The sequence below is a fragment of the Cucurbita maxima genome, unplaced genomic scaffold (assembly GCF_002738345.1).
Source record: "Cucurbita maxima cultivar Rimu unplaced genomic scaffold, Cmax_1.0 Cma_Scf00005, whole genome shotgun sequence".
Classification (NCBI taxonomy): domain Eukaryota; kingdom Viridiplantae; phylum Streptophyta; class Magnoliopsida; order Cucurbitales; family Cucurbitaceae; genus Cucurbita; species Cucurbita maxima.
In genome coordinates, this window is record NW_019272021.1 from 1,048,864 (window position 1) to 1,120,952 (window position 72,089).

The 72,089-nt window shown below is 35.8% G+C and overlaps 3 protein-coding genes and 7 non-coding genes across 11 annotated transcripts; 7 read left to right on the forward strand and 3 right to left on the reverse strand.

The window, feature by feature from the left end:
- Positions 1-9,611: 9,611 nt before the first annotated feature.
- LOC111479996 (developmental protein SEPALLATA 1) lies at positions 9,612-13,673 on the reverse strand. Of its 2 annotated transcripts, none has more exons than XM_023124939.1 (8): positions 13,200-13,673; positions 13,040-13,118; positions 12,885-12,955; positions 12,163-12,262; positions 10,369-10,410; positions 10,251-10,292; positions 10,016-10,152; positions 9,612-9,932 (listed from the first exon to the last, which is right to left on the reverse strand). In XM_023124939.1, the coding sequence occupies exons 1-8, from the start codon at positions 13,382-13,384 to the stop codon at positions 9,839-9,841; spliced, it is 750 nt and encodes a 249-aa protein (XP_022980707.1). In that variant the 5' UTR covers positions 13,385-13,673; the 3' UTR covers positions 9,612-9,838. The 2 variants fall into 2 exon arrangements, with proteins under 2 accessions (XP_022980707.1, XP_022980708.1); XM_023124940.1 differs by having other exon boundaries at positions 9,619-9,932; positions 12,885-12,946; positions 13,200-13,672.
- Positions 13,674-29,547: 15,874 nt separating this feature from the next.
- LOC111480031 lies at positions 29,548-30,606 on the reverse strand. The gene is made up of 2 exons (XM_023124990.1): positions 30,462-30,606; positions 29,548-29,994 (listed from the first exon to the last, which is right to left on the reverse strand). Exons 1-2 carry the CDS (start codon positions 30,599-30,601, stop codon positions 29,784-29,786), a joined length of 351 nt encoding a protein of 116 aa, XP_022980758.1. The 5' UTR covers positions 30,602-30,606; the 3' UTR covers positions 29,548-29,783.
- A 67-nt stretch (positions 30,607-30,673) lies between these two features.
- TRNAV-AAC lies at positions 30,674-30,747 on the forward strand. Its single transcript has one exon. It is a non-coding gene; the product is annotated as a tRNA-Val (tRNA).
- Positions 30,748-41,682: 10,935 nt separating this feature from the next.
- On the forward strand, positions 41,683-41,756 carry TRNAI-AAU. The gene has a single exon. It is a non-coding gene; the product is annotated as a tRNA-Ile (tRNA).
- Positions 41,757-41,916: 160 nt separating this feature from the next.
- TRNAI-AAU lies at positions 41,917-41,990 on the forward strand. The gene has a single exon. It is a non-coding gene; the product is annotated as a tRNA-Ile (tRNA).
- A 2,754-nt stretch (positions 41,991-44,744) lies between these two features.
- TRNAI-AAU lies at positions 44,745-44,818 on the forward strand. The gene has a single exon. It is a non-coding gene; the product is annotated as a tRNA-Ile (tRNA).
- A 638-nt stretch (positions 44,819-45,456) lies between these two features.
- TRNAI-AAU lies at positions 45,457-45,530 on the forward strand. Its single transcript has one exon. It is a non-coding gene; the product is annotated as a tRNA-Ile (tRNA).
- Positions 45,531-53,502: 7,972 nt separating this feature from the next.
- Positions 53,503-53,576, forward strand: TRNAI-AAU. Its single transcript has one exon. It is a non-coding gene; the product is annotated as a tRNA-Ile (tRNA).
- Positions 53,577-53,744: 168 nt separating this feature from the next.
- On the forward strand, positions 53,745-53,818 carry TRNAI-AAU. Its single transcript has one exon. It is a non-coding gene; the product is annotated as a tRNA-Ile (tRNA).
- Positions 53,819-54,766: 948 nt separating this feature from the next.
- On the reverse strand, positions 54,767-56,639 carry LOC111479961 (probable UDP-arabinopyranose mutase 2). The gene is made up of 4 exons (XM_023124892.1): positions 56,112-56,639; positions 55,631-55,881; positions 55,388-55,556; positions 54,767-55,309 (listed from the first exon to the last, which is right to left on the reverse strand). The coding sequence occupies exons 1-4, from the start codon at positions 56,433-56,435 to the stop codon at positions 54,974-54,976; spliced, it is 1,080 nt and encodes a 359-aa protein (XP_022980660.1). The 5' UTR covers positions 56,436-56,639; the 3' UTR covers positions 54,767-54,973.
- Positions 56,640-72,089: the final 15,450 nt, after the last annotated feature.

Sequence of the window (72,089 nt, forward strand, 5' to 3'; positions counted from 1 at the left end):
TCACCTCCAGTGATTATGAGGTCGTCGATGTACACTCCCACGATTAGTCGCTTCTTATCATGGCCGTGCGTGTACATGCCATGCTCAGAGGCGCAACGTTTGAATTTCAGTGACAGTAAGGTACTGTCGAGCTTCGCGTTCCAGGCTCGTGGAGCTTGTCGAAGCCCGTAGAGTGCCTTGTGCAGGCGCAATACTTTATTGGGGTTGTTGTTATCCAGGAAGCCAGGTGGTTGTTGGACATAAACAGTCTCCTTCAGCTCTCCGTTAAGGAAAGCAGACTTTACGTCCATATGGTGAACCTCCCAAGAGTAATGTGCTGCAATTGCAAGTAAGAAACGAACGGATTCTAACCTTGCCACTGGCGCAAATACCTCTTCGAAGTCCACTCCTTGCTTCTGGACGTAGCCCTTCGCCACCAGACGGGCCTTCTGCTTCACAACTTCTCCTTTTTCGTTGCGCTTCAGTTTGAAGACCCATTTGAGCCCTATGGCTTGGTGTCCCGGCGGCATATCCTCCAGACTCCACGTCTGATTTTCGGTGATGGATGTCATCTCCTCCTGCATTGCCTTCAGCCAGCACGGGTTCTTTTCTGCTTCGGTGAAGGTGTTCGGTTCATCTGCACTGATGGCATGTAGTTCGGCCACTTCTTCGAGCTCGCGCACTGCCAGTCCAGGTGGTTCACCTCCTCCTACTAGGTTGTCCATCTTCCGGTACCTGGCCTCCAGATCAGTATCGTGATCAGCATCCAGCGTCGAATCCGCAGTCCGTGGTGTTGCGAATTCCACTGGTTCAGGGGTTGCACCTGCTGGCGGCGGTGACGGCTGCTGATGCTGGGCTCCTCCTTCTTCCGGCTCGGTGACGAGGTACTTCACCGTAAATTGATTTGGATTATGGTCTGCCTCGATCAGGTCATTCCACTGCCAGAAGGTGCTTTCGTCGAAGACGACGTCGCGAGACACGTGAGCTCGCCCCCCTAAAGGATCATATAGTCTGTACGCCTTGCTCCCGGGTTCATAGCCGATAAAAACGACCTTCAGCCCCCTAGGATCGAGCTTAGCAAGGTGGGAACGTGTTACCTTCATGTATGCGACACAGCTGAACACGCGAAAATGATGTACCGCTGGTTTTTTGTTGTACCAGGCCTCATATGGTGTCTTCCCGTCAAGGCTTCGGGTTGGTGACCGATTGAGGAGATAGACGGCCGTCATTACTGCCTCTTCCCAGAATCTCCCAAGCATCCCAGCCGTCACCAACAATGACCTTGCTGTCCCGACGATGGTCCGGTTCCGGCGCTCCACCACTCCGTTCTGTTGGGGGGAGTAGGGCGCCGTTAGGTGCCGTTGTATGCCGATTTCGTCACAGAACTTACCGAAACTTGTCGAGGTGAATTCTCCGCCTCGGTCTGTGCACAGCACTCGTATCTTCTTCTCACATTCGGCCTCCGCTCGCGCTTTAATGCACTTAACCTCCTCTGCAGCCTCACTTTTCGCTTGCAGCAGGGTCAGCCACATGAAGCGGCTTTTGTCATCGACTAACAGGAGGAAGAGACTCTTACCGCCTGGGGTCGCCGGCTTGATGGGCCGGCAGATATCGCCGTGTACAAGCTCCAACGGCTCATCGGCTTGATAGGATGTTCGAGACAGAAAGGGTGTGCGCCTCTGTTTGCCGATGAGGCACTCGTCGCACAGCTTGTTCACGCCTTTGATTGCTGGCAAATCGTGCACTAACTCCTCCTTCTGTAGTTTTTCTAGAGCAGGAAAGTTTAAATGCCCGTACCTTGCGTGCCACCTCCAAGATACCTCTTCGGTCTTGGCCGAGAGTCTGACAGGTTGCTCTATCTCTAACTCCAGGATGTAAAGACGGTTTGTCGTGCGCCTTGCCTGTGTGAGCAGCCGTCGTTGATTATCGCAAATTTTGAGTAGTCCGCGCTCGATGGGAGATGAAGCAGCCTGTCTCATCGAGTTGACCCAGGCTCACAAGGTTAGCCTTGAGCCTCGGGATGAAGTAGATGTCGGTCAGCTTGCGATGCTCGCCTCCCTTGCTGGCGAACAGGATGGTGCTGCGTCCTTCGATCTCGACGACGGATCCGTCGCCGAATTTCACCGTCCCGCGGATCCCCGAGTCGAGTTTGGAGAATTCAAATCTAGCCCCGGTCATATGGTTTGTTGCCCCTGTGTCTAGGATCCATCGCCGGTCCTTGTGTTGCTCGTCCCGCTCGCTGATCTGAGCGAACACTCGCTCCTCCTCCAGTTGAATTGGCTCCCTAGCTGGTGCCACATTTGCTACGCCCAGCTGGAGCTCTTTCTCGAGTTCAACATCGTTGTTGATTACCTCCATTTCCGTGGATTTGGAATCGACAATGGGGACACATGCACTTACCATGAAGAGAGCTGGCTCGTCCTCCTCGGATTGAGCCACATGGGCCTTTTCGGCCTTCTCCTTGTTCCTAAGCTTGCTCCAGCAATTCCTGCTTAGGTGTCCTCTCTTCCCACAGTTCAAGCAGATCGGTCTGCCATTGGTCGACTCCTTCTTTTGATTCCCGTCTTTCCCGCACATGCGCCCGTGGGAGATCCATGGCTTCTTACCGTCTTTGCGGCTGGAGGAGGACCCGTTGCTCTCGCCGGTGTTGTCACAGAGCTTTAGATGTGCAAGCCATTCCTCCTCAGTGAGGAGTAGACGACCCCCCTTGTCGACAGCTGAAATGGTATTTTTCTTCCGCTGCTCGACGTTACGCAGTCTTCCGGTCACCTCTTCTACTGTTAGGTCGTTCACGTCAAGCAATGTCTCGATTGAAATCGTAACTTGCTCGAGGTGATCAGGGACAACCTGCAGCATCTTCTTCACGATTTCTGTCTCGCTGATGCTGCCACCGAGTGTGGTGATGTTGTTGGCGAGCCCCGTGATCCGCATTGAAAAATCATCGACGGATTCACCATCCTTAAAGTGGATCTCCGAGAGCTCCTTCCGCAACTGCTCGATGTTGGATTCCCGCACTCGCTGTACACCGACCCGACGGGATTTGATTCCCTCCCAGGCCGATTGCGCGATGCGCTTGGTGGAGAGAGATGCCAGCATCTCTGGGGGCAGAGAGATCATAAATATGGCGGCAAACGCCAACCGATCCTCACGGTACTCAATCGTTTCTCCTTCCTCTGGCTCGACAGCATGCCATAACCCTTGCGCCTGTAGGTTGACGCGCATCAACAAGATCGATTCGTTATAATTGGACTTTGTCAATATTGGATACTGAACGACGGCAGTCGTTGTCTCCCTGATCACTCGCTCAACGATAACTTTTGATTCCCGTCTTTCCCGCACATGCGCCCGTGAGAGATCCATGGCTTCTTACCGTCTTTGCGGCTGGAGGAGGACCCGTTGCTCTCGCCGGTGTTGTCACGGAGCTTTAGACATGCAAGCCATTCCTCCTCAGTGAGGAGTAGACGACCCCCCTTGTCGACAGCTGAAATGGTATTTTTCTTCCGCTGCTCGACGTTACGCAGTCTTCCGGTCACCTCTTCTACCGTTAGGTCGTTCACGTCAAGCAATGTCTCGATTGAAATCGTAACTTGCTCGAGGTGATCAGGGACAACCTGCAGCATCTTCTTCACGATTTCTGTCTCACTGATGCTGCCACCGAGTGTGGTGATGTTGTTGGCGAGCCCCGTGATCCGCATTGAAAAATCATCGACAGATTCTGCGCGATGCGCTTGGTGGAGAGAGATGCTCAACGATAACTTGACGCCCATCATCACAGCATCGGCCTCTTCGTGGCGGCGGTGATGGAGATGTCGGCACACGACGACAGCGTGGAGGAGTGAGTGAGCCTGTCCGAGATGGGCCCCACAATGTGTGTGTTTTTACACTTCACATTTTCTTCTACTTGAACCTGAGACCTTCGAGATGGGCCCCACAATGTGTGTGTTTTTACACTTCACATTTTCTTCTACTTGAACCTGAGACCTTTGTGATGTTAGGTCAAAGCTCTAACCACTTGAGCTATTCAACTTGTTTGTTGATAGGTTGGCTCCTCTGCAATGATATACACCGATCTTCTGCGTTGAGATTGTTTTATTTTCGGAACAAATCTCCTCTTTCAATAAAAATCATTCTAAAAATGGCTGAGAGTGTGCCAACTAAAGCTGTGCCACTCCCTACAAAATTTCAGTCTAAAATTCTGTTGATCCATTCGACGTGTTTTGTCAAATGATCAAACTGGCGATTTTCTGAAATCGTGTGAATAAGAAAAAACGGTAAAACTTAGGTTTTATCTAACAATTCTCCGTCCGGACCCGAAACCCGTCGCTGTTTTGGCGAGTGGGAGGGCGGAGCAAGAGGTTTCCCGTCCAGCTTCTGTCCGGCGACTTGGCCTAATCGGTGAAGTATTCATGCTGCTCGAGGTCTTTGTCGGAGTCCGATCTCTACAAGAAGAGTTGACATGAGAGGCAATTCAGACTCATGATTACAGATTCAGAGGAGGAAGAAGACAATGGAGAGGAGAGGAGAGGAGCGGAGAGGAGAGAGTTTTGGAATTGCTTTTTCTGTGGATTTATGAATTATAAACACGAAGGTCTTGTGTCAAGATTTGTTAGTAGTTGCTTAATTTAATTTAAGGTTGGTAATTGCTTAATTTAAGGAGAAGGTAGTCATGGATTAGGAAGAAGGTTGAGGAAGATGTTTGAATTGATCTGCAAGCTTAGAACTAGTAGCAAGTTTTCAAAAAGAACCTAGAATCTGATTTTATTTTACCGAATATGATTAGAAGTTGTTTGAACTCCTACTACTCTTAGATTAAGTACATTAAGGCATAACGTAAACCTTGTCCTATTCCATGCTTCTGATTCAATTGCTAACAGTGGCAAAGAGCCTTTTTCTATTAGTTCCACAGCGGATTCTCTAAAAGCGGATTCGATTCCCTCCATCCAGTATTTCAATTATGAGTCATTTCAAGATTGTTTCACTCACTCTAACCATGTGCATTTTTATTTATCAAACGAGCCTCAGGGATATTCTCTGTAACGTGCTTGTGACAGTCCTTCTTGACTCAACCTCCTACCTCTCTACCAATGGAGAATACTATAAAATTAAACCATTGGGATTGGTGCATATGAACACTTAGCATTCAAGTCTTTTGCCTTTAACAAAAGTAGTTACAATTGGTCTCCAACTGGTATCCTGTTCTCCTTGAGATACACATCGAGGAGCATCTACAAGTCAATCTCCAATCTCTCATTATACCACTACAAGTGGCAAAATTGACCATCCATACCCCACCCCCAACCTTAGGTACACTACTTTACAGTTGTCTTCTTATAATCATGTACTCATCATCATACATGTTCTCTAGACGAACTTGTCATAGTACTTCAGGCGGGGTAAGCTTTACCCCAATGGCAGAGATGTGGTGGAAACCACTCGTATCTCCTCAAGACTTGGAACATCTCAAGCGATAACTTATACCATATTGTACAATCAAGCTTGGTCTATCGAGTAACTAGACCTCGAGATTCTGAAATCTCAGTTTCCTTACTCATGTCTTATCTCTTAGACATGAGGGACGACAAACGTCTACATCATTTTGTTCAACTCATTCTAGGATTTTATGGTAATTGGTCAGATATTTGGTCCCTTATTTTCTGGGCATCTATCTTTCTAATGCCTCCTTGTGTCGTGTGACATTTGTTCTGACGAATGTAGCCCTAGTCATATAGTTATGGTGTTCCGTTTGGTTGTTCTTGTAACATCTGTCACTAAAATTTAATGACTTTCAACTAGATCCTCATAGCTCAACGATCCAAACTTTTGTTGATACAAGAATCTTTGAATGGCATGAAACTTAAAAATGGCAAAAATGCAAGAATGTTTGATTGAATGGCTCAGATGAACCACAAGAATGACATGAAACTTAAGAATGGCATGAAACTTAAAAATGGCATGGAACTTAAAAATGGCAAAAATGCAAGAATGACAAACTTAAAAATGGCAAAAATGATTCTCAAATTTCTAAGGGTGAAAGTCTCACTTTTGAGAGCTAAATTTCATTACTTTTACATAGTATTTTGTGGGTATCTATCCACAAAAGAAATATTCAACTCTTCCAATATCCGCTAACGAAGTTAGTGGCCATGATCCATGAGCTCCCACTACCCTTTAAATCTCCATGTTATGATCACTTTGACAACTAAATTCCCAAAAAATTTTCAGAGAAATTATGGAATTAAAATAATAAATAAAATTTTCTAACAAATTATCTTTAAGTGCTAGTTATAGTAACATCATCCACTATTTCAACCACATATTCACTTCTAAAGGTCCAAACGATCCTCAATTGAATCAACTTGTAACACATGAAATAACAATTAAACCGAGCCTATCCAATTTTGTATGCTTGTTGAATCTTCTTAGCATTGGATCGTCATGTAATAAGTTCAGTTGGAACATTTAGAACACCATGATCCTTATCATCTTTCTTCTCTTCAAATGAACATTTAACATATGGATCAATATAAATTAGAGAAACAATTTTGTAGAAGTTCAAACTTGAAACTTATGTCATGGGCTCACATAGGTTGACTTGGATTTCAATAGATTTTCCTTAAGGATAACGTCGGGACATCAGCCTAAGCTAATCAGGTAAGTGGCCTTACTATCGGCATGATTATATTTGATGTTGACACGTGCCCTGTGATTCTGCACGTGTCATATATACTGATATGTGTGAATTGTATGTGAATCGATATGCTTCTTATATGTTATGTCTATGTTATAATATGTGAATTGTATGATAATAATTACGATACGATGTGTTCAATGATATGTTTGAGATAGGATACGAGAAGAATGCACAAAACGAAATATAACGATAGGAGTAAGATACGTTCATGAAACGTTAAGGTTAGTTTACATATCGGAGTGCTATGGATAGGAGAGATTGATGAAAGAATACGGTTAGGTTATGGGTAGAAAGGGATAGGTTTGTGATAGATTGATAGAACGATAGCATTAGGATACGTTTCTGTGATGATATGACTAGGCACGTTCACGTAACGATATGAATATGATAGGTATAAAAATATTAAGGCTTTGATAAGTTAGGGAATGATATGACCATGAAGTCTTTACGATATGACATGTTTATGATACGATATATTGTGATGTGATATGTTATGTTTAGATTGTTTTGTGTGACCATTGAGGTAATTGTTGTATGAATTGCACGTTATGAAATGACATGTTAAAAGCATGGAGCATTATGTTATGTTTTCTAAATGGTATGTATACAGCATGTTGTGAATGACATGATATCACGAAAAATGAAATGAAATATAATCTCGTTAGAATTATGAATGATATGAGAACTAAAAAATGAGAAAAGATATGATATGAATGTAAAACGATAGTGGGGATATATTTAATAATGCCAAAAATTGAAAAATATTGGGACCTCATGCATTATGTATGCTCATGCATTGGGGCATACCTCTATTTCATCACGATGGGCAGGAGTTTGATCATTATGTTTTACAAAATGCTGTCGATAGGGGTACGATCATTATGTTTACCGGCAGGGGTACGATCATTTTGTTTTACATAATACTGTCGTGGCGGTTACTAGTTCTAACAGGTGTCTAACCTAAGAGCTCCCAGAGTATGCTTGCCCGACAAGGAAAGTGGCCTAGCGGTGTGCGAACTGACTGGTGAGTCCATACTCGCACGTATGGGCTGTGTGTAGAGTATATGGTACACATCCAAGTTACCCGTTACGAAAGTACCGTAGGAAATTAGATTGAAATGATAGGTCCCGTCATTGCATTCGCATGTTCTTGCATTTAACCCCAATAGTGGGGTAATTACTGAGTATTTCTTTAAATACTCAAGTCATGTGCTAGTACATTTTTCAAGTTAAGGAAAGGCATTCTTGTGCGGCTGACGATGACATCGCAACTCGAGACCATGACACATGCATAGGGTAGTCGTATTATTTTCTTAGACTTAGGCTAGAATATGATGTTTTTTATTTAAACGTTTAATTTATTTTATTTAGTCTTTTGTTGTGTCTTTTTTAAAAGTGTTTTAAGTTGAAGATTATGTTGTATGAAAGTTTAAATAAAGTATTTCTGCATTCATGTTTATGATATGTATATACTATCGACCTTAAATTAAGTAGAAAATTTTGTGTCGTTACATGTACCAATTGTTTTAGTTGGAGAGGAAGCAAGATCGATCACACTCACACACCCACGAACAAAAATTAAACAAAGAGGACACAAAGATTTACGTGGTTCAGAAAAAAGAAATTCTCCTACATCCACTGTGGTAGTCAATCACTATTAACCAAAGTGTTTACAAGTGTATCTCTCACACCCCCACACTACAAAGTCTCTCTCACAAAGTTTCTCCCAATTATAACTCCAGATCTCAAAAGAAGGCTAGGCAAACTTTTATATAGGCATAACAATACTCATTCTCATTCATGAATCAAAGCAAAAGTAATGTTTATACATGAATCAAGTTGATTCATGTACTAATATGACAGAATGTACCAATATGGGAAATGAACCAAACGAATCTGATAGGTTTATGAATCAAAGTGTGGAATGTACCAAAAGTATTCATAAATCCAAGTATTCGTGAACCCAATCTTCATGACAATTATCAATTATCACTAGAAAAAGAATAAATATTAACATATTTTTAACCCAACAAAAAAAAAAAAATCCTCAAACTAAAGACTAAATAGAAAGTAAGAAATGGGATGAAATGAAAAGTAAGTGAGTAAATTTTGTTTTTGTGGAAGAAATTTCACGGAAGAATATAGCCTAAATTTACTAAAGGAAAATAAAATGACACTAGGGCTAAAGAACTAATAGTCCCAAAAGAACAAAAGGCAAAAGTAGAAGAAAATATATAAATATCGAAGGACCCACGACTAAATTGGGCTACATATGTATTCCTAAGATGCCCCATTCTAGGTTCTACATGATACTGTTACTTGCGCCAACAACATAATATGTATAGCAAATTCAAATTTTCCAAATCAACTTTAATGAACAAACCAATAGAAGTGCACCAAAGTATTAGGGGTAAAAATCTTTTTTATCGACCTAAAATTTTGGATTCATTAGCTCGGTGACTCAAGCAATCTGACCAGAATTTTCAACTCAACTCTCTATTTTAAACTTGGGTTAAGTTGAGTTTAGAATTATTTCGTTTTTATTATTATTTTTAACCAGTCTTATTTATCCATGTTATATCAATAACTAAAATTTCATAAAATTCAAATATCCTTCTCCAGTTACCTCATTACTAATATCTATTACAAATGTTAAACATTCTTAATTTTAGTAATAATCTAAAAATGAGAGCTAGGTTAAGTTGGGTTGTATCTATTTCTCAAAAAAAAAAAAATTGTCAGACTTGAATTGACTCGAATTTTTCTATTTTTAAAAAATTCAACCTAATTGAAACGGAAAATGAAAATCTAACTCAACCCACCTTTTGTTGCTTAGGTTAGATATATAGTTCAAAGTAATCTAGTTATCGGGCCATGTGAACACTCCACAATTCCATTTCACCTATAATCTAAATATACAAGCACAACAACGAAAATACAATTCAAAATTCATAGCGTCTCAAAGTCGGGGAAGGATCCATGTAAATATGATAGATTCTGGATATACAAGTCTTGCAAATTATAGAATTTTGTTTTGAAGTTCTAAAATAAAAGCAAAATATAATGCTTATTAACAATTTTGCAAAGTGTTGGTAGCATATTGCAAAAAGGAAAGATGGAAAGAAAAAACAAAAAAAAAAAAAAAAAAAAAAGAGGTAGTTATGGATTTCAAAGCATCCAACCAGGGAGGAAGCCATTGACTTGTTGGGCATGAGTTGGGGCAGTGGTGGCTGTAATTTGGTCCGACACTGCAGAAGTGTACCTGATTATAAATAAAATAAAATAATCATCATCAAATTTCATTTGCTTCAAAGCTTTAAAAATTAAATAAGAACAAAATCTGACCCAATTTGTAAAGTGGGATTGCAATCCAGTGCCTGAAAGAAGCCTTGAGTTTGGGCATCTTGTGGAGCATATGACATGCTTTGGTCTCCAGCTTCCCATGTTAGCCTTATGTTATTTCTTGAACTTATTTCTTCCAACTGATCCACCAAATCCATAAGCCAAACAATGCAAACAATTTTACTTTGTTTATGTGATTATGTGATTATGAGTGTGTGAAGAATGAAATGGTGATTACCTTGATCTGCAGAGCTCTGTTGGTTTCAATCAGCATTTGTTCCTATCAACCACAATTCAAATTAAAACCGTTTCTCTAAACTTGATATCAATTATCAACAATCAATACTCAACCCTACCTTGTTCTGTAGATCAGATAGCTGGTCCAGCATGTACTGAGTCTGCAAATTTCCCAGTTTCAAATTCACTAACAAAACTAAGTACTTTGAACATATAAAATGGACTAACTTATTCTACATTTAGGGTTTCTCAACTCTACCAACTATATCAATCTAGGGTTTTTAAACCAACATTTAAAAAAAAAAATTATTTGAAAAGAATATGATGAACAATTTTGCATCATCAGATATCTTGATATTTGATAGTCAATTGGTGTATATTGGTTACTAGAAACATGCACATTTTAAATTCAACATGCAGACGATTATATATTATGAAACAGTCACAGATGTTATTCAATATTTTTTTTTTAAAAAAAAAAAAGCTCAACAAAATAAGTCTCGATAAAATTGAATTAACTAGCGGTTAACTAATAGTTCAAGAGAATCAACTAAAAGGATAATTACAAAAAATCTTAGAAACACGAGACTCGAACACAAGCATTCTAAATTTGCATAATCTAGAATGTCCAAATGGATTTGAAGTACCCCAAGTTCAAGAAGTCATGACTAAATTTTAGTATAGAAAGTTTCAATAATGTTATCCATATCAATTCCATAACTCACTGAAACAGATTTCAGAAGTCATAATAAGAACAGTGTCTTGAAATTCGTAGCTTTAGAACTTTTGGTTAAAAGGCAGAGAAAGGTGGAAGTGAATGGGTATTAATTAAGAAGCAGAGCAACTGGGTGGTGTATACACGGCAGCTTCTGGTTAACAATATCCATAGTACAAAACTGAAGCTTCAATAATTGTCTTTTAAGAATGGACACAAACACAGCACAGCCACATAGTTTCTGTTACAGACAAGACATGCATAACAAAATTGCACGTTTTCTTCAATTACAATATTTGGGCAAAGATTTTGGTGATATTTTCGAATGTAATTTACAGAACAGTTTATAATTTCAAACTCAAGAACATGTTCTTTCCCAAATTGGCGAATTGAAAACTTGTTATTTCTAGAATTTATACGCACAAACCAAACAAACCCATTTCTTAAAACCTGGAAACAAGGATATCAGTGGATCCTTGAACGATCAAATTGCATGAATATAGTGATATAATGGTTTACTCAGAGAGTACACAACCTGTAAAAGGCCTGATGCTTTCTCTTCTTTCTTATTACCTCATCACTCGAGATCATACTTCAAAAATTAAAAATTAATGTCTTAGACTTCTTTGATTATCATTTTGTCTTTAGTTAATTAGTTATCTCTTTACTTTTATAATGTGCTTTTCATCATGCAAAGATTATAGGGGATTGGCTCAGAGGCAATCGTAGGCCCCAACCAAATTTCATAAATAAAAATAATTTTGAAAACAAAACTAAGCCTAGGTCTTGAAAATATTTTGAAGCACGGAAATGTTATGATTCCACAACAACACATACACTCGATCTAGATGAACACAAATAATAGAAGAGAAAAAATACAAAGAAGAATATAGACTAAAGGTCTTGTATTAGTGACTTCTAAATAGGTAGGAAATGAGACATAATAAACATATATATGTTTCAATTTACTATATATGTAACCATCATTTTACTATATATATCGTTTACTATATATTTTCATAGATGCGGATGTAGGAACTCTTAGTAAAACACAAAAACAAAACAAAGATTTCAAAAACTTTTCTTATAAAATTAGATAACAAACAAAGAACTAAACTTACACAATAATCATGAAACAAAGGGAAAATGATTAGAAAAGAAAGTAGTAGATTTTGAGTTTGAATAGATTAAAACATACCTTAGTGGACCTAACTTGCTTCAAAGAAGACTCCAGCTGACGCTCCAGCTGCTCAAGCTCTTTTGAGTTCAATGGACCCAAGTCCTCACCAAGAAGATTTCTACCATAACACAAAGAAACCCTAAATTCTATGGTTTTGAGGAGTCTCTATGTAAGAGAGATATCAGCGTGTTCATGTTCATGTTCATGTTCACCTTCATTTTAATTAAATTATTACAAAATCTTCCTTCAATTAGCTTTCTAATGAAAACCCTAAATTCCATCCTCTCTTTTAAAACATTTTTTCAGCAAAATTTATTTAAGTATATCCGAACCATCCCTACACATTCAACTACATTTGTTTATCAAGAAAACTCGAAAAATCACCCATCCTTCACACATGTGAGGCCCCTTTCAATTTCAAAATAAGACTAAAAAAAAAATTAAATCCATACCCAAATATGGTAAGCACGCTCTCATGACCATTGGTTATAATTACATGTATTTTTCCTTTATTTGGTGAATTCCCTTTTAAAAAGCTAGTAAGAACAACAAAAGGTTCTCAAGTATTTGTTACCCAATACTAATGAAATTAATCAGTTACCAAACAATTCAAGTTTTGAGATGTAATATCATTTTTAAGCAACGGTTAAGAATTAAAAGGGAAGTATAGAAGTTTAATTAGGGCATAATTGATATTAATATACCCAAGAAAAAGGGAAGACAATCCATGTAATAGTTACCGCTGAGTTGTTTGAAGAGACTCAAACCTAGCCTTGAGCTTCAAGTATTCTCTATAGCTACTCTGCAAAAACTAATCCAAGAACTGTTTAAGAAAAAAAAAAAAAAAAAAAATTGAGATCTAAAACAGTAATTAATTAAGGAATTGAGAAATGACCTCGAGTTCTTTGGCAGGTTTGGTGACCTCCACAGCTCCGTAGCTGCATTTCTGGTACCTCTCAAGGGTTTTGAGCATGCTGGGTCCAAGAAAAGCATTGTAATCAAATTAAAAAAACTGAAACGGAAAGCCTGGAAAGAAAGATTCATCACAAACTTACTTGGAAGTGCTGCAGAACTCATAGAGCTTGCCACGATTGGAGAAGATGATAAGAGCAACCTCCGCATCACAAAGAACAGACAGCTCATAAGCCTTCTTCAAAAGCCCATTTCTTCTCTTTGCAAATGTGACTTGCCTGTTTATCTTGTTCTCTATCCTCTTCAGCTCCACTCTTCCTCTTCCCATTTCCTTTCTTCTTCCTTCTTTCCTCTGTTGGTACCCTCCAAGTGTGGCTAATTTGGTGAAAACAAAGACTCTGTTTCTGGGATCAAAAACAACAAAAACCCTAATAACACACCTCTTTCCAAATCAAACTAATCGATTTGGGTCTTTTTTTATTTTATTTTGGAGACGATTTTGGGGATTTGGGATTTTGGGTTTCTTCTTCTTCTTCTACGGATTTAAACAAAACTTGAAATTTCCAATCTTCACCCACAAATATTATCAACAACTCACCCTTAGGACTCTTCTTCTTGTTTCTAGTTTCATATAAAACAGCCTGGTTTTTGCCCCCTTTTCCTTTTCCTTTTCAAGACGCTTTTCCCCACGCGCGCTTTATGCGTCTCTCCCACACCTCTCCACCTTATTCGCTAACATCATGATATTTTTATCTTCATCTCCACGTGGATTCTTTTTATTCACCACGCGCTTGGTTTCCCTCCATAACCGCGTGGGAGTGGATGTGTAATCTTTAAAGCATAGCATTTGGTTCTCAGATTCTTGTATCAGCTCAAACCCGGTCACCAGATCGATCAGATCGTCGTCACCAACCTTAAAACGGATCTCCACGTGTCACTTTGTTATTGGATTAATAAACTCCTCCTACATATTTATACTTCCATTTTTAAATTATTTCTCTATTTTCATGACAAGATAGTATCAATAATAATTAACACACTCAAATTTTAAAATTTTAAATTGTAATTTCTTTGTTTTCATTTTAGTTTCATTTCAGTTAATTTTCTTTTATTTCATTAAAAAATCTATATATGACATTTTATTAAAATACAATTAAAGATTATAGAGATAAAATTAGAAGTGCTAGAAAAAACTAGATTAAGTTGAAACTAAACTCAATCCACCCATGAATAAATAAATATACATGTTCCTTTTGTTTATTTAAAACAAAAGAGTTTGATCCGAGAAGATGAAATAACAACTTTAAATATGCTTTTTAATACTCTATTTAGACAAAATTAAAGATTATAGAGACACGTAATAGAAAGCTTGAAAATGACGGTTATTTAGATGGTACAATTAATTAATTGAAGGAAAGGAAAGTCATGTAGTTACCTAGATTTCATAGTCAAATATATGAAGTGAATAATATCGTGACGAGTGGATGAAATATAGTTGAGAATGAATTAAGGAAGGAAAGGAAAGGAAGAGGAAAACTTTACTAGAATTGCTATTTGGTGTGTGAAGGAGGTGAAATGAATGTATTTGCTTTTGGGGGGAACCTTTGTTTTGACCAAAATAACCAAGAGTTGAAAAAAAGATGGTGGGTGGGGTAAGGTTAATCTTGTCAATTAAAAACAAATATTACCCTATTTTAAATATGGAGGTTGATAGTACCATATTCTAAAATAGGAAAATATGGATTTCTTTTTTTTTTCTATTTATTTAAAAAAAAAAAAACAAAATAAAATAGAAAGGGTAGTTGAGGGAATTCGGAAATGATGAATTTTAAGTCTAGAGTATAAACTTAATATATTAAACTTTTAATAATTTTATTTACGCTAAAATTAATTTTTCTTTTTTGCATGGGATTGTTCACTGTGCATTTCCAACAAACCTTGGAAGTTGCCGCCGCCGTACGACGGCGGAAGCTACAGCGAAATAACCAGAAAACGATACCACCCAGCTCCGGGGGCGGCTTGCTACGTGTCGCCACAGCAACTCTATTTAACTTCTCTGTTCAAGAAAAGTAAAAGCACTTCCCAATGGCCTGCCGATTTACAATTACACAGCTGAACACGAAAAGTACTTTCTTTTCATGACGTGTCGCTCCACTATTAGTCTGTCATTCGCAAAGACGTTGCTACAAGTGTTGTCGAATCCTTCGCCAGAGGCTGTACGTCACACAATGGCGGCCAACTAGTTGAAGTGTACGGTGAGGGAGAGAAAGGCTTGACACGTGGCAGAAAGAGAGGGTAAGTGCATGTAGAGTGCCATGTTGGGGTGGGTGAGGACACGCCTTCTTTTTAAACTTATTTTAATTTATAGTAATTTGAGCATTGTTTGATAATAATTATATTCATAATAATTAACTCAATTATTTTCTCATACTCAATTAAACAAATTTAGGGGTGAAAATCGTTTTTTTTATGTATATATTTATTTATTATTTATTGGTTTTATTGTGTTCAATAATGGGACTAGGTTTCAACAGGTATTTACGGATTTGCCCTCCATTAACTGTGTCTGTCGTCTCAGAACAGAGTTCGCTATACAATGTGCTTACATTAGATTGTCCAAGAGTCAAATCCGAATATTCGATTTTTTTTAATTAAAATAATAATAATATCCAAAAAAATTAATAATAATAAAATGGGAATATATTGCCAAACATTATACAAGGCTAATGACACTTTTAATTCGATAATAATAGATTAAGACTATGACTAAAGATTTATTCATTGAAAATAAATAGATTAATTTTAAATATTTCAAATATTATGAACTAAGCTAAGGTCGTGAGGATGATTAGAGGGAGAAAAAAAAGTTAATTAACTTACAAACTCATATAGTATGCCCATCAAATGTAAACTAGTTTTAAATGTTATTGAGACACTTCTAAATTAAATTGGGTTCATGATTAGAAATTAGTTGGCGAATACATAACCATCTTCATATAACAACATAAATGTCTCAAGTATGAACATATCAAGATAAGAGATATAATATAATACTCTAAATTAGGGATGTTTTCCGTTTATTTTTAGTCAAATTAGCTCATTTTAGTCTTAAGAATTTTAATAACATGCTTCTTACAACATGCATCTATAATAAATTTAAAATTTCTTTGAACTTCTCAATTAGGCCTTAAATTAAGGGAAAATGTGAGTACCATCAAAATTGGATTAAAAAAAAATTGGTACACCCAAACCATGCAAAAATAGGAGGACTAGTTTGACTAGACTAGACCGGTTGGTCCAACCGAATTGAATTGGACTAATCATCCTAAACTTCAACCACCTCTTGTTTGTGTTGTAGGTCTTTCTTCCCTTCTTCCGATTCTTGTACTGCAAGCCCTAAGGGTGTCTACTCCCTTCTACAACCTTGTGGATCTCGTGAAGATTAACGTAATGGTCCAAAAATTTAGGATCTTTATTAGGAATCAAAGTTTCTCAAAATCTAAAATCGTGTTAGACGAACACGACTCTCCACAATGGTATGATATTGTCCACTTTGAGCATAAACTCTCAAGCTCTCATGGCTTTGCTTTGGGCTTCCCCAAAAGGCCTCATACCAATGAAGAGTGTATTCTTAGATTATAAACCCATGACCATTCCCTAAATTAACCGATGTGGGACTTTCATCATCCAACAAATCGTACCTTAAACCAAGGAATTTCCATACTTCAAGGTCCAATTACAAGGTTGAGAGCGAAGAACCTACAACAAACTTTGTACTTTTACATTCAAGCTATGATGAGCTTGTCAAATAAAATTCTAGAAGACGTTGGAGACTTCCTTATATGTTGTGCAACGTTGAGCTTCAAAAGAGATGCACTAAATACACTTTAATTTGCTTTGAATGAACTAATTCAATTTATGGAATTAGCCCAAAGATGGTTAATAAGCCCATTTCATTTATTGCATTATTTAATTATAATTTAATTATTTGTTTGTCATATTTAAACTAGTTTTTTAATATAGGAGTTAAGGTTATGGGTATTTCTCATTAACTTAACCATTTTAATAGTGAGGTTATGGGTATTTCTCATTAACTATCAAATTTAATATGGAAGTTAGATGTCACATAAGTTAAGGTTGAAAATACTATATAAAGTCTTCTTTTCTTTGATTGAAGATATCACATTTTGGAATTAAAAAGAATAGAATTTCTATTTTAGTTTTGCTGAGAGCTAAGCTTTTACTTTGTAAATTCTTGCGTTTAGAACTTGCATGCTAGAATCATTTAAGTGGTATTGATCAAACTTCTTGTAGAGTGATTCAAATTACGTGTTTAGAAACGGATTTTCTTTACTCTTGATCTTGATCATCAAGTTAATCTATTCCAAACTTTTCCTTGGACTGATTCCATATGATTTGGTATCAGAGCTTTAGGCTCAAGGTTGGATATATGTTTCCTTGTGTTTATCTCTTTTAATTATCTTATATATATATATATATATATATATATATATATATAGATAGATATAGATATATATTATCCGTTTGGGTAGAATGTTCATATTCTATCACAAAAACATATATAACAAATTACATTCTTTCTGTTCTTTAATTCATGTTGACATATTCTATAAAGTGTTAGATATTGATCTTATCAACACTTTGTTCTCGTTTAAGATCTTGTTGGAAAATTGATTGGATTGTGTCAATTAGTTACAAAAACAAAAAGCTTATTGATGTTAAATGTTTTTTTTTTTTTTTTGTTTTTGATTATTATATGTAACTCTCATGTATTACTAAGCCTAAATTAGTCCTTATTCATTTTCTTTCTTTAATTCGTTTCTTTGTCGTTATTTGGATTGCTCCTTTAATACCTTGTATGTGTGTTAAGTGTGTTGTCTAGTCACTTTGAATTGCACTTAGCTCTATAACATAGCTTGCCTCACATCCCAATTTGTTTTGGAGTGTGATTTGTGTGTGCTCTATTGTGAGGGTGAGTTCGAGTGTTGAGTGCTAAACATGAGTGAACTACACTAACGAGTGAACACACATAAGGGAGTGCTGATGAGGTCACTTTTTTTCTCTCTCTCTCTCTTTTAACTTTCTTTTGTAGCATGAAAAATATAAATGACAATCCTAACATTACTAAGGCACGATTGAGAGAAGCACAACTAACCATGGAAAAACTAATGCGAGGAATAGAAGATTTGACAAATCGAATATGAAGATTGGAGATTCAAAATCAAGCTCAAGAGAGGATTCCACTACCTGCACAATATGCCGATCAATATGAGGGAGACAATTATGATCAACACGAGGATAATCCACATGCGGTTGGTCATACCTTGATGCGAGGGAGAGGCCGTGGAAGAAGCATCATATTTTACAACCACGAGTTCCTTATGATGATAGAATTGATCCTTACGTGGAGAGCATCAAATTCAAACTTTTCAAGTTTTATGGAAAAATCGATATAGAGGATGTTGGGAATAAACTTAAATGATTTTAATTAAGTTAATTTTAGTAAGTTTTTGAAATTGAGTGGTAGAAGTAAAAGGCGAAAAAAATGAAATGCCAATAATTGTTGTAGGAAAGAGTGGGTTCATAGCACTTTTTAGCTTTTAGAAAACCTATAAAATTAATTTGTTTTCAATTGTAAAAGGCAGAGCAAGAGAGCGAGAGGTACAAAGCAATAGAAAAAGATCTTTTAGAATTCTTTGTCTCATTGTCTCTCCCCTCTCAATATCTCTTTTGCAGTTTCGTGAGTGTTAGTTTAACAAATTAATATCAGAGCGAGCATTTATTTCAACAAATTAGTATCAGAGTCGATGGAAAACATGATGGGACAAATGTCGCTACCACGATTAACAAAGACGAACTACGAGAATTAAAGCATCCAAATGAAAGCTCTTCTCGGTTCTCAAGACGCATGAGAGGTGGTCGAAGAAGGTTTCGAAGAACCAAAGGATACCACGGGGTTATACGGCTGTGCAGAACAAGGTGTTAAAAGAATTGCGATCAAAGGATAAGACAACATTATACATGCTGTTTCGGGCTGTTAACGAGTAGAGCTTTGAGAAGATTTCAAGGGCAACTACTTCAAAAGAAGTGTTAGACACTTTAGAAAAGGTGTTCAAAGGAACCGATCGAGTCAAGCAAATGCGTCTCCAGACTTTGCGTGGCGAGTTGGAGAGCATGAAGATGAAGGAGTCAGAAAATGTATCTGACTACATTACGCGCGTACAGACCGTGGAAAAATCAACTAAATCGAAATGGAGAAATGTTACCCGAGACACGGATTGTGGAGAAGATCTTGAGGTCTTTAACCGACAACTTTGAGAATGTTGTATCTGCGATAGAAGAGTCAAAGAACCTAGCGACGTTCACGATCGATGAGCTCACCGGTTCTCTTGAGGCACACGAGCAACCTAAGAAGAAGAAAGAGGAGACACTCGATCAAGCGCTTCAAACCAAAGCATCAATAAAAGATGAAAAGGTACTCTACACTCAAAATATTTAAGGTAGAGGTCGAGGAAGTCGTGGGAATGGTCGAGGTGATCAAGACAGCAGAAATGAAGAAAATTATAAGGAGAAGAGACAGTCGAGGCAAGCAACTTGGCGTGGAAGAAGACACAATCAAGGACGCGATCAAGGATATAACTCCAACATCCAGTGTTACAAATGTAAAAAATATGGCCACTATGCAAATAATTGTAATCCCGACAGATGTTACAATTGTGACAGAATGGATCATTATGCAAGAGATTGTCGAGCCGAGGATAATGTGGAAGAAACAATCAACCTAGCCTTGGATGACGCAACAAACAGAGGCATTCTCTTGATGGCCCAAAATGAAGAGCCGAACACAAACGGACACGGCGGCGCGAAAGACGATGGCGGTAGTTGTGAGGTGGTGGAAACTGTTGGAAATGAGGTGATGCGTAGTGGATGTGGCAAAATCCTGATAGCGGAGACGAGAAAAGCGAAGAAAGATGAACAACCAGATAACAGATAGAAGAGAGAGAGCTCCAATGGCCGAAAAGGCAATGTGAGGAAGAAAGAAGAAAGAGGATGATAATGGAAGAGAAAATGAAAGAAAAAAAAAAAGACTTAGAAATGAAGGTTGAAAAGCCAGAGAAGGAAGTTGATGAGCGGAGTGAGAGTTCCTTCTATCTCAAACAAGAGAAGGAAGAGAAGGGGAAGATAATCTCTGAACTTGTGAAGAAAGTTGAAGAAGGTGTAGAGAAAGAGAATGACTTGTTAATGGAGATTGATGCTCTTGTGGACGAACTAGCGAGGGTGGAGAAAGATATAGAGATGCTGACTCAACAGAGAGACTCACTCGACGTGAACCTGAATCAGTTCAACAGAAGACAGTGAATTTACCACACACGATTGAGATACTCACTCGTGATAAAGTCGAAATGGAGGAAGCAAAAATGGAAGTTGAAAATGTCGTAGTCGAGTGTGGCTGAGAATGGGAGAAATGAGGAATTGGTATCTCAAATGGGTTGTTCTCGAGAAGCTCCAAATGAAGTCTCATCAGAAAAGGACAAGCTTAGTTTGCCGCTCGAGGACAAGGAGAGGAAATTGATGAAACCACGACTGAGCTCAAGAAAACGAAAACATGTTGAGAATAAAGTTAAATGGGATATCCATTTTTAACCTTTAGAAAACTTAAATTAATTTGTTTTCAATTGTAAAAAGCAGAGCAAAAGTGTAAGAACAAAACGGACAGATCAATAGAAAAAGATCTTTCAGAATTCTTTGTCTCCTTGTCTCTCCCCTCTCGATATCTCATTCGTATTTTCGTGAGTGTTAGTTTAACAAATTAGTATGAGAGAGAGCATTTATTTCAACAGAGGAGTACCTTGAATAAGAGAGAATTGGGGAGTCAATGTTCAACTGTCATAATTTTAGTGATGAAAAGAAGGTATTGTTATGCATTGCTCGATTCAAACAATATGCTCAAATTTGGTGGGATAAATTGATGTTAAGTAGGAGAAGTAATCTTGAAGTACCAATTGATTAATGGTACGAGTTCAAAGAGTCCATGAGGAAGCATTTTGTTCCACAATATTTTCAATGGGACATGGCGCAAAAGCTTCAAGCATTGAAATAAGAACGCAAATCTGTGGAGCATATTACAAGGAGATGGATACATTGATGGATCAACTTGATCTCAATGAGGACATGGAGGCTCTCATGGTGCAGTTTCTTAACGGGTTAAACACAGAGATTGCAAACAAGACTGATTTACAACCTTATTCTAATATTGAGGAGTTGTTGCACATTGAAATTAAGATCGAGAGGCAAATCCAACGAATGTCTCAATGGTATTCTTCTAAAAAAATTTCCAACTCTATTTCTACATGGAAAAAGGATAGTAAGAACATTGTTTATAAGCATAGAAATCAAGAGATGTATGAGAAGCTCAAGCTAAATTTGAGAAAGGTGAGAGTTCTAGAATTGGAAAATAAAAAGTTGAAAAGTCTAATGTTTGAAATAGGGATTAAAAGTGTTGGAGATGTCAAACAGTAGGACACTACAGTAGAGATTGCCAAAATGCAAGAATTATGACCATGAAGGAGGGGGAACACTATAGTAGAGATTGCCAAAATGCAAGAATTATGACCATGAAGGAGGGGGAAATAGTTACAAGAAGAGGCATATGAAGATATAAATGAGGAAAATGATGAGAGTGAGGAGTTTAGTGAAGGACCATACACATATATCTTTAGTTACTCGACGGGCTCTAAACACCCACATTAAGGAGGAAGGTTTAGACCAAAGAGAACTTATTTCAAACTCAGTGTCTTGTTCAACCTGTACCTTGTAGTGTAGTCATTGATAGCGGTAGTTGAACCAATGTTGTGAGTTCTATTCTAGTCAAAAGACTTAATTTAAAGATAAAACCACATCCAAGACCCTACAAGCTTCAATGGTTGAGTGATCGTGGGGAAGTACAGGTAACTCAACAAGCTCTTGTATCTTTTACTATTGAAAATTATGTTGATGATGTTTTATGTGATGTTGTATCCATGCATGTTGGAGATTTACTACTGGTGAGACATTGACAATTTGATCCTCGGTAATGTATGATGGGTATGCAAATCGATACTCTTTTACTCACAATGGTAGAAAAACTACTCTTATTCTATTGTCTCCAAAAGATGTATTTATTAATCATTGCAAATTTGAAAAGAAAAGACAAGAGATTGAAAAAGAATCGAGTGAAAAAAAGCTTGAGTGAAAAGCAAGAGTGCACTCAGTATAGAGAGAAAAAAAAAAAAAAAAAAAAAAAAAAAAAAAAAAAAAAAAAAAAAAAAAAAAAAAAAAAAAAAAGAGAGAGCGAAAAGTCAAATCAGTAAGCTTGTATGTTAGATCAAGTGAGGCTAGGGATGTTTTGCTCTCTAACCAGACTATTCTTGTACTTAGCAATGGGTCTTGTTACTTTACTAACACGCTTAACCCTTTTTTGCCTAGTGATTTTGTTGTGCTTTTGCAAGAGTTTGAAGATTTATTTTTTGAGGAGATATCTAGTAGTTTGCCACCACTGAGAGGGATTGAACACAAGATTGACTTCATTCCTGACCCTCCCATTCCAAACCGACCAGCATATAGGACTAATCCAAAGGAGGCTGAAGTGATACAAAGGCAAGTAAGTGAACTCCTTGCTAAAGGGCATGTACGATTGCACGTGAAAGTTTGAGTTCTTGTTCTGTTCAAGTTATTCTTGTACCTAAGAAAGATGGTTCTTGGCGTATGTGTGTTGATTGTAGGGCTATAAAAAAGATAACTATAAAGTATAGGCATCCAATTCCTAGATTAGATGATATTCTTGATGAGTTGCATTGATGTTGTTTTTTTACTAAGATTGATTTAAAATCAGGTTGTCATCAGATTCGCATGCAGATTGGGGATGAGTAGAGCACAGCTTTTAAAACCAAGTATGGTCTTTATGAATGGTTGGTTATCCCTTTTGGATTAACTAATGCACCTAGTACATTTATGAGACTAATGAACCATGTCTTACGAGAATACTTAGGTAATGTTTACTCTAAATCTTTAGAGAATCATATTACCCATGTACCCAATGTTTTGACTACTTTACGAAACGAATGTTTGTATGTAAATTTAAAGAAATATAGCTTTTACATGGAAAAAGTTATCTTTCTTGGGTTTGTAGTTTCATCTATTGGTGTTGAGGTTGATAAGGAGAATGTGAGGGCTATCAAAGATTGGCCTACACCTTAAAGTGCAAGTTTCTATCGTAGGTTCATTAAGAATTTCAGTACAATTGGTTCACCCTTGAATGAACTTGTTAAGAAAAATGTATCCTTTATATGGGAAAAGATTAAGAACTTACTTTTAACCCTTTGAAAGAAAAATTGAGATGGGCTCCCTTGCTTGCTTTATCTAATTTTGTAGGAGTGTGATGATTGATAATGGAATTGGAATAGGAATGACGAATTATTTGAGATTTGAGATTGAAATTGAGTGCCTTTATCTTCATCATCTATTTCCACTTATTTGTCGAGATTTCGTACATTTCTATGGCACATCCAATTTTAGATGTTATTTATTTGATACAATGTTTTAAGTTTCCTGGATCATTTTAGCCTTTAAAATTCCATGTTAATTTGAATGATCATTCTGAGTCAAATTCACTCGTAGTTAATATATTAGATGTAAAATGTTTCTAATTTGGATTATTTAAAACCAAATCATACTTTCCTTTGATAGTGCTTGAAGTCTATAGTATTTATAATATCATTTCACACTTTGTCTAGAACCGTAACAATTCATGTTCAAGATTCGGAATTCAAATTTCACAGGCATTCCTAAGCATCACTTGTGACATAGTCAGATTCCTCTCACTTCTAAGAGTGAAGGCTATCTCCACAAACCAACTCAAGTAGTTATGGAGCCGGTTAACGGTTTAAAGCTATATTTGGTAAATGACATATAAAGGAAATTATCGTAATAGTAAATAGCTATGTATATGTATAGTAAAAAGCTATATCTGGTAAAGCTATATATGGTAGAAAGTTATATAGAGTATTTATATCCGATAAAGTTATATAGAGTATTTATATCTGATAAAGCTATATATAGTAAGCTAAACCATATATATATCCCTCGTCAAAGCTTTGAAAATGTACTTATTTTCTATATTCTCTCCTACTCCTACAGTACGTTCTTGAAGTCATCAATACAAATCCTTTTGCTAGAGTTCTCTTTGCATTTTCTCTATCCTGATCTTTGTGTTCATCTAGATTGAGTGTGTGCGTTATTGTGAGATCCTAACAACTGGTATCAGAGCTAGACAAAATTCACCATGATCTGTGAAGATGGAAAATTTAAAGATTGAAATTGAGAAGTTCGATGGATCCAATTTCGGTTTATGAAAAATGCAGAATGAAAATTATCTGTATCAGAAAGGTCTTTACGAACCCTTATTAGGGGTGATGCTGGATACCATGACCACGAAGTAGTGAAAGCTCAAGGATCGACAAGCATTAGGGTTGATCTGGTTGATGCTATCCAGAAACATGACGTCCAACGTTGTCAAGGAGAAGATAACGCCAGATCTGTTGAACGCGCTATCGAATATGTACGAAAAACCGTTGGCTATGAACAAGGTGTATTTGATGCGAAAATTGTTAAATCTACAGACGTCTGAAGGTGAATCTGTTGTTGATCATATAAATGTATTCAATATGATCGTAAGTCAACTGAGTTCGGTGGAAATTAATTTCAAGGATAAAATTAAAGCATTGATTTTGATGTCATCTTTACCGAGGATCTGATAAACTGAAGTTCGATGAAATTCGAGATGTAGTTCTAAGAAAAAGTATTCGCAAACGAGAAATTGGAAATTCATCTGGTAGTGCTCTCAGTGTTGACCAACGGGGAAGAAGTAAACTGAACAACCCAAACAAAGGACGATCAAAATCAAAGAACCGAGAAAAATCTTTAAATAGGCCAAACATAACATGTTGAAGTTATGGAGAAAAAGGTCATTTTCGGACAGATTGTACAAGACCAAAGAGGAAGTAGAATCACAAATCTGGAGATGATGATGATTCTATAAATTCAGGAGAAGACATTCGGGATGCTTTAATCCTCAGCGTGGACAGTTTGATTGAATCCTAAATTGTGGATTCAGGTGCATCTTTTCATTCGTTTTCAAATAAAGAGTTGTTTAGGAATTTCAAGTCTGAAAATTTCAAGAAGGTGTATCTTGTCGATAACAAAGATTTGGAGATTAAAGAAAAAGGGGATGTCTGTATAAAAACTTCAGTAGGAAATCAGTGAACATTAAAGGATGCCAGATATATTCCTGGTCTCAAGAAGAACTTGATCTCTATTGGTCAGTTGGACAACACAGGTTATGCAACAGAGTTAGGGAAGAGTTTGTGGAAGATTATGAAGGGTGCTATGGTGGTAGCACGTGGCATAAAATCTAGAACTTTATACACCACTGCAGGGTGTATGAACATGGCTGCTGTTACTAAGAGTGCTTCAAAATCAAGTCTATGACACAATAGATTTAGACATATGAGCGTGAAAGGAATGAAGATGCTGAGTGCGAAAGAAGTTTTAGAAGGTCTGAAATCTGTTGATGTGGGTCGTGTGAGAACTACGTTATGAGCAGGCAGAAACGAGTTAGCTTCACAAGGACTGACAGAGAATTGAAGAAAGTGTGGTTGGAAATGATCCATACAAATATGGAGCAAGGTTCGAAAACCACGAAGCAAGTGGGAGTTGAGCTTGAGTTGTAGGGAAACTCGCCTAGTGATCTTATAGCAGATACTCATGAAACTCCTGAGACTACTGCTAAGAAACCAGATATGGAGCAAGGTTCCAAGACAACAAAGCAAGTGGAAGTTGAGGTTGAGTTGCGAAAAAAATCACCTAGTGATGATGTAGCAGATACTCAAGAAACTCCTGAGACTGTTGCAGAGGAACCAACGGTAGGGCAAGTGACACCTAAATCGGTGTTGAGAAGATCATCCAGTACTATCAGAGTACCATATATGTATTGTACCAGATATATATGTACCTTCATTACACTATCTGTTGCTGATGAAAGAAAACTAGAGCCCTTTGATGAGGCCCTACAGTTGGAGGATACAACCAAGTGGGAGTAAGTCATGGATGATGGGATGTCTAGGCTTCAAAAATGAGTTGTACTAAAGTTGAGTACGTGGCAATAGCTGAAGCTGGAAATGAGACAATATGGATGACTAACTATCTGGAAGAATTGGGCAAGAAGAAGCACGAAGAGATTCTTTATAGAGATTGTCAGAGTGTCATACAGTTGGTGAGGAACTCGGTCTATCATTTAAAGATAAAACACGGAAGGCGATACCATTTCTCTTGCAAGTTAGTGGAAGATGGTGATGTGCTTTGAGAAGAGGGTACAAAGAATCCAACAAACATATTAACAAAATGTGTTGATGTTGGAATATTGAGGTTGTGTAAAACCTCAATTAGTATGCTGCCATGAATGCTCATGTTCGTTTGAGAATGAAATTCTTGGTTGACTACATCACTAAGTGGTAGAATTGTTAGGGGATGGAACACTGTTTATTTATAGCTTAGTCAACCGTTATACTATATTTGGTAAATGACATATAAAGTAAATTGTAAAAAATAGTAAATAATTTATATAAAAAGTTATAAAGCTATATATGGTAGATAGTTATATATAGTAAATGATTATATCTGGTAAAACTATATATAGTAAGCTAAACCATATATATATATCCATTTAGGTAGAGTTTTGAACATGCAATTTGTATATTATCGGTATTCTCTCTACTGTACATACTTGAAGTCATCAATACTTAGCCATAGTTCTTCTTGCATTTTCTATATCCTATTTTTCTTTGTGTTCATCTAGATCAAGTGTGTATTGTTATGGGATCCTATCCCTAACAGTACTTTCACGACATTTTGTCCTCAGTCACCTACTTTTTAGGAAATGTCTCACGAGTTCTCCAACATAGAATTTCTCCAAACAAAACACACTTAACTTTAGAGTTCCTATGATCAGGTCATCGAAAAAGAAAGGTACACCTTGTTGGTATAGGTAATAACTTTCATTTCCTTTAAACATTTTTATCCATTCTATCCCTAGGATCACTTTCACTTGAATGAATATGATGTTATGTATCCGTCTTCTTAACTGAATGTTACAAGAATTACCTTCATTACTCCAAAGATCACGAATAATTATAATGAGGGATTGTTGCCAACACTTTTTGGAAAGTGTAGGACAACCCATGGCATGCTTCAAAAAAGAACAAAAAATCAAGGAAAAAATAGGAATAAGTAGGACAACATTTTTTACAAGGATTCCCCACTTCCCTTCTCGAATTAAAGATAAAAAAAAAAGTGCTTCCAACCCTAGACAACCTTCCACACTCTAGCTTGAGAAAGTTTATGAGCTCCTTTTTATTTCTAATTATGACCAAAGGTAACTCATGTTATCTTTCTTGTTTGGCCACCTTAGGAACTTCAAGGTTTTTACTCATATTCTTGGTTTCACCACCAAAGTTTCCAAGATAAACATGATTGCCCATTTCTGAAATTACATTTTTATCTCGAACCTTCACCTATACGATGATAAATACGTGTTTTGTTTTTCTCTTTCCATCACTTCTTAATTTGGAGAAAGAAAAAGCTTATTGCAAACAAGAAAGAGATTACCAATAGGTGTTATTGACTATCGTTTAGTCATTTATTTATTTTCATCTTAAAAGCATGGTTGACGAGTTAGAACATTTGAGAGGTCGAGAGAGGACCACCTTGACGTGAACCCGTCATCTAATTAAAACTTCAATGAGGATACCAATTAATAAGGGTTGGAAAATCTTACTACTCAACTTTTAGTGATACCAAATAACCATGAATTTTCTAAAACAAAACTCATTATTGTCCATATTGAAAGATTTTAAGAGATTCTCATTAATTTGATTTGAGAAATTTAGATTAATTTTAGGAAGGGTTAGTTGAATGGTGTGGGAAAAAGGAAATTTTGTTTTCCCTTCTATCCTTCTTCTATTGTGCATGGGATTGGAAGAAAGTAACACAATTTTCTTTCAAAATGTTCACATTGTTTTGTGGAAGTTGTTCAATTCACTTGAGAATCTTCAACCACAAATATGGGTTTTTTTTTTTCTTTCTTATTTCTTCAAAATTTTAATCACATCCATTCATAAAATAATTATTAGGGCTTTATATCGGTTAAGAATTAAAAATAAAAAAATAAAAAATTGTGTAGTCGCCCAATACCGCGCGAGAATTCATGTACGGTTGAAATGGTACGATATATGTGATAAAATGATATTTTTATGATATGTTATGTTATGATATGTATATGATGAGAATTGTTGTCTGGAATTGTGGAAACGTTAGGATATAACATATGTACGTAAATGTGATTGATATGATGTGAATGACATGCAAAATGACGTACTAACATGAAGTACAACTCCGACATACGCATGAAATACAACCACGTACTACTTCTATTTCAGGTAGAAGTAAAACATCTATGTACGACTAACGACAACATCGCAACTCGAGACCATGACACATGTATAGAGTAGTCACATTTATTTATTTTTAGACTTAGGCTAGAATAATATTTATTTTTTTTAATTTAAACATAATAAATCTAAATTCTAAACATAATCATGCCATTTCATCCCATTAAATCTTGAACTTAATAATAATTACATTTATGTTGGCTACAAATACCCACTAATTTATGCATAGAAAAAAAAAAAAAGAATGTACAAAAAAATTAAGCTTAAGAAAATAAAATTTTTGGATACAAGCCAAAGTCGAATAATATCTATCACTCTAGTATCATTAATTTCTTATTAGACTTTATGGTAATTTATTAAATGTATAGAAGAAATTTGTTTGAAGTGATTTTTGAAACAAACATGTATCATAAAGTAAGAATCACAATGTTTATTCAAATGTGATGTGAAAATTACAAATGATAAAAATGGAAAGACCTCCCCAACTAAAAACCAAAGTTTGTAGGGACTAATATGGATAAACAGAGCATTAGCAAATGAGTATTAAAGGCAATCACAAATTCTTAGTCCTTTCTCATTCTTAGATATCCATTCAAAGACGCATATAATCAGCTTTACAGATCTGAATTCAACTAATATTCCAATCTTCAACTTCACTAATTGGGTTTTAAATGGAAAAATTTCAAAACAATGACCCAAAATTAAGCAACAAAGATACCAATCAATTGCTTGTAATTACAGCAATATATGCAAATCACTCTCATTTTGTTTCCCACTTTTTCTTTCATCTTCTCCTCATTAGGAAATTAATCACTATGCCATCCTTACCTGGATCCCATTCTTAATTTTTCGGCTCTTTTACCTTATATTTGAGTTCATGAATCGGTTCGAACCTTTAACTTTCGATTTGGTCGAAAAGGAATCGAAATAAAATTTCCCAAATAATACGATTCTTATATCATGCTAACCTTTACAAAAGCATGAAAGGGAAGTGTTTTTCACAAAACCCAATAGGGAAAAAGCTCTAAAATGTGTTTAATAAAGTAGAAATCTTGACAACCATAGATGCATCAAAACTGGTAAAAAGAAGGGGAAAAGAAAGCAGAGGAGAGAAAATGATGAGTGAAATTGTGACATAATGGGAGCATTATATGAGAATGAAGTTCATGGCATTTGAGAGCAGCAATCTGGACATGGGAAGCGACCTTTGGCATTGCACCTCGTGCACGGGATAGAGGGCGCATTCGGTTCGTCTTTGCCAAATGATTCGTAAAGCTCAGCAAATACTCCACCTGATTTGGTTGATCCAACTCCTTTACATTTTGAACATGCTATCATCCTCAGGTCACCACATCTCTTGCACATGCCCAACGATCTGTTAGAACATATAACACAATCACATTCATCCTAAAAACTCAACCCCAGATCCTCAAACAAGTTCTATACTCAAAACCCCTTTACATACAGAACTAAGTGACTCAAAATACAATTATCAGATATGAACAACACCAATCCAAATTACCCATTGAAATAATCTTGATACAAGAGTATTTTCAAAGTACAAATAGTAGATGCAACCAATTTAGCTTTCTTATATACAAATGCCTACACAATCCACCAGTGCCCAACAGACAGACACAACGAACCAAAAACCTAAGTGAACTTTCTTCCTAAGTGGAACGAATTAAATTCATGGGTTCTGTTCAATTTGGGTTCCTACCATCTAATTATCACACAGAACCCACCAAAATTTGGGTGAATTTAGGGGATTGAAGAAGAACCCAGAAAAGAAAATCATGTAAATCAGGTTTGAAAAGTGAAAATGGGAAGAATAGAACAGACCTGCGCTGAGAAGAAGAGATGAAGGCATCTATCCGAGGGGCAGAAATGGTGGCACAAACGAGCAGAGCCCCCACAGCGAAGCCGGCCAATTCGCTCGCTGTTACGTTTTCCATTGGATTGATTTCATCTTCAGTGAACATCGATATCCGTTAAAAAAAGTATCATTGCATGTTATTTCTTGTTATATGATACATTTGGAATAATGACATTGAGGCTTATTAGCAAAGTTGGTTAGAGCATCGTACTAACAATACGGAGGTCGCAGGTTCGAAACCTTCATGGGCCAAATTTTCAATTCTCTTCTTTCGGTTTTCTTTTTCCAATTTTTTTGGGGTTCTCTTTCATTCTGCTGGGTATCATGGAGTCCAGTGGGCCTTGGATCTTGGAATGGGCCGCTCAAAACCAGAGCTTATGGGTTCCAGATGCAGCATAATAAGTATAGGACTTTCGGCTCAGTGCTAATAACCTAAAGGTCTACTACAAAATTTAAAAATAATGACTTAAAATTGTAGTATTCTAACTAGAGAGGTCTAGATACAACTCCTCATTTATAATTTTTTTTTTCTTATATATAATGTTTTGTAGCACCCCTATTTTCCTATTAAAAATAGGTTCGTCACTAAAACATCCCTTCAATATATTTCATACAAGATGCTATGGACTTAAAATTCAAAATAACTACCTTAAAATAACATAGTGGTAAATAGTGAGGTGGAAAATAAATGTTATAAATAAAATAAAATAAATAAAGCCTTGAACTAGCCTAAGGACTGTTTAAATGAAACTACCATAACTCTGGTCATGTGGTCTTTACCGCGACGTAGTCATCCGTATATGGGTGTTCTATCTTTACCTAAAAAATAGAACGTGGCTTCTAGTCTAGGCAGGGTTAGATATGTAGTACTTCTCTATACACAGCTCGCACATGCACACATGAATCAACCAATCGGGCTTGCGTACCCCTTAGGTCTGAGCTGTTGATCTGGTACTCACTAATGGGCTGCTGGATGTCACGGTCATACTTTTCAACTTTGCGCCATTGTGATCTTGACATGTTCACAACAAGCCTCAAAGGGGAGTCAAACCCGATTCACATTTTCCGCCCTACTTTTTAGTTTCGTTCGACCTTAGGCAAGATTTGTCTTCACTAACCAAACTTCACTTGTGCGGAATCCAAGCTTGTTTGGCCACATACACCACCTGTGCGTGCATTTTCAATGGTCTGCGACATAACTGACTTGTCACTATACTAGGCCAAGTCATTCAGCTCGACCTTGCCTCTACTCGGGGCCAAGGTCTCTCAATGCAACGTTGCATCCTATCTTGTCATCTTGGTTCCCAATTGGCATAGTCCATATGTCTTGATGTCATCCCAAGTCATGGGATCTCGTTGGCCATCACAGCTCACTCAATCATCCCATCGAGAATGACCCCACGTGTTGCTCAAACATCGAGACATCCCTAACATCTATCCATCTGGGTTCTATAAACGCATTGGCCCTCTCGTGCGCATGCCATGCTATTTACGGATACCGTACCAGATAATAAATGTAAAATTCAATCTTCGACACATGGGTAGGGGCACAATATCGACACACCCATGTTGTCTAGTATTGTCCTTGAAAAACTCATTTCAAAGGAAGTCGTCTGAGACACTTGTCTCTGAACGCTCACCCTTACTGTGACACACTCATGTGCCACAGGGTAGCTCACATAGGTCATAGGGTCTAAAGGTGGAGGAGAGCTGATACCATGCCTCCCTCTATAATACATTTTGAGGTATTTCCAAATGGGTAGGTGCAGACATGATTTTGGTGAACGGACATATGATGTCGTAGAGCATCCGCTCGGAGTTTGATTGACATTGAATTTGGCGAGGTTTCATAATAAATATGGACGGACTTGACTCAAGAACTGCACGCCCAAATTTCCTTGAGAGCCCCAACTTTTAAGGTTTAAGGCCCGAATCTCTACCCGACTTTTCAACAATCTTATTTGTGATGCCCATGTCTATTCATTGTCCATATGTTGCTTATGCCTTGTTTCCTCTTCAATGGACACATTATATAGTGTTGGATGATGCAACTTCTTCCTTGGTCGCATTATGACATTCTTCTATATTTGCCCTCTCATTTCCGGATGGTGCCTCTTGAGGGTCACCTCTTTGCTTGACTCAACGTGAGAGTCACAACTTACTCTCTTCATAGTATAGTTGTGACACTAGACACCTCAGAGGGAAAGAGCTCACATAACATCATGACGAGCATAAATGTCATAGGTATGCGTCCATACTAATTATAATGGGGAAGTATCTCAATGCATATGACATATAAAAATATAAAAATACATGAGGTCTCCATAGCTTAAAATCTTGGCATAAATTTATGATGCAAGTCAAATCTCCATTCGTTTATAGCACATGTTTGTGAATTATGCTTACCTAGCTCCTCTCAAATCATAGCTTACATGACATGATCATGGAGGTTTATGCATCATAGATTATCAACATTATATCATGTTACTACAACATGGCATAGTCATACTATAGCATAGCTTATAAACATGACATAACACAACATAGTACAACATAGCATAGCACAAGACACTGAACTGAGGTGCGAGCCGCATACTGAGGGTGGCTTGGACATGCGTACCACATGTGAGTCAGCAGGAGAAGGAGCACGAGTCGCAAGTCGAGTCAGCAAGAGAAGGAGCCTAGGTTGTGACTCGAGTCAGGGGGAGAAGGAGACGGGTCGCAACTCGAGTTGGAGAGAGAAGGAGCATGGGTCGCAACTCGAGTTTGTGCGAGGTTCGTGGGTCGTTAATGGGTTGAGGTTGATGTTTTTGTCTGTGGGCAATAGTTTTCTAACTCGCATAGGTTGAGTTGGGTGCTTAGTGATTCTTGGCAGGGTTCTAGGTGATTGTAGGCCGTGTGATTTCGTGGGTGGTTGGATACTATCCAACAACAGCAGTCTACTCGGACCGAACGCAACTTAATCCGCGGGCTTCTTCTTCCTGACCTATTTTTATGAAAATTTTCCAATTCTCTCTACCTCTGTTTGTTTTGCGTGCTCCCGTTCTTCGCCATCTTTTTTGATGATTCTCAGAATATCTTCTCTTTTCCACTTGCCTCCGGTGTAGATCGTGGCAGTTAATGTTGAAGATGGTCGTCTAGACCATTTCTTTAGGGTTGAAATGACTAGCTTAGACCATTTTTTTTTTGGATGTTCATTCCCTTAGTAACCTAATTTAGTGGGTGGTTAATTTTTACTTTTCTAGTTTGCTATTTTTATCTTTGTGTTATTAGTTTTTCAACCCAATTGATTTGTGGGTTTTATTTTGAGTTAGTTTGTATGTTTGATTAATCCACCACACCTAAATGGTGTGAAAGTTATCTTATTAATAATCAAATGAATTACAAGGATATGGAAATAGTAATAAATGGAAATAACAATAAATGGAAAGATACCTATGATAATAAAACAAATATTAGATATTTGCCTTATAATAAAATATCAAATATAATATATATGGTAAACTATAATTTATTACTAAATATCCTTAACACCCCACCGCAAGCTAAGCGTCGGATTTAAACGAACGTGAAGCTTGAATCTGAAAAATTCAAAGAGGTTGAGAAACACTTTTCATGAAGATGCTAACAACCCGGTTCTTGGCCATCAAAAATTGCAGAGGGATCCCCGCTCAGCGGCGATGCTGCCTTGACTTCGGCGAGAATATGTCTAACCCATGAAGAGGGATTGTCGCTTAGCGACGATGCTGCCTTGGCTCTGGTGAGAATATTTCTAACCCCAAGAAGTAGAAGGGGAAACCTAGAGCAAGGGACAAAGACAATGTTGAAGCCGAAGAGTCGCCACATTGGGCGAAGGAGCCAATTTTGGCGAGAAGGGCAGTCGGAAGAGTCGCCTCATCGGGCGAAGAAGCCAATTTTGGCAGGAAGGGCGGCGACAACTTAGTTGGCGAATAGGCCAGTGCGGCACCCAGATTCCGAANGTTTATGTGAAGGATGAAGGTTGATTGGGAAGAAAATGAGAGAGACTATATTGGCCAAGGGAGAAAACCGATTGGGTTGGAAAAGGTGAGGTTGTATGTACAGAGTATGACGAAAGGTGATTTGGAGGTCAATAGGGTGGAGCCGAAGAGTAATCAATCGGCTTCGACTACGGCAGCCATGAAGACTGCCCCTGCGGCGTCAAAACCAGCAGGGGTGGTGGAGAAGAAGATTAGAGGATTCAAAAGCCATTGAAAAGAAAGAATCGGGGTTGTTAAACCGAGAGGGCTCTGATACCATGTGAATGTTTGATTAATCCACCACACCTAAATGGTGTGAAAGTTATCTTATTAATAATCAAATGAATTACAAGGATATGGAAATAGTAATAAATGGAAATAACAATAAATGGAAAGATACCTATGATAATAAAACAAATATTAGATATTTGCCTTATAATAAAATATCAAATATAATATATATGGTAAACTATAATTTATTACTAAATATCCTTAACACCTTAGTAACCTAATTTAGTGGGTGGTTAATTTTTACTTTTCTAGTTTGCTATTTTTATCTTTGTGTTATTAGTTTTTCAACCCAATTGATTTGTGGGTTTTATTTTGAGTTAGTTTGTATTCTTTAGTTTACAACATTTGGTATAAGACCTACCTTGCAAGGCTTGATTGTGAGAAAAGAAACGGTAGTTTTTTTCTTGAAGAGTAAGCTGAAAGAGATTCAAATATGGCAGCTGAAACCAATTTGATTCAACCGAAAATTCCTAAGTTTGATGGCCATTATGATCATTGGTCTATGCTTATGAAAAAATTTCTTCGCTCAAAGGAATATTGGTCTTTGGTGAAGACTAGAATCCCTGATGCAATAGAAGGAGTGGAGATTACCGAATCACAACAAGAAACAATTGCAGACTAGAAGCTAAAAGACTTGAAGGTCAAGAACTATTTGTTCCAAGCCATTGATCGAACTATTATGAAAACGATCCTTAATAGAGATACTGTCAAACAAATTCGGGACTCTATGAAGCAGAAGTACCAAGGTTCCACAAGAGTCAAAAGAGCACAACTCCAAGCTTTTAGGAAAAAGAGTTTGATGTCCTACATATGAAAGAGGGCAAGAGTGTTGATGCATATTTTGTTCGAACTCTCACCGTTGCAAACAAGATGAAAATTCATGGCAAAAACATGAAACAAGTGGTGATTATTGAAAAAGTCTTGAGATTAATGACCTCAAGATTTGACTATGTTATATGTTCAATTGAAGAGTCTAATAACTTAGACCCTTTAGCTATCGATAAATTGTAAAGGAGCTTGCTGGTATATGAGTAAAGATTGAATGGACGTGTAGGTGATGAACAAACATTAAAGATGACATACGATTATAGAATCGGTGGAAGAGGAGATGATTGAGCTCGTGAAGCTTTTCGAGGAATAAGCTTTTCGAGGAAGAGGTAGAGGAAGAGGAAGAGGAAGAGGTAGACATCCATTCAATAAAACTACAGTTGAGTGTTATAAGTGTCATCAGTTAAGACATTTTAGATATGAGTGTCCTCAATAAGAGAAGAAAGAAAATTATGCTGAGCTTGAGGAGGAAGAAGAAATGTTGATGATGTCATATGTGGAGCTCAATCAATCAAGGAGGGAAGATGTTTGATTCCTTGATTCGGGTGTATCAATCATATGTGTGCAAACAAGGAATGGTTCTCATATCTTGATGAGGAATTCCGACAATCTGTGAAGCTTGAAAATAATTACAAGATGGTGGTGTTGGGAAAAGGTAACATTAGGTTGCAAGTTGCTGGAGTCACTCAGATAATCACTAATGTTTTCTACCAACCTAAGTTGAAAAACAACCTATTTAGTCTTGGAAAATTGCAAGAAAGAGGTGTATCTATTTTGATATAACATGGAGAATACAAAATCTATCATCCCAAGAAGAGCTTATTATGCAAACAACAATGTCTTCAAATAGGATGTTCATATTAATGGCAAGAATCATGCCACAAACAACCACTTGTTTCCAAACAATTATAGAAGACAACACTCATCTTTAGCATTGGAAATATGGGCATCTAGTGTCAAAGGTTTGAGAATATTGTAACCTAAACAAATGGTGAGAGAGTTACTCTAATTGAAAACATTGTTTAATATATGCCATGATTGCATGGTGGGAAAGCAACATGCATCAAACCTCTTTCCAACCGTAAGAAGAGATATCTTTAAGTTTTAATGATGATTATAGTTGCAAGGTGTGGATATAAACTGAAATATCTGAAGTCTTTACTATCTTCAAGAATTTTAAAAATCTTGTTGAGAAGGAGACTGAAGAAGAGATAGGGGTGCAGAGTTCACCTCTCACGAGTTCAATATTTTTTGTAAAACTAATGGTATTAGTAGACAACTTACTGCAGCATACACTCCTAAACAAAATGGTGTAGCTGAGCGCAAGAATAGAACAATAATGAACATGGTTAGTAGTATATTATCAGAGAAGCAAGTTCCAAAGAATTTATAGCAAAAAATAGTAAACTGGACAGTGCACGTGCTCAACAAAAGTCCTATAGTGGTAGTGAAAGATATGACTCCTGAGGAGGCTTGGAGTGACGTAAAACCTAATGTTGATTATTTTCGAATTTTTGGATGCATTAGCTATGTTCATGTATAAGATAGTAAGAGAAAGAAATTAGATGATAAAAGTTTTCAGTGTGTGCTGTTAAGGATGAGTGTTTGACTCTTTGATCTAGTGTCCAAGAAGATAGTTGTAAGCAAAGATGTAATTTTTGAAGAAAATAAGTGTTGGAATTGGGGGAAAAGCAATGTACAAGCTAGACTTGATACACTCGAATGAGAAGATAGTAATATAGAAGGAAGCAAACATGAGCAAAGTGAGAAAAAATCTGAAGAGGAGGTGGTAGCACAAGAAGTAGGGAAAGTTAGTATATCTTCCGGTGAGTCAACTGAATCAAATTTTTCAACATATGAAGAAAGCACATCCAAAGTGAGTTATAGAAGAGCACCATTATGGATGGAAGATTATGTGAAAGGGAGAGAATTTTCTAAAGAAGCTAAGCACAACAATTTAGTTCTATTAATCTCAACTACAGATTCGACTACCTTTGAAGAAGCTATTCAATGTTCAAAATGGGGAGCTGCAATAGACTTGGAGATAGAAGCCATCGAACGAAATGAGACTTGGGAGTTGACATATTTGCCTAAAGGAATGAAGAAGATTGGAGTAAAGTGGATTTTCAAAACCAAACTCAACGAAAATGACGAAGTTGACAAGTATAAGGCTAGGTTGGTAGCAAAAGGTTATGCACAGCAACATGGTATAGATTATACTGAGATGTTTGCACCTGTGAGTAGGTGGGATACTATTCGAACGATAATTGATTTAACAGCTCGAAATAGTTGGAACGTGTATCAGCTTGACGTGAAAAGTGCTTTCTTATATGGAGAGTTAAAAGAAGCCGTGTTTGTTGAGCAACCACAAGGTTATGAGAAGAAAGGTCAAGAATACAAGGTTGAAGAAGACATTATATGACCTTATACAAGCCCCACATGCATGGTAAAGTCGAATTGGAGCACATTTTGTCAAAGAAGAATTTTAGAGGTGCAACTGTGACCATACTTTATTCATACAAGTAGAAGATGAAGGCAAAATTTTGATTGTTAGTCTATATGTTCACGATCTAATTTTTACTGGTAATGATGAGAGCATGTTTGTTAAGTTCAAGAATTCGGTGAAACTTGAATTTGAAATGATTGATTTGAGAAAAATGAAATATTTTCTTGGTGTAGAGATTTTACAAAATCTTGAAGACATTTATATTAGTCAGAAAAGTATGCAAAAGAAGTTTTTGGAGATGTTTATGATGAAAAAAGTAGTTTAACCCTATTGTTCCTGGGGTTAGACTGAAAAAGGATGAACAAGGAGTCATTGTCAACGCTACCATGTTTAAACAATTGATTGGAAGCCTTATGTATTTAACTGCATCAAGACCGGATTTAATGTATGTAGTGTCTCTAATTAGCAGTTTTATGGCAAGTCCAACTGAGTTGCATTTGCAAGCAACAAAAAGGGTGTTGAGATACTTGAAAGGTACTGTAGATTGGGAGTTCTTTATTGGAAAAAGGGTAATGGAGAGAGTTGATGGCACATTACTGACAGTGATTATGCAGGAGATATAGATGACAGGAAAAACACTTATGGTTATGTGTTTTTACTAAGTGATGGAGAAGCGTCTTGGTTCTCCAAAAAATAACCTATAGTTACTTTGTCCACTACGAAGCAGAATTTGTGGCAGCCGCCTCTTGTGCTGGTCAAGGGTTATGGAAGAGGAGAGTTTTTAAAAAACTTGGTCATTTTCAAGACAAGTGTATCACTATGTTATGTGATAACAGTTCTACTATTAAGCTATCTAAGAATCCAATCATGCATGGACGCAACAAACACATTGATGTGAGGGTTCCACCACTTGCACGGTCTGGAATGAGCATAAAATCTTTTGTTTATTAGCTAAGTTAGTTAGAGTGTTGCATTAATAATGCAAAGATCACAGGTTCAACACTTGCATGGGCCAATTTCATTAATTCTTATCTTTATTTATACAGGGTTACAACACTCAATATCACCGCGTGAACATAAGATGTTGTTACCAATATAACTCCCGAGGGATCGACCACTATTCTAAATAGAGTAGAGTAAAGTCAGGCGGAGAATGTTCATTGGAGTGCGGAGGTTGTTCCCATCATTGAAGTCAGAGTGTGGGACTGAGCCTTACGAATGATAAAGACAAAAAAGTGACTTAAAATTGAACTTGCATGGGCCAATTTCATTACTTCTTATCTTTTATTATACGGGTTACAACACTCTGACTTAAAATTGAATTTGCATGGGCCAATTTCATTAATACAAGCTCATATTTTATCTTTGTTACTTTTTCTTAATAATGAGAAACAATTTGAAAGAAGGGGCGTCTACCGCTGAACTATTGGTCTTAGAACCAAGAATAAATAGGCTTACTCTTCAATTGAATTCAAATGAAAATGGAATAAACAGGATTACTCTTCAATTGAATTAAAATGAAAATCCAAACTCAACCGCTGATTGATGCTTTGTTCGAAAAATCCCAAAATCTAGATTTGATTGTCGTGTCGTAAGAAAAAAAAGGAGAAGAAGAATTATGTATTTTTTTTTATTGAACATATTTGCTCATTTTGACCACTTTATCATATTTTATCATACTAATTTCTACTTTACCTTCTTGGAGTTCATTCGGGAGAGAACTCTATTCTACGCATTGCGCTCGATTCTTTCCAATGTTCTTATATATGATCTCATTGGAAATCATATAAACACAATTCCTATTTAATATAGCGATTTGGACAAGTATTTTACGAGGATTAAGAACTACCGATCTGGAATTTGCATAAAAACTTTCACCTATTAGCTTAGTTGGTCACCAGCAAATGCCAATTTCATTCATTCTTATCTTTCATGATATGGGGTTACAACACTAAGTTTTATGTTTATTATGCCTAAAATTATGTAACTAAACTCGATTGATTGGATTAGGATCTACTGATCTCGAATATTCACAAAATTGTTGGCCTATTAACTCATTTGGTTAAAGTGTTGTGTTAATAATGTGAAGGCTGCAAGTTCTAACACCTGTATGAACCGCAAATCTCTTATTAATTATTATCTTTTATGATATTGGGTTACAGCACTAAACCTGCATGAGCCAATCTCTCATTAACAATGAAAGTTAAAGTTTTTATGCATAAAATTATTTGGAATGTTCATAAAATCGTTGGCCTATTAACTTAGTTGGTTATAATGTCTGTGCTAATAACGCGAATGTCGTAGGTTCGACATCTGCATATGCAAATCTCTCATTAACTCTTATCTTTCATGATACTTTAAAAGTTTAGGTTTATTATGCCTAAAATTATGTAACCTAAACTATTGCCTAGACGATCTAGAATGAGCAAAAAATTGTTGGTCTATTAGTTTAGTTGGTTAGAACCTTATGCTAATAATGCAAAGGTCCCAGTTTTGACTTCTACCTTCGAACTTTAAAGATAATGACTTAAAATTTTAAAAGTTTTATGCCTAAAATTATTTCGCTTAAACTCAGATTAATTGGATTAGGAGCTAAATATGCATAAATTTGGCCTACATGTTTGTTACTTGCATGGGCCAAGATAAAGACTTAAAATTTAAAAGTTTTATGTTTATTAAGCCTAAAAGTATGTAACATAAACCTGATTGACCGGACTAGGAGCAATAAGTAACACTACAAACATTAAACATACTGATCGATGTGCATTTCAAACTTTAAAGATAATAGCTTAAACTGTGAAATTTTTATGTTTATTATGCCTAAAATTATGTAATCGATTGACTAGATTAGGAGCTATCGATCTAAAATGTGCAAAAAATTGTTGGCTTATTAGCTCAATTGGTTAGAGCATTGTGTTATTAACGTGAAGGTTGTAGGTTTGACACATGCATGGGCCAATCTCTCATTAATTCTTAATTTTTATGATACGAGTTATAGCACTACAAACTTCAAAGATAATGACAATAAAACTTTATAAAACTAAAAGTTTTATGTTTATTACACCTACCGATCTAGAATGTGCATAAAATCGTTGGACTATTAGCTCAGTTGGTTAGAGAGTTGTGCTAATGATGCGAAGGTCGTAGATTTGACACTTACATGGGCCAATCTATCATTAATTCTTATCCTTTATGATACGGGTTATAACACTACGAACTTCAAAGATAATGACGTAAAGGTTTTATGTTTATTATGCCTAAAATTATGTCACTTAAACTCGATTGACTTGATTAGGAGTTATCGATCTAGAATGTGCATAAAATTGTTGGCCTATTAGCTCAGTTGGTAAGAGCGTCGTGCTAATAACACGAAGGTCACAGGTTTGACCCTTGCATGGGCCAATCTCTCATTAATTCTTATTTTTTATGATACAGGTTATAGCACTACGAACTTCAAAGATAATGACGTAAAAGTTTTATGTTTATTATGCCTAAAATAATATCACTACCGATCTAGAATGTGCATAAAATTGTTGGCCTATTAGCTCAGTTGGTTAGAGCGTCGTGCTAATAACACGAAGGTCACAGGTTTGACCCCTGCATGAGAATGTGCATAAAATTGTTGGCCTATTAGCTCAGTTGGTTAGAGCGTCGTGCTAATAACACGAAGGTCACAAGTTTGACCCTTGCATGGGCCAATATCTCTTTAATTCTTATCTTTTATGATACAGGCTATAGCACTACAAACTTAAAAGATAATGACGTAAAAGTTTTATGTTTATTATGCCTAAAATAATGTCACTTAAACTCGAGTGACTGGATTAGGAGCTATCGATCTAGAATGTGTATAAAATTGTTGGCCTATTAGCTCAGATGGTTAGAGCGTCGTGCTAATAACGCGAAGATCGTAGGTTCGACTCTTGCATAGGCCAGTCTCTTTTTAATTCTTATAATTTATGATATGGGTTTCAACACTACAAATTCAAAGATAATGATGTAAAAGTTTTATGTTTATTATGCCTAAAGTAATGTCACTTAAACTCGAGTGACTGGATTAGGAGCTGCAGATCTAGAATAATAATGTTGGCCTATTAGCGTAGTTGGTTAGAGAGTTGTGCTAGGTTGTAAGTTTGACACTTACATGGGCCAATCTTTGATTAATTCTTATAAGTTATGATACGGGTTATAGCACTACGAACGTCAATGACGTAAAACTTTTATGTTTATTATGCCTAAAATTATGCCACTTAAACTCGATTGGGCTGGATTTGGAGCTATTAATCTAAAATTTGCATAGAGTTGTTGGCCTATTAGCTCAGTTGGTTAGAGCTTTGAGATAATAATGTGAAGGTCGCAGGTTTGACACCTGCATGGGCCAATTTCTCATTAATTCTTATCTTTTATGATACGGGTTATAGCACTACGAACTTCAAAGATAATGACTTAAAAGTTTTATGTTTATTATGCCTAATATTATGTCACTTAAACTCGAGTGACTGGATTAGGAGCTACCAATCTAAAATGTGCAAAAAAATGGTCTATTAGCTTAGTTGGTGAGAGAGTTGTGCTAATAATTCTTATCTTTTATGATGCAGGTTATGACGTAAAAGTTTTATGTTTATTATGCCTAATATTATGTCACTTAAACTCGATTGACTGGATTACGAGCTACCGATCTAGAATGTGCATGCAATTGTTGGCCTATTAGCTCAGTTGGTTAGACCATCGTGCAAATAACAGGAAGGTCGCAGGTTTGACACCTGCATGTGGCCAATCTCTCATTAATTATTTTGTTTTTATGATACGGGTTATAGCACTACGAAGTCAAAGATAAAGATGTAAAATTTTAAAAGTTTTATGTATATTATGCCCAAATATATGTCACTTAAACTCGATTGATGTGATTAGAAGCTATTGATCTAGAATTTGCATAAAATCATTGGTCTATCAGCTTAGTTGGTTAGAGTGTCGTGCTAATAACGCGAAGGTTGTAGGTTTGACATCTGCATGGGTCAATCTCTCATTAATTCTTATCTTTTATGATACGGGTTATAGTACTACGAACTTCAAAGATAATGACGAAAAATTTTAAAAGTCTCATTAAATCTTATCTTTTATGATACGGGTTATAGCACTACGAACTTCAAAGATAATCACTGTAAAATTTTAAAAGTCTCATTAATTCTTATCTTTTATGATACAGGTTATAGCATTACGAACTTCAAAGATAATGACGTAAAATTTTAAAAGTTTTAAGCTTAATATGCCTAACATTATGTGACTTAAACTAGATTGACTGGATTAGAAGCAACCAATCTAGAATTTGCATAAAATCGTTGGCCTATTAGCTCAGTTGATTAGAGCGTTGTGCCAATAAAGTGAAGGTCGCTGGATTAGGAGCTACCGATCTAGAATTTGCATAAAATCGTTGGCCTATTAGCTTAGTTGGTTAGAGCGTCGTGCTAATAAAGTGAAGGTCGCAGGTTTGACACTTTGCTTAATTATGTCACTTAAACTCGATTGACTGGATTAGGAGCAACCGATCTAGAATTTGCATAAAATCGTTGGCCTATTAGCTCAGTTGGTTAGAGCGTCGTGCTAATAAAGGGAAGGTCGTTGGATTAGGAGCTACCGATTTAGATTTTGCATAAAATCGTTGGCTTATTAGCTCAGTTGGTTAGAGCGTCGTGCTAATAAAGCGAAGGTCGCAAGTTTGACACTCTGCTTGGGCTAGTCTTTCATTAATTTTTATCTTTTATGATAAGGGTTATAGCACTTCGAACCATTAATTTTTATCTTTTATGATAAGGGTTATAGCACTTCGAACTTATGTCACTTAAACTCCATTGACTGAATTAGGAGCTATCAATCGAAAATTTGTATAAAATCGTTGGCCTATTAGCTTAGTTGGTTAGAGCGTCGTGCTAATAACGCGAAGGTTGTCGGTTCAACCCTTGCATTGGCTAGCATAAAATTATGTCACTCGATTGATTGGATTAGAAGCTATCGATCTAAAATTTGCATAAAATCGTTGGCCTATGCGAAGGTCGCAAGTTTGATATAGCTAATCTCTCTCATTAATTCTTATCTCTTATGATAAAGATTATAGCATTACGAACTTCAAAGATAATGACGTAAAATTTTAAAAGTTTTTAAGTTTATTATATCTAAAGTTATGTCACTTAAACTCGATTGATTAGATTAGGAGCTACCGATCTAAATGTGAATAAAATTGTTGGCCTAATAGCTTAGTTGGTTAAAGAGTTGTGCTAGTAATGCGAAGGTCACAAGTTTGACACCTGCATGGGCTAATCTCACATTAATTGATTCGACACATGCATAACTTCAAAGATAATGACAATAAAACTTTATAAAACTAAAAGTTTTATGTTTATTAGGCCTATCGATCTAGAATGTGCATAAAATCGTTGGACTATTAGCTCGGTTGGTTAGAGAGTTGTGCTAATAATGCGAAGGTCGTAGATTTGACACTTACATGGGCAAATCTCTCATTAATTCTTATCCTTATGATACGGGTTATAGCACTATGAACTTCAAAGATAATGACATACTAACTTCAAAGATAATGACGTAAAAGTTTTATGTTTATTATGCCTAAAATTATGTCACTTAAACTCGATTGACTTGATTAGGAGCTACCGATCTAGAATGTGCATAAAATTGTTGGCCTATTAGCTCAGTTGGTTAGAGTATCGTACTAATAACGCGAAGGTCGCAGGTTGGACCCCTGCATGGGTCAGTCTCTCATTAATTCTTCAAAGATAATGACGTAAAATTTTTATGTTCATTATGCCTAAAATAATGTCAATTAAACTCGAGTGAATGGATTAGGAGCTACCGATCTAGAATGTGCATAAAAATGTGATAAAATAGTTGGACTATTAGCTCAGTTGGTTAGAGAGTTGTTGCTAATAATGCGAAGGTGCTCGGTCCGTTACCTTCTTCATAGGGGTTTGGGTTATAGCACTACTTCAAAGATAATAACTTAAAATTTTAAAAATTTTATGCTTATTATGCCTAAAATTATGTCACTCGATTGACTCGATTAGGAGCTATCGATCTAGAATTTGCATAAAATCTTTGGCCTATTAGATTAGTTGGTTAGAGTATTGTGCTAATAATGCGAAAGTCGCAAGTTCGACATTTGCATGGGCCAATCTCTCATTAATTCTTATCTTTTATGAAGGTCGTAGGTTCGACAACTGCATGGGTCAATCTCTCTCTCATTAATTCTTATCCTTATGATACGGGTTATAGCACTACGAACTTCAAAGATAATGACGTAAAAGTTTTATGTTTATTATGTCTAAAATTATGTCACTTAAACTCGATTAACTTGATTAGGAGCTACCGATCTAGAATGTGCATAAAATTGTTGGCCTATTAGCTCAGTTGGTTAGAGCGTCGTGCTAATAACGCGAAGGTCGTAGGTTCGACACCTGCATGGGCCAATCTCTCATTAATTCTTATCATTTATGATTGTGTTATTGCATTACGAACTTCAAAGATAATGACTAAAAGTTTTATGTTTAGAGTGACTGGATTATGAGCTACCGATCTAGAATGTGCATAAAATCGTTGGCCTATTAGCTCAGTTGGTTGCATGGGCCAGTCTCTCATTAATTCTTATCATTTATGATACAAGGGTTATAATACTACGAACTAAAAAAACGGAATCCCCCCCTTTTTTTTATTTGTTCATTGAATTGCAACAAAATAACCCCATCGATAGAGAATGTACTAATTTTTATTTATAGTATATCCTATATAACCAATTAGTTCACTTAGTCACTTGATTGATCAATTTCTATCACTAAAATATATATATATATATATATATCGTTACGAACTCAAAAAACGGAATCCCCCTTTTTTTTTATTTGTTCATTGAATTGCAACAAAATAACTCCATCGATGAGGGAATGTACTAATTTTTATTTATAGTATATCTTATATAACCGATTAGTTCATTTAGTCACTTGATTGATCAATTTCTATCACTAAAATATATATATATTTGTCGTTATCGAAGACGGAATTATAAGGTAATAAGTGTAGTATGGGGAAATAACAAAGTTATTTGTTCATAGAATTGCAACAAAATAACCCCATAGATGGGGGAATGTGCTAATTTTTATTTATAGTTATCCTATAGAACCAATTACTTATTTGTTCATAGATTTGCAACAAAATAACCCCATCCAATGGGGAATGTACTAATTTTTATTTATAGTATATCCTATAGAACGAATTAGTTCATTTAGTCACTTGATTGATCTTTTTTCTATTCATCTTAGATCAATTTCTATCACTATATATATATATATATATATATATATATATATTTGTCGTTATTTTAAGGTAATAAGTGTAGTATGAATAGAACAAGAGAGGGGGGAAATAATAAAGAAAAGGTTAGCCAAAGCTATATACAAGTTATCCACACCCTCTTTTTTTTATTTCATTAATGAAATTTCGATTATTGATTAAGGTGAAGTTCTGTAAAAACTCCTACCTTCTTTAAAATATCATGAGCACTTCCGGTAGGTTGAGCATCCTTTTCAAGGAAATATAGAATAGCAAACTCCTGCCTTCTTTAAAATATCATGAACAGTTCCGATAGGTTGAGCACCATTTTCAAGGAAATATAGAATAGTAGGAACATTTAAATAGGTTTGATTCTTTATCGAATCATAAAAACTCACTTTACGAAGATCTCTTCCTTCTCTTCGGGCTCAGTAACCAAAGGGCTACTGCGGTACCAATCAAAAAGACGGTGGTTGCTACTGGACGACGAAATGGATTTTGGAATTTATTGACATTCTCCAAAAACGGTACAGTTAATAATCCCGCCGGAAACCATTAAAAGAACACCCAATAACTTATTTGGCACTGTACGGAGGATTTGAAATACGGGAAAGAAATACTATTCCGACAATATTTCCAAAGGAGTTGCAAATGGATTTGCGGGTTCACCAATCATTGATGGTTCTAGAACCGCTAAACCCACGTTACATGCAATAGTACCTGGAATTACTACTGGAAAAATATATAAAAGATCATTGGGCCATGTGGGTTCTCCGTAATAATTATGACCCAACCCTTAGCCAATTTAGCTCTTAATACATGATCATTCAAATCGGATTTTTTTGTTATTAGGATAGGTGAATTATTATGGACCCATCCCCTGAAAGAACCGGACATGATAATTTTTCATCATCCGGTTCGAGCACAAATCAAACGAACCAACTGGATGCAGATAAAAAATCGCTATCTTATCCAAGCATTATAAAATAAATGATTAATTCCATGTAAGAAAAAAATTTAGCGGATTCTGTTTTCAGAGTTACAATTATCCATTGCACCGAATTCAATTCTTACACATAAATGCTCAATACCCAAGTAGGCTTACAAAGTTGATAATGTTCAAGTGCTTTCTGGGTCGTCTCAGACCTTGCGATGGGGCTTTAGCTCCCAAAGAAAAATTAAAATATGGATACTTTTTACATCCAAAGCAAAGGATTTACTTGTTACTAATAGAGTCTAGCCTATGTTCTTCTTTAGATCCCTTGTTTCACTCCGATAGTATCATAAATCGAGTCAATGCAGAGGAAATGAATGCATTTTCATACGATTAAGTAAGTGAAATAGATAAAACATAATCTGAATTATGCCAGATATATCACCTATTCTACTGGATCTTACGGAGCCTGGTCATGCACGACATGGTCAAGTCTGATCATAGAAAAGATTCTCTTCAAGCGAACCAGCCTACCCTCTGTATGGAGCTTTCGCGGTGGTTGGAATAAAGACACATTTGGTTGTGAATCCCAATGTGGCAGATAAAAAGACATATATCCACACGGCCGAATCAATAGTTCAAATCACACACTCCCATAATCCATTTTCTCTTCGAAGAATTCCCTTCAACTATTATTGAAAAATAACGAATAAAATTTCGTGGAGTTGAAGGGAAATATCCCAATACATGTCTTATTTTTCAATAAGACATATTTGCAGCAATGAAATACTCTTCTTCCTCCCCCGAGTAATCATAAATAACTAATTACAAATCTATGATTTCGATTCTCTATAAAGGACCAGAAATGCCTTGCTTACGTATCATTGGGAAGTGCATTAACATAAATACGGCAGTAAGAAGAGGTAATACAAAAGTGTGTAAACTATAAAAACGAGTCATGGAAGATTGTCCCACACTAGCACTACCGCGTAATAACTCTACCAAAGGCAACCCTATTACTGGAATAGCTTCCGGTACACCTGTTACAAATTTGACTGCCCAATAACCAATTTGGTCCCGAGGTAAGGAATAACCAGTTACACCAAAGGATGCGGTCAATACAGCCAGAACCACACCTGTAACCCAAGTCAATTCACGAGGTTTTTTAAATCCACCAGTAAGATACACGCGAAATACGTGCAGGATCATCATTAAGACCATCATACTTGCCGACCATTTATGAACTGATCGGATTAACCAACCAAAGTAAGCTTCCATCATTATATATTGAACATAAGCAAAAGCCTTAGTAACGGTCGGACGATAGTAAAAAGTCATAGCAAACCCCGTAGCTACTTGTACTAAAAAACAAGTAAGCGTAATTCCTCCTAGACAATAAAATATGTTGACGTGAGGAGGAACGTATTTGCTAGTTATATCATCTGCAATCGCCTGAATTTTAAGACGTCTCATTAATTCTTATCATTTATGATACGGGTTATAGCACTACGAACTACTTCAAAGAGGCATGGGTGAGTCTCTCATTAATTCTTATAATTTATGATACGGGTTATAACACTACGAACTACTTCAAAGATAATGATGTAAAATTTTAAAAGTTTTATGTTTATTATGCCTAAAATTATGTCATTCGATTGACTGGATTAGGAGCTATCGATTTAGAATTTGCATCAAATCGTTGGCCTATTAGCTTAGTTGGTTAGAGTGTTGATTTAATAATGGGAACATCGTATGTTTGACAACTTCATGGGTCAATCTCTCATTAATTCTTATCTTTTATGAAGGTCGCAGGTTCGACACCTACATTAGCCAATCTCTAATTAATTCTTATCTTTTATGATAAGAGTTATAACACTTTGAACTTCAAAGATAATGACGTAAAATTTTAAAAGTTTTAAGTTTATTATGCCTAAAATTATGTCACTTAAACTCGATTGACTGGATTAGAAGCTACTGATCTAGAATGTGCATAAAATCGTTGGCTTAATAGCTCAGTTGGTTAGATCATCGTGCTAATAACGCGAAGGTTGTAGGTTTGACACCTGCATGAGCGAGTCTCTCATTAATTTTTATCATTTATGATATGTGTTATAGCACTACGAACATCAAAGATAATGACGTAAAATTGTAAAAGTTTTATATTTATTATGCCTAAAATTAAGTCACTTAAACGCGATTGACTGGATTAGGAGCTATTGATCTAGAACGTGTGTAAAATCATTGGCTTGTTTCTTATATTAACTCTTATCTTTTATGATACGGGTAATATTTATTACGCCTAAAATTATGTCACTAAAACTCGATTGACTAGATTAAAAGCTATCGATCTAGTATGTGCATAAAATTATTGGCCTTTTAGCTTAGTTGGTTACAGCGTCGTGCTGATAACGCGACGTAAAAGTTTTATGTTTATTATTCCTAAAATTATGTCACTTAAACTCGAATGACTGGATTAGAAGCTACCGATTTAGAATGTGCATAAAATTGTTGTCCTATTAGCTCAGTTGGTTAGAGCGTTGTGTTAATAACGTGAAGGTCGCAGGTTTGACCCCTGCATTGGCCAATCTCTCATTAATTCTTATCATTTATGATACGGGTTATAGCACTACGAACTTTAAAGATAATGAAGTAAAAGTTTTATGTTTATTATGCCTAAAATTATGTCACTCGATTGACTGTAATAGGAGCTATCTATCTAGAATTTTCATTAAATTGTTGACTTATTACCTTAGTTGGTTAGAGTGTTGCGCTAATGATGTGAAGGTCGCAGGTTCGACACCTGCATGGGCCAATCTCTCATTAATTCTTATCTTTTATGATACGAGTTATAGCACTACAAACTTCAAAGATAATGACGTAAAATTTTAAAAGTTTTAAGTTTATTATGCCTAAAATTATGTCACTTAAACTCGATTGACTGGATTAGGAGTTACCGATCTAGAATGTGCATAAAATCGATGGCCTATTAGCTCAGTTACGGGTTATAGCAATACGAACTTCAAAGATAATGACGTAAAATTTTAAAAGTTTTAAGTTTATTATGCCTAAAATTATGTCACTTAAACTCGATTGACTGGATTAGGTGCTACCGATCTAGAATGGGCATAAAATTGATGGCCTATTAGCTCAGTTACGGGGTATAGCAATACAAACTTCAAAGATAATGACGTAAAATTTTAAAAGTTTTAAGTTTATAATGCCTAAAATTATGTCACTTAAACTCGATTGACTAGATTAGGAGCTACCGATCTAGAATGTGTATAAAATTGTTGGTCTATTAGCTCAGTTAGTTAGAGCGTTGTGCTAATTATGTGAAGGTCGTAGGTTCGACCCTTGCATGGGTCAGTCTCTCATTAACTCTTATCATTTATGATGCTAGTTATAGCACTACGAACTATTCAAAGATAATGATGTAAAAGTTTTATGTCATTCTTGATTGGATTAGGAGCTATCGATCTAGAATTTGCATAAAATTGGTGGCCTGTGCTAATAATGCGAAGGTTGCAAGTTCACCATCTGCATGGGCCAATCTCTCATTAATTCTTATCTTTTATGAAGGTAGCAGGTTCGACATCTACATGGGTCAATCTCTCTCTCATTAATTCTAATCTTTTATGGTACAGGTTCTAGCATTACGAACTTCAAAGATAATGACGTAAAATTTTAAAAGTTTTAATTTTATTATACCTAAATTTATGTCACTTAAATTCGATTGACTGGATTAGGAGCTACCAATCTAGAATGTGCATAAAATCGTTGGCCTAATAACTTAGTTGGTTAGAGCGTCTTGCTAATAACGCGAAGGTCGCAGGTTTGACACCTGCATGGGCGTGTCTTTCATTAATTCTTATCTTTTATGATACGTGTTATAGCACTACGAACTTCAAAGATAATGACGTAAAATTTTAAAAGTTTTATGTTTATTATGCCTAAAATTATGTCACTTAAACTCGATTGACTGGATTAGGAGCTATCGATCTAGAATTTGCATAAAATTGTTGGTCTATTAAATTAGTTGGTTAGAGTATCGTTTTTTTAATGTGAAGGTCGTAGGTTCGACACCTGCATGGGCCCATCTCTCATTAATTCTTATCTTTTATGAGATGAGTTATTGCACTAAGAACAACAAAGACAATAAAACTTTATAAAACTCATATTACGCCTGCCACATAAAATCCTTGGACTATTAGTTCAGTTGGTTAGAGAGTTGTACTAATAATGCGAAGGTAGGTTTGATATTTACATGGGTCAATCTTTCATCAAAGATAATGACGTAAAATTTTTAAAGTTTTAAGTTTATTATGCCTAAAATTATGTGACTTAAACTCTATTGACTGGATTAGGAGCTATCAATCTAGAAATTTAATAAAATTGTTGGCCTATTAGCTCAGTTGGTTAGAGCGTCGTGCTAATAACGTAAAAGTCGCAGGTTTCGACCCTTGCATGGACCAATCTCTCATTAATTCTTATCATTTATGATACCAGTTATAGCACTATGAAAATTTTTAAAAGTTTTAGGATTATTATGCCTAAAATTATGTCACTTAAACTCGATTGATCGGATTAGGAGTTATCGATCTTGAATTTGCTTAACATTGTTGGCCTATTTGCTTAGTTGGTTAGAGTGTCGTGCTTATAATGTTCAAGTCGTAGGTTCAACACCTGCATGAAAAGTTTTATGATTATTATGTCAATTAAACTCGATTGACTGGATTAGGAGCTACCAATCTATTGTTGGCCTATTAGCTCAGTTGGTTAGAGAGTCGTGTTAATATCGCGAGGGTCGGTTTCACAACTGCATGGGCCAATCTTTCATTAATTCTTATCTTTTATGATATGGGTTATAGGTGTGACACCTGCATGGGCCAGTCTTTCATTAATTCTTATCTTTTATGATACGGGTTATAACACTACGAACTTCAAAGATAATGACATAAAATTTTAAGAGTTTTATCTTTATTATTCATAAAATTATGTCACTTAAACTCGATTAACTAGATTAGGAACTATCGATCTAGAATTTGCATAAAATCGTTGGCCTATTAGTTCAGTTGGTCACAGCGTCTTGATTATAACGCGAAGGTCGCGGGTTATAGCACTGCGAAATTAATTCTTATCATTTATGATACGGGTAATAGCACTCCGAACTTCAAAGATGATAATGACGTAAAATTTTAAAAGTTTTATGTTTATTATGCCCAAATATATGTCACTTAAACTCGATTGACGGGATTAAAAGCTATAGATATAGAATTTACATAAAATTATTGGCTTATTAGCTCAATTGGTTAAAGCGTCGTACTAATAATGCGAAGGTCGCAAGTTTGATACTTGCTTGGGTTATAGCACTTCGAACTTAAAAGATAATGACGTAAAATTGCAAACTTTTTATATTTATTATGCCTAAAATTATGTCGCTTAAACTCAATTGACTGGATTAGGAGCTATCGATCTAGAATATGCATAAAATTGTTTGCTTATTAGCTCAGTTGGTTAGAGCGTCATGCTAATAATGCGAAGGTCGTAGGTTTGACACTTGCATGGGCGGCAAATCTCTCATTAATTCTTATCTTTTATGATACGAGTTATAGCACTACGAACTTCAAAGATAATGACGTAAAATTTTAAAAGTTTTAAGTTTATTATTCCTAAAATTATGTCACTTAAACTCGATTGACTGGATTAGGAGCAACCGATCTAGAATGTGCATAAAATCGTTGGCCTATTAGCTCAGTTGGTTAGAGCATCGTAGGTGTGACACCTGCTTGGGCCAGTCTTTCATTAATTCTTATCTTTTATGATAAGGGTTATAGCACTTCGAACATTCAAAGATAATGATGTAAAATTTTAAAAGTTTTATGTTTTTTTTGCCTAAAATTAAGTCACTTAAACTCGATTGACTGAATTAGGAGATATCGATCTAGAATTTGCATAAAATTGTTGGCCTATTATCTTAGATGGTTAGAGAGTCGTGCTAATAATGCAAAGGTTGCAGGTTTGAAACTTGCATACTCCAATCATTCATTAATTCATATCTTTTATGATACGGGTTATAGATTTTGAATTTTAATAGTTTTATGTTTATTATGCCTAAAATTATGTCACTTAAACTCGATTGACTGGATTAGGAGTTACCGATCTAGAATGTGCATCAAATTTTTGGCCTATTAGCTTAGTTGGTTAGAGCGTCGTGCTAATAACGCAAAGGTTGCAGGTTCGACTCCTGCATGGGCCAATCTCTCATTAATTCTAATCTTTTATGATACGAGTTATAGCACTACGAACTCCTAAGATAATGACATAAAATTTTATAAGTTTTATGTTTATTATGCCTAAAATTATGTCAGTTAAACTCGATTGACAGGATTAGGAGCTATCGATCTAGAATGTGCATAAAATTTTTGGCCTATTAGCTCAGTTGGTTAGAGCGTCGTGCTAATAACACGAAGGTCGCAGGTTCAACATTTGCATGGGTCAATCTCTCATTAATTCTTATCTTTTATCATACGTCTTATAGCACTACGAACTTCATAGATAATGATGTAAAATTTTAAAAGTTTTAAGTTTATTATGCCTAAAATTATGTCACTTAAACTCGATTGACTGGATCAGGAGCATAGGCCTATCTCTCATTAATTCTTATCTTTTATGATACGGGTTAGAGATTTAAAATTTTAAAAGTTAAAATTATGTCACTTGGATTAGGAGCTACCGATCTAGAATGTGCGTAAAATTGTTGGCCTATTAGCTCATTTGGTTAGAGCGTCGTGCTAATAACGCAAAGGTAGCAGGTTCGACACTTTTGATACATTGAGTAGCCTTAGGGACACTTTCTAAACATAAGTAAGGACATCAAAAACTTGATAAACTTGATAGCTTATATGGAAGATGAGATTTATGCCCTAAAACCTCTAATTAATTATTTAGTTTTTCTAACCATATTTTTTATTATTTTATTTGTAATATAATTGTTATCCGCATAAAAATTCAAGGATATTGATGGCTGATATGGATAAGGTTAATAATATTATCGTATTCAAGTACTAATCTAAAAGGTCTATATAATACTTTTAGTCAATTATGCCTACTAGACCATTTTCATTTTTTTAAGGTAAGTAGTAGCTGGCCGTGGACAGAGCGAACTTTGCAGTGAGCCAATTCGTGTACCTTCTAAATTCAATATCAATATGTTTTGTTTGATCATTTTTTTTCTTTTAATGTTTATATGGTATAATATGGTGATGTATTTATATAATACCAATGTGGTGGTATTAAATTTTCGTCTAACATATCGATATTTTTATCAAGAGCCCAACTATAAACCAAACTTGGTGAAATTTAACTAAATTTAAAATGTTTCCAAAAAAAAAAAAAAAGAAAAAAGAAAAAAGTTGGGTAGACAAAATAAGTTGAACTACAACAATATGACAAAAAAACAAATCTCATAATATTTCTGGTTATCACAACTCTGGTACAAACTAGAACCTGATCACCATATTTTATTTTGTTTCTATAGCATATAAGGAAGAGTAGATTGAAAAACAAGAAATACATCCAAAATCCAAAAGGAAAGAAACCCCTTTTAAGTTATTAAACCTCAAACACCTAAAGTTTGATGATTGGACTAAACAATTAGGGTTTTCCATTGGGCATATTAGTAGAAACTCCAGCCGGGTTGAGGTCATCCCAAGCTTCAATCCAAGTCACCATCGCATCTGCAAGCTTGTCAAAGTAAGGGTCCACTTTGCTAAGCTTGTCCTTCACTTGTTTGGCAAGCTCAAAGTAGCACTTTTGGACAGTGGTGCAATCTTTTGGAAGAACAACTTGTTGGAAGAATGGGATGATGTCTTCCTGCCAGAAAATGCCCTTATACTCCTTCCTCAGGTTCACAAATGGGTTGCTTGCCTTGCTATGATAGATGTATGGCAGCCCTGTTTTCACTCCCAGCCCCAGATGGTCACATATAACCTAAACATATGATCTAACGTATTAATTCAAGAACTATTTTGTTTTTCTTAGGTTATGAAGAGGAGCAGAAGGGCGCACCTTGATACACCAGCCTGCCCACATGTCATCGTATCGACCGATTGGCTGGCCATCACCCATGAGTCCGAAGTACATTGCAGGGCCTATGAGATCTCGGTCAAATGCCAAGTTCATACCACACATGGGGAACAAAGTGCCTTTTGGGATTGTTAAAACAGCATCCACAAACCTTTTTCAGAGAATGAAGCTCATTAGACAACAAATTTGACTGAAACTTAGGGGCTTATGGAAATTATTCCATACCTTGTGTTCCTTTCCAGAGGCTTAACAAGCTGAGTTGGCGCATCATAATCAGGGATGTTAAGCCAGAGGCCATGAGAAACAGCAGTCGGGACACCCTCTCGCAGACTGAAGGGATATCCACGCACAAAGTCAGCACCATCTCGGTAAGGATCGTAAAGGGTGTTGAAGAAGAAGGGGGTGGAGGGACAGAGGAGGTTTTTGATGTGCTGTGCAAGTGCATTGATGGGTTTCCCAGACGGATCACTTGCAACCTAGATGACACAACATAAGGATTCAGATTCAAAACTTCAACCTGGATCAACATTTACAAGATTTGTTCAAACCCACATCAGTGAGGCATTTTCACAAACAGATGGCAGACATTCAAAACAAACCGAAGATTCAAGGTAAATACGTAAATTAATTAAAAAAGTAAACCCAACCCACAAAAAATCAATCAGCAAACAATCACAAAGGAAGAAAAAAGCGAAAGAGAACTCACAAAGCAATCATCATCAATGGTGAAGATATACTTCTTTTTGGAGACCATGTAGCCAAAGCATCGACAAGCAGAGTCCTTAAAGGAAATGCAATTGGCTCTAGGACCCAGAATCCGATTGATGTCATTGCGATTATAGAGCTCATAATCGAATCCCTCAGGGACTTTGATGACCTTGGAGGGGTCCCCATCTTGGACAATGATGAGATGGTAGGGCTGGAAGAAGGGCCTCCACATCTCGAGGAAGTCGAGGTTTCTGATGGTGGGGATGACAATGTCGAGCTCATCTTTGAGCAACGAGGTTGGGGAGGAGGCGGAGTCAGCCATGGGAGAGGGAGCAGAGAGGTGGGGGTTGGAATTGGAGACGGGGATGTGAAGGAAATGGGGATTGAGAGTGGAATTATAAATGGGAGTGATTGTGAGAGGGCGTAGAGTTAGGCAGAAGCGAGTGGCTTAAAGGCGCCATTAAAGTAGAGAGAGCGAGAGGTGTCCGAATTTCAAAGGAAACGAAGAATTGTTCTGTGGTCAAACTGGCCGGGTTGAGCGGATGAATTTATGAGCTTATGTTTATTTCTTCTTAATTAAAAATAATTCAAAAACTTTTTTTTTTTTTAAAGAAAATAATATTTCATTTCAAAATCTTTCATAATATTTAATTAGTTAAATAGTTTCTAAATTGTAATGGGTTTACTTTTTAGATTTTTGTCGGTTGAGTATTTATATCATAGCCACATAAGAATAAATTAAAACTATATGATACTGATCATTCAGGATATGATAACTAAGAAAAACATCAAATAAATCAAATTTGTCTATACTAGCAAAGTGCACTTTTCTTTTCGGTGGCTCAATTATAGACAACTCTAAACTTAAGCGTGATTTGCTTAAAGAGACTCGTTTTGATATGTGGAACTAGTCTATACTCTTATAAGGGAGGAATTAGTAACTTAACCATGTCGTAAGAGAATGTTGGAAAAATTAGTTGCTGAATTTAAATTTTGAATCCTAGACATGGAACGTTAAGATCCCTATTCTTCATTCAATCCATCTCGTAAAGTACAACATTTGATGGTTACAAAATTTGGAGATAAAAAAAGAAATTGTGAATATTATTTTCCAAAGCTTGATTGCTACACACATATATTTTCTAAAGAGTAAATATTGGTCTTTTCGGATGAAATCACAACAAACTTTCTTTCTTGGGATTAAACGTTTAAACATTCATTCAAATTCTCAATATTAGATTATTATTATTTATTTATTTTTTTTAAAGATTGCAATTCTATAGAAGGATTCTTTAAAGAAATAATTAATCCCCAACCATTGTTAGGTCTCGAAAAAATCAACTAAATCTACTCTTATGACATGATTGAAGTCTGATCTACTAATTTGAAAAAGAGATGAAATGATATACTCGTCTTTTCATAAACAAAAAAAAAAAAAAAAAAAAATCACTCATGAAGGATAAGAGATGTCGAGAGCATGAGTTTTACTACCTGACTTTCGATCTTCTTTCTTGATCCAACTTCGTGATTCTATGAGACCTACTTGTCTATGCTTGACTCAAGATATCCTTATTTCTTCCAATGTTTCTACTAATCTAAGAAAACGATAAACCTTAATAAGTTTTTTTTTTTTTTTTTTTTTTCTCTCCATAGTAGAGATATACGAAGTGAGTCCTTACTTTCTCATCTATCACCTTGAAGTATACATGGAGCCTAAACTTAGCTCTGATACAAACCGTTATAGTCCTACTTTTCATACCGTGTGATATCATGGCTAGTCTTAAAGAGAACTCAAGCGTTAACATAGTTTTTCACTTATCTTTGTGGCTGTGTTGAATGATAGGCGAGGTTATTTCATCCTCAATTAAGCTTTCCTTCCTTTGCCACTCTAACTAACTTGCATGAATTTTGGGCTAAGTTCTAAGAATCAATGTTGCCTCTTCTATATAGGACAAGTACTTTAATATAATATTTGATCATCTAGATTCTAAAAAACACGATCTACACACTTTTACATCAATTTGAAATTTTATTGAGATGTGTTTTACCTTTATTAGATCAAAATGGTTAAAATGTTTAAATGGAGCTTATGGAGTGATTTTAACACTAAATTAGACTTATTAGGGTACTATAATGGAGCTAACTTTATATGGAACCTTTTGCACATCCACCTATTCAAGCACTATTGAGGCATAAACCCTTCTTTATTCGTATTGAGCCATTTTAGCATATCATATTGAAGTTTGATCCTCTATTACAACCTTCTACTCAAGGGAATGGGTGCAAAGTCACATGATATTCTTTCAAAAACTCATACTCATCCATAGCATAACCTCCCTCACTTAGGTCTAAGGTGTAGAAATGGTGGAGAGCCAACACCATGCCTCAATATATAGCATTCTAAGATAAACTATTTTTTATAGGTATAGACATCAAAAGTGGTGAGGAGCCATACGCCAATGTGGAGAGCATAATTATATCATTTGCTTATACCAACTTAAATCCAAAGCTGCTTGTTGAATCTCATGAAAAGAACTCCAACAAGACCCATTTTACCTCCACTAAGCGTGGCTGTGATGACAGTATTACTTTTGCCATTATTTGTACTTTAGCTTGACAATTTACTCACTTTTCAGGTGGGTTAGATAATGCATTTTTCTCTTGAGTAACATCATGACACTTCTCTCTTAAGACTCTTAATATGGCCAAAGGTATTCTTGTATAGACCGTGAGAATTAGACTCATAATCGAATGATGAAATAAAAATGAAGTTGTTGCTTTTTTAAGCATTTATGAATATAATCAATTATGGAGTAGGTAACATATACTTAGCACAAAGAGAGAGAGAGAGAGAGAGGACGTATGGAAAGAGGATGACCCATTTCATTGAGTTGACCAAAAAAAGAAAAAAAGATTATTTGTAGGTTAGACCTCAGCTCCTCCCAATAATTTTTGAAGAAATTTAAAGCTGTTAGATCCATTCTTCGCTTTATATGCAAGCTATATGAACCACGCTATGATAATGGAAGAACTTCAAATGAATAAATATAAAATAGTTGTCGATTTCAACTTTCAATCAATTTTAAAAAAAGATATAAATATAATATATATTTTTAATCGTATTAGAGGATATCTTAATTTAATTGAATATGGGTGAAATTAAAAATCAGTTTTTGAATCTCGGGTTAGGAAACAGAAGAAAGCATTCATACCCTATAATTACTTTTAATAATTCTTTTTTTTTTTAATCAAAATACATTATTTATATCGTAATTATATAATATTCTGATTGGTATTGTTCACGTTCAACACGCGCACTATTCGAACAGGGACTAAACTTTTTGAAGAATCTTCGCCTCTAATTGATGAGAAGAGGAGCGAGGATGGAAACCGAATATCCTCGTGAGAACGAGTTAATTTATATTTTTTTTTCATTATTGGTAGGTATTAGTTGGTAGCTTGTATCCTCTTTGAATGTGAATATCAATGAAGATTGAACCTTCGATTTCAATTCTATTTTTCATTTTAACTCTATTTATTTACTTTGAGTAATAATCTTTTTAGATCTATTTACACTTTTGAATAGTAGACACGTATCAAGCCTTTTGTACATTTATATAGAAAAATAATGAATATAAATGATATAATGAAATGAGCATTTTTAAGGGTAGAACAGCATAAAATAATTAAACCTAAAAGTTATAACTTTTATTTTTTATTTAGTGGGTTAGTCTTAATCCTTCTTTGAATAAATTGATATTTTTGTGGAAATATTTACCACTGTTAAGTTTATTTAGGAGCAAAAGATCTATTATACATAAAAATAAAAATAAATTAATGATCTATTACCTACAAAATCAAAATTTTAATTATTTATTATATACAAAATTTAGAGTTCAACGACGGGTTAGATTAGATACAAAATCAAAAGTTTAAAAAGTTTATTGAAAAGTTTAGAGTATAGGGACCTCTCCAAATTGTAAACCTGTCCTTAACAGGGTAGAAAGTAACTTAGTTGCTGGTCATGTTGATGTTGCTCTCGTAGACTCAAAGGTGGCACTATAGTCTTATGGAAGGACCTACTTGTTTACCTTTTATAAATGAGGTTCAAAATAGCGTAGGTTCTATTGTTCTATCAAATTATATGAGGTAGTGCCTCAACTTAGAATACTAGTCATTCACTTTTGTGCCAATGCAACCTGAGTAAGTCTAAAGGACATAAAAGTTTGTCACCCTCTAAAAGTTAGTTCAGATTATATGAGCCAGTGATGAGATATCACTACAATAGGAGGCAGACTAGGTCAGCCATAAAAAATTACAAGAGATAGCCTAGGTGATCGCAGAGGACTTATGTAAGGATTATTTACTCATAAATAGCTCGTGCTTAACTTAAATGAGTATCAGTGCTCAAACAAGCTATGTGACATGACATCACACTAGGCCTAAGTTCGCCACATGAGAAGTAGCTATAGGGCTATCTTCGATGAGATATTAAGGACCATAAGGGTCTTGATAAGGTTAGGTTACATTCAAATGGGGTTAGAAAGAAGGGCATACTGAAGTCTGCTTTCAGAAGGCGTTATGTTATGTATGTCCTTTGACCTAATAAATACCCTACAAACTTTAAGGATTAGACGAATAGAGCGTTCATAAAATTTTCTCGATACAATCATCATTGTCGTCTTTAATGGTATACCAGTGTACACCAAGATGGAGTTAGTGTATGGGAAACACTATAAAGATGGAGTTAGTGTATGGGGAACACTATAAAGATGGTCATATTAGACCGTTTCTTTAGGGTTGAAATGGTTAGCTAGAGATGTCCATTTAATTAGGAAGGTTAGCAACACTAAATCATTTAGTTTTAGTTGTTAATTTCCTTATTATTGGAGTTTGCTATTTTTATCTTTGTTATGTAAGCCATATGAAAGCCAATAAGTTCTTTTATTTTTCTATGTAATTGATTTCACCGTTTCATTTTGAGTTAGTTTGTGTGTTCACAACATTTGGGTATAGAGTCACGTTGCAAGGCTTGAAGAAAAGGAACTGCAGTTTTCTTTTTTGCTTAAGAGAAGAGTGACGTTTTCTTTTTTTCTTAAGAGAAGAGTGACTGGTAAGAGATTCAAAATAAGCCAGCTGAAACCAATTTCATTCAACCAGCAATTCCTAAGTTTGATCACTAGTATGAACATTGGTCTATGCTCATGGAAAATTTATTCGCTCAAAGGAATATTGGTCTTTCATGGAGACCAGAATCCTTACAGCAACAAAAGGAGCGGAGATTACTAAACCACAAAAAAAAAAAAAGAAAAAAAACACAAGGAGTGGAGATTACTAAAGCACAAAAAAAAAAAAAAAAAAAAAAAAAAAAAAAAAAAAAAAAAAAAAAAAAAAAAAAAAAAAAAAAAAAAAAAAAAAAAAAAAAAACAATTACAGATCAGAAGCTGAAAGACTTGAAGGTCAAGAATTATTTAATTATTTGTTCCAGTTATTGATCGAATTATTATGTACTGCCAAATAAATTTTGGACTCTATGAAGCATAAGTACTAGGGTTCTAGAAGAGTCAAAAGAGCACAACTCCAAACTCTTAAGTAAAGAGTTTGAAGTCCTACGGATGAAAGAAGGCGAAAGTATTAATGCAAATTTTTAATCAATGACCTCAAGATTTGACTATGTTATATCTTCAATTGAAGAGTCTAACAAATTAGACACTTTAATCATCGATGAATTGCAAAGCAGCTTGTTGGACATGAGCAAAGACTTAACGGATGTGTAGGTGATGAACAAGCACAAAAGGTGACATACGATAATAGAATCGGTGGAAAAGAAGGTGATCGAGCTCATGAAGCTTTTTGAGAAAGAGGTAGAGTAAGAGGAAGAGGTAGACAACCATTCAACAAAACTACAGTTGAGTATTACAAGTGCCATCAGTTAGGACACTGTAAATATCAGTGTTCTCAATAGGAGAAGGAAGAAAATTATGCTGAACTTGAGGAAAAAGAAATGTTGCTAATGTCATATATGGAGCTCAATCAATCAAGGAGAGAAGATGTTTGGTTCCTTGATTCGGTGTGTAGCAATCATATGTGTGCAAACAAGAAATGGTTCTCAAATCTTGATGAGAAATTCCGACAATTGTGAAGCTTGGAAATAATTTCAAGATGGCGGTGTTGGGAAAAGGTAACATTAGGTTGCAAGTTGCTAGAGTCACATACCTGAGTTGAAAAACAACCTATCAAGTCTTGAACCATTTGCAAGAAATAGATGTATCTATTTTGATACAACATGGAGAATGCAATCTATCATCCCAAGAAGGGGGTTACTATGCAAACAACAATGTTTTCAAATAGGATGTTCATATTACTTGCAAGAATCATGCCACAAACGGCCACTTGTTTCCAAACAATTATAGAAGACAACACTATCTTTGGCACCACAGATATGAGCATCTAGATTTTAAGGGTTTGAGAACATTGCAACATAAGCAAATGGTGAGAGGGTTACCCCAATTGAAAGCATCGAGTAAAATATGCACTAATTGCATGGTGAGGAAGCAACATAGGGATGCATTCCAAAAAGAAGTTTATGGAGAGCAACACAAAGGTTGCAATTGGTACATGCAGACATCTAGGGACCCATCAAACCTCTTTCCAATAGTAAGAAGAGATATTTCATAAGTTTTATTAATGATTTCAGCTGCAAGGTGTGATTATATTTTCTTGCTGAAAGATACGAAGTCTTTACTATCTTTAAGAATTACAAAAATCTTGTTGAGAAAGAGATGGGAGATGTTATTCGTTGTCTGCGCACAGATAGAGGTGCAGAGTTCACCTCTCATGAGTTCAATACTTTTTACAAAACTAAGAACATCAGTAGACAACTTACTGCAGCCTCAAACCCCAACAAAATGGTGTTGCTGAGCTCAAGAACAGAACAATCATGAACATAGTCAGAAGTATATTATCAAAAAAACAAGTTTCAAAGAATTTCTGGCCAAAAGCAGTAAAGGATAGTGCACATGCTCAATATAATGGTAGTGAAAGATATGACTCCTAAGAAGGCTTGGAGTGTTGTAAAACCTAATGTTGATTATTTTCGAGTTTTTTTGATGCATTGGCCATGTTCATGTATCAGATAGTAAGAGAAAGAAGTTAAATGATAAAAGTTTTCAATGTGTGCTGCTAGGGGTTAGAAGAGTCTAAAACATATAAACTCTATGATCCAATGTCCAAGAAGATAGTTGTAAGCAGAGATGTGATTTTTGAAGAAAATAAGTTTTGAAATTGAGGAAAAAAGTAATGAAGAAGCTAGAATTGATACCCTCGAATGGAAGATAATAATATAGAAGGAAGTGAACATGACCAAAGTGTGGAACAATCTGAAGAGGAGGTGGTAGCAGAAGAAGGGGAAGTTGTATATTTTCCAGCGAGCCATCTGAATCAAATACTTCAACATCTGGAGAAAGCACACTAGAAGTGGGAAACATAAGAGCACTATTATGGATGGAAGATTATGTGAGCGGGGAAAAATTTTCTGAAGAAGCTGAACACAACAATTTAGTTATATTAACCTCAACTATAGATCCAATTACCTTTGAAGAAGCTATTCAAAGTTCAAAATGAAGAGCTGCAATGGACTTGAAGATAGAAGTCATCAAATGAAATGAGACTTGAGGGTTAATAGATTTGCCTAAAGGAATGAAGAAGATTGGAGTAAAGAGAATTTTCAAAACCAAACTCAATGAAAATGGCGAAGTTGACAAATATAAGGCTAGGTTGGTAGCAAAAGGGTATGCACATAAAAAATAGTGTAGATTATACCGAGGTGTTTGCACTTGTGGCTAGGTGAGATACTATTCGAATGATAATTGTTTTAGCAGCTCGAAATAGTTGGAACGTGTATCAAATGGACGTGAAAAGTGTTTTCTAAGTAGTGTTTGTTGAGCAACCACAAGGTTATGAGAAAAATGGTTAAAAATACAAGGTATACAAATTGAAGACGACATTGTATGACCTTAAACAAGCCTCACGTGCATGGTACAATCGAGTTGAATCACGTTTTGTCAAAGAAGAATTTGAAAGGTACAATTGTGACCATACTTTGTTCATCAAACAGGAGATGGAGATAAAATTTTGATTGTTAGTCTATACGTTGACGATCTAATTTTTACTGGTATTGATGAGAGCTTGTTTGTTAAGTTCAAGAATTCTATGAAACTTGAATTTGAGATGACTGACTTGGGAAAAATGAAATATCTTCTCGGGTAGAGATTTTACAAAATCTTGAAGAAATTTTATATTAGTTAGAGAAAGTATGCAAAAGAAGTTTTGGAAAAGGTTGTGATGGAAAAAAGTTATAGTGTGAAAAACAGTGTTGTTCCTAGGTTTAGACTGACAAAGGATGAAGAAGGAGCCAAGGTCAATGCTACCATGTATAAACAATTGATTTGAAGCATTATGTATCTAACTACAACAAGGATTGATTTAATGTAAGTAGTGTCTCTCATTAGCATATTTATGGCAAGTCCAACTGAGTTGCATTTACAAGCGGCAAAAAGGGTGTTATAGATACTTAAAAGGTACTATAGATTTAGGAGTTCTTTATCGAAAAAGGGGTAATGGAGAGTTGATAGTATATACTGACAATGATTATGCAAGAGATATAGATGACAGAATGAGCACTTTTGGTTATGTGTTTTTACTCAGTGATGGAGCTGTGTCTTGGTCCTCCAAAAAAACAACCTGTAGTTACTTTGTCCATTACTGAAGCATAATTTGTGGCAGCTGCTTCCTGTGCTGGTCAAGGAGTATGGATGAGGAGAATTTTGGAAAAAATTGGTCAATTTCAAGATAAGCGTATCACTATGTTATGTGATAACAGTTCCACCACTAAGCTATCCAAGAATCCAATCAAGCATGGACGTAGCAAACAAATTGATGTGAGGTTTCATTTATTGCGTGATTTGACCAAAGATGGAGTTATTGAGTTGAAGCATTGTGTCACACAAGAACAAGTTGCAGATATTATGACAAAACCACTTAAGATGATGTGTTCGTAAAACTATGTGAGTGAATGAGTATGTGTAGTACTAAAAGCATCACTCCAAAATAAGTTTACAGGAGACATTGTTAAAATAGTCATAGACCATTTCATTAGGGTGGAAATAGTCATATACCAGTTTGTATAGGGATGTCCATTTGTTTAGGGATGCTAGAACACTAAAATCATTTAGTGGGCTATTAATTTCTTTAATTTTGGAGTTTCCAATGTTATTGATTCCAGAGTTTCACTAGTTTGTGTAGGTTCACAACAAACATTTGAAGGTACGCAAAAAGCTTGAAGTGCGAATTTTAGCGGCAGGAAATTGTCTCACTAGGATTACAAGGTATCGAGTAAGGGATTGCAAAGTTGATTCAGTGGCAGTATAAGCATGGTTGGAGGTTATAGAGACAACCTCTCACTATTTAGATTGCCCAAGAGAGTATCAAGTACATTGTGTCATGCATATGCAAAGAGGCTGTCACATACTTTTAATAGAAGAGCACCTTAAAAATACTCGATATTGAGGAATGAGTAGAAAAGTAGTTCAACTTCAATAATGGCTACCTAATGAAGTATTACCTATTGATAGCCAGACTCAAGAGTTAGGTAACATTCCTTGAAAAGAAATAGGACAAGAAGACGATCGAAGAGATACGAGCAAGTGCTAGATAGACTTTCGAGGTTTGCGCTAGAGTTGGTAAGAATAGAGATGATGATGGACCGTTTCATTGCGGGTTTCAAGGACGAAGATAGCCTAGGCTTCTGATTGGTACGCAACTTCAGATTAGTGCAACTTTCCACTCCCAGACTAATAGGCAAATAGAAAGGTCGAATCATGCCTTATAGGTCATGCACTGGGCATGTATAATGGAATTCGTAGGTTGCTGGAATGAGTAGCTACTCATTATGAAGTTCGCCCATAATAAGAGCTAACAAGCGAATATGTAATGGCTCCATTTGAGGCTTTGTATGGGTGAAGGTATCAGATACCGATTTTCTTAGAAGACGTAGGTCTGCAATATCTCATGGGGCCAAAATTGGTTCAGGTACTAACACAGCAGTGTAGAAGATTTAACATAGGAGACTGATTGCACAAAACCCGCAAAAGAGTTATGTAGACTCTCACAGGAAGAGCCTCGAGTTTGAAGGTGGCACTTATGAGAGGGGTATTGAGGTTCGAGAAAAAGGGTAAGCCGAGTTCGAGGTTGATAAGTCTCTTCAAGATCTTCGAGAGGATAGAACCTATGGTGTACACGTTAGCGCTATTACCAACCCTCGCTGTTGTGCGCAACGTGTTCCATGTTTGGACGATCTGTCTTATGAAAAAATCTCGATCAGGATTGTAGCAAGTGATGTCAAGAGTTGTGAAACAAGGAAATCTCTCTGGTCAAGGTCTAGTGGGGTAACCATGAGACAATGAAGCGACCTGAAAAAGTGAGGAGGACATGAGGAGCTTTTACCCGAGCTCTTTCAAGAATAGTCAACGTTCAGGGACAAAAATTCTCTAGAATTTTTAACGTCCTAACTCAAAAGCCACTTAAGCTTAGAAGTTATTGAGAATTGTAAAGAAAGAAGAGAATTCTTATTTATTTTCCAAACTTGAGGGTGTTAGAAACTAAATTGGAAAGAGATGTACAAGGGAAATTTGTTTTGAAACCAACTAGAGGGTCAAAGTTTAATTAATCATCAATACGATGGAATGGACTAAACTTGGCATATACACTCACTCTAATTTAATTTATATTTATTGCAAGTCAATTGTTCAACGTACACATTACTTAAATTGAATTGATGTGCGTTTGGTGGTTCAAAAATTGATGGTGGGCTATCCTTGAATCTATATATTGAATTTATACGACTTTTATTTCAAGAATTTATTATAATTTAGGTCTCTTTCCTTCTATTTATTTATAGAATGTATGTATTGATTTTCCCATCGATTTATATATTAATTGATTGAGTCTAAAGTTGGGTTTGGTTGTTAGAATTTAAATTAATGTTTTATGCTTTCATTTTAAACACCAATAATTTTAACTATTAAAATTTTATAATAAAATCGAAGTTCAACAAACGAAGAACGGGATTTAAACTTCAAACACAATGTATTTATCTATTGAATATCGTAGAAACGTTTAGAATATTAATTTGTTGAAGTATAGTACAATTTCTAACACTATAATTATCTCTCTTAGAAGTGTACTTCACGAATGATAAATTATAGTGGATATTCGGAAAGTTGAAATCTCAATATTTTTCCCTTTTTAATCTTGAAGGAGACTTTTAGAACTTAAAAGAGTTTTCTAATTGATTATGAATTCTCTCTAAGTTGTTGGGAGATCTCAATTTCTTAACCTTGAAAATGAAATAGAACTCCCCCCATTGTTAGTCTTCAAGAGGTATCATGGTTTTTGGATAATGTTTGGACCTAATCAATTGGATTTGATCTTTGGGCCAAATTATTTAATGATCCCATTTAACTTGTAACTTCATCATTTATAAATAATTTGAGCTCATTAATTAAATAATTATAAATGTTAGTAGTAACGAGCAAGATACTTGTGTATTAGTAGTAAATGGGCTCATTAATACACAAGTTATATAAGTTCCTCTAACAAGATACTTGACATTCAAGTATACCAGTGTTAGCAGTAACAAGTAAGATATTTGATAACAGACAAGATACTAAACAACGAGCAAGATACCTAATAATGAGTTTACGTACTTTGAGCCACAGGAAAGGTACCACATTCTAAGTATTCATAATCCAAAGCTTATCGTTGTTATTGTACTTTTAGTAGATTTTTTCTTTTCCTCTACCCCTCACTCTCACTACCCAACTAAGCATACTTTTTCTAAACATAGCAGAAATTTTGTAATAAAAGAACAAGAAAATAAACAAACAATAAGCATAGGAATTAAAGTAACATGTTCGATTCACGTCAATGAAAGTGGATTTGGAGATGGACACTTTTTGTTGGTGCAGCTACTACTCTTAGTCATCTTCGTTAATTTATGTTGTTGGTTGAGTCACATTTTTCTTTGCGGGCCAGTCATTGGTGCTGTTAAATATCACGTATTTGTTTAGATTACTGTCAGTTAGTATCTAACTAAATCTCTGTTACGAGTTAGATTTAGTTTTAATTTAATTTAGTTACTGGTTTGTTACTAGATTTCTACAGATTTTTAGATAGATTTTCTAAATATCTTTTTGTATTCTCTCTCTATATATAGCATTCTTAAATAATTCAATCTTCTCATCAATCATTCAATCTCTTATTCTTTCACTAATAATTGGTATCAGAGCTATCTCTCATTCTTTCACTAACAATTGGTATCAGAGCTATCTTCTTAAGGGATCTGTGAGATCAAAATGGGAGGAGAATCCAATTTTTCAACTGTTGCACCACCAGTCTTCGATGGAGACAATTATCAAATGTGGGTAGTTCGTATGGAGACTTATTTGGAGGCTTTGGATCTTTGGGAAGCCATAGAAGAGGATTACGAGTTCCCTCTGCTTCCAGCAAATCTTACTGCAGCACAAATCAAAGTATAGAAGGAAAAGAAGACAAGAAAATCAAAGGAAAAATCTTGTTTATTTGCCGCTATATCTGGAATGATCTTCATGCGAATAATGTCCCTCAAAACAGCAAAAAAAATCTGGGATTATCTCAAGGCTGAGTTTGAAGGAGATGAGAGGATTCGTGGAATGAAAGTCCTGAATTTGATAGGGATTTCGAGTTGCAGAAGATGAAGGAGTCAGAGTCGGTGAAAGAATACTCTGACAAACTTCTCAGCATCACCAACAAAGTGAGATTGCTTGGTTCTGTATTAAATGATTCCAGGATCGTTGAAAAGCTGCTAGTCACTATGCTAGAGAAGTTTGAAGTCACCATTACTACTCTGGAGAACCCCAAAGATCTGTCTTAAGATTTCTCTTGTAGAGCTCTTGAATGCTTTACAAGCACAAAAGCAAAGGAGGTCTATAAGGCAAGAAGGGGTGATTGAAGATGCCTTACATGTTAAGCATCAAGACAACATTAGGTACAAAAACAAGAAAACTTTCAAAATTCAATTGAGGAATGAAGATTCATCTGCTAATTATCAGAAGACAAAAAGGAGGAGGTTTCAAACAATCCTATCCACATTGCCGCCATTGTGAGAAGAAAGGTCATCCACCATACAAGTGTGGGAGAAGACTTGACGCCAAATGCTCCAAATGCAATCAACTTGAACATGAAGTTGTGATCTGCAAAGCCAAAGATCAGGTGAAAGAAGTAGATGCACATGTAGTTGTTCTCATCTGGTATAAGAGTTTATGAAGGTAGTGCCTCACCTTCAGATACTGATTACTACTGCGTAGGTAAAACTAGCTACCTAGGACTGTGCACAACAAGAGCAACAACCTAGAGCCTAGGTAAAGCCCGTGATCACCTATTCGATCACGGATACATGAGAGCCTAGAACTAGATTGCTTACTAGGTATATTTATATACTCACTCCTTTCTCATTTCCTTTTTAGATTTTCACAAGCTACCGGTTGAGTTGGAGGATGGTTTGTAATATCCAAGAACAATAAAGCTTCCAAACTAGGGCAAATTATGTTATCCACCCAGTGTTATAAGGTTTTGAATGTATATAACAAAGGAAAGTTGTAAAAACATGGGAAAATAGAACTTTTTCCAATTATTACAATACTTTCCGAGTTTTTAATTTCTTATAGAGGAAAAATTTTAAGGTGTGCAATAAGGAAAAAATGATCCAGAAGGGTAAAGAATGTTTAGAATAATTATGGATTTTTTGAAAAAAATAATATTAAAATATATGGAAATAGCCAGATTACCAAATTGCCCATGAAAACATGGATAATTACGAAAATCTTCCTGCTGACCAAAATCAGATATCCACATATACCCTTATGCATAAATCTACCATATCTCAAAATCCAATAATCGGATCTCCTCCAAATTTGGGCACAATCTAGAACATTCAAAAGTCATCCCATCAAACGGTTGGAATTTGAAACAAAGGTCGACAAGGCTCTAATTGGAGTAGGTTTTTCCAGTGATCTAAAACGATCAAGGATGAAATTATGGCGATTTTGGACATTTCAATGGCGGTGGATCCTCCCTAAGCGTTATTGAGTCTTCAATCCAGAGTTATAAGCCTTCCATTTTTAGGTATTGAGTTCTCGAGTTCAACTCAAATTTGAGAGCTACAGTCCATCATTTTTCCAACCTTGATCCTACACCTAAATAAGATTACCCACAAGTTTAGTGAAGAAGGGAAGCATGAAAATGCCTCAAACCCATTCTCCCAATCCTATTCGCCATTGAAGGAGTTCGAAGAAGAGCTTGATATCAAATTCGAGGCTACAGACAAATTCACCCAGTGAGACCTATCCTAATTGGGCTTCACACATCCAAGGATTGTTTTTGTGGAAGACCTCAAAGAGAATTAACCCCGAAAAAATGCGTAATTGAAGAAATTCAATATCGGGAGTCGATGAGTAATTCGCCTCGAATCGAGCTACCTAGAAGCAATTCAACCCAACATTCTGGGTTGAGTTGCAGACCGAAGAAGAGATCCCAAAATCAGCCTTTTCCTAGCCAAGTCGCCCTTTCAAATTAATTCCTCTAGCTTGAGAGAAGTTTAAGGAGGATTTCTGTTGAACGAAGCGTGACCTAAGAGTGCCTAGACAACCCTGCCTAATAACAAAATTCTTTGGGTTTGCTCCGATGAAAAATTGTGTTTTCTATCAACATTGGAAGCTGATAACATACGCTCTAGTCCACGAAAAGAAACTAGACTCACTAAGGAAGCTACCAAAGAAAAATTGGAGAAAATCGAGTACCAGAAGATCGAGAAATGAGGTCTCGAACACCAGACAAGAGGTAAGTAGCCATCTTGGACTTTTCTTAAAAAATACTTTTAGGAATGGCTTGGAAGACAATATATACCCTAAGTCAAGTATGAATTAATAATCCATGAAATAAAAACAATAAAAAAATTAAAAACCATGTGTTAAGGGTCTAAACTCGACATTTTGCTTGGGAGTTAAGTGACATTAAATTGGCCTCCTAAATGAATTCTACTGCCTAGAAAATTTTAATACTGGGCATATTATGGTGTGTTAAAGTCAACGATGAAATTTTGTAGCCATTGGACATGCATAAGTTGGTAAACCAAGAAAAAAATGTAAAGGAGTCATAATATCTTTTGACCATAATAACCTCGTTTTTATAACCTTTAAGACACTTATAAGTAATGTGAAACTTTATGCATAACCTTGAAATGAGGTTACCAAGATACTAGTAAGTTTTCACGTCCATGAGGTCATGTTAGGTTACCCTCTAATGTGTACCTAAGTTAAATCTAATAAATTGTAGGACTACCTCATAGTATAATATACTCATTAATAAACCATGTGCCAAGAATATACCTAGAGTCATTTGAATGTCATACTCATGGTAAATAATTTGCTAGGATTCATGCCCAAAAGCGTTTGTTATCTCTCGTCATGTGGTGTGCTACGAAGTTTATTCCTCTTTTAGGTGGGATGCCCTACACTATATATCACGAACAGGATGTTAGGAAGAGTCTCCTATTTCCCTCATCTATATGAGATGCCCTGCGCCAAAATTTACTAACAGGATGATACGATCAAGATTGTACAATTCATGTGTTCATATGGAGAAAATTAAGGGACACATTAAGGGATGTTGAGGATGAGTAAGTGACATGTAACAAGATGAGCTCTAAATGCCAATCACATGAAAACCCAATAAGATTCAACATCCTAGCTTAAGGCTATTTATTGAGTTTTTACTCCCTTTGGAGCGAGGATGAGAGCAGACTTTGGAGCGAGGGACATAGACTAACCTTCGTTTTTAAACTTAGTATATTTTGAATAGTTTTTTTAGTTCGTTACTTATT

Coding starts and splice junctions, on each gene's coding strand:
- LOC111479996 (XM_023124939.1), bottom strand. CDS start 13,384: ATGGGAAGAGGAAGAGTGGAGCTGAAGAGGATAGAGAACAAGATAAAC. Junction 12,956..13,039: donor AACCTGCCAAAGAACTCGAG/GTCATTTCTCAA, acceptor TTCTTGGATTAG/TTTTTGCAGAGTAGCTATAG. Junction 12,263..12,884: donor TCTCTTCAAACAACTCAGCG/GTAACTATTACA, acceptor GTGTTATGGTAG/AAATCTTCTTGGTGAGGACT.
- LOC111480031 (XM_023124990.1), bottom strand. CDS start 30,601: ATGTTCACTGAAGATGAAATCAATCCAATGGAAAACGTAACAGCGAGC. Junction 29,995..30,461: donor ATCTCTTCTTCTCAGCGCAG/GTCTGTTCTATT, acceptor ATGTTCTAACAG/ATCGTTGGGCATGTGCAAGA.
- LOC111479961 (XM_023124892.1), bottom strand. CDS start 56,435: ATGGCTGACTCCGCCTCCTCCCCAACCTCGTTGCTCAAAGATGAGCTC. Junction 55,882..56,111: donor CCATTGATGATGATTGCTTT/GTGAGTTCTCTT, acceptor TGTGTCATCTAG/GTTGCAAGTGATCCGTCTGG. Junction 55,557..55,630: donor CCTCTGGAAAGGAACACAAG/GTATGGAATAAT, acceptor TCTCTGAAAAAG/GTTTGTGGATGCTGTTTTAA.